General features: G+C 36.1%; 3 protein-coding genes across 13 annotated transcripts; 1 reads left to right on the top strand and 2 right to left on the bottom strand.

Moving 5' to 3' along the window:
• Positions 1-34,131: 34,131 nt before the first annotated feature.
• Positions 34,132-36,911, bottom strand: LOC110267399 (protein NOI4-like). 4 transcript variants are annotated; one of them, XM_021112908.2, is made up of 4 exons: positions 36,865-36,911; positions 36,697-36,752; positions 35,919-36,140; positions 34,132-34,494 (listed from the first exon to the last, which is right to left on the bottom strand). In XM_021112908.2, exons 2-4 carry the CDS (start codon positions 36,703-36,705, stop codon positions 34,468-34,470), a joined length of 258 nt encoding a protein of 85 aa, XP_020968567.1. In that variant the 5' UTR covers positions 36,706-36,752; positions 36,865-36,911; the 3' UTR covers positions 34,132-34,467. The 4 variants fall into 4 exon arrangements, with proteins under 4 accessions (XP_020968567.1, XP_020968566.1, XP_088362685.1 ...); XM_021112907.2 differs by having other exon boundaries at positions 35,919-36,143; positions 36,865-36,898; XM_088506559.1 differs by having other exon boundaries at positions 36,860-36,876.
• Positions 36,912-37,471: 560 nt separating this feature from the next.
• On the top strand, positions 37,472-42,948 carry LOC107623361 (chaperone protein dnaJ 6). 5 transcript variants are annotated; one of them, XM_016325589.3, is made up of 12 exons: positions 37,472-37,878; positions 38,195-38,630; positions 39,362-39,423; positions 39,581-39,700; positions 40,183-40,281; positions 40,532-40,633; positions 40,886-40,945; positions 41,034-41,192; positions 41,270-41,395; positions 41,679-41,741; positions 41,866-41,970; positions 42,363-42,948. In XM_016325589.3, exons 4-8 carry the CDS (start codon positions 39,626-39,628, stop codon positions 41,085-41,087), a joined length of 390 nt encoding a protein of 129 aa, XP_016181075.2. In that variant the 5' UTR covers positions 37,472-37,878; positions 38,195-38,630; positions 39,362-39,423; positions 39,581-39,625; the 3' UTR covers positions 41,088-41,192; positions 41,270-41,395; positions 41,679-41,741; positions 41,866-41,970; positions 42,363-42,948. The 5 variants fall into 5 exon arrangements, with proteins under 5 accessions (XP_016181075.2, XP_088362590.1, XP_088362591.1 ...); XM_088506464.1 differs by having other exon boundaries at positions 39,314-39,423; XM_088506465.1 differs by having other exon boundaries at positions 37,482-37,878; positions 39,382-39,423.
• Positions 42,949-46,488: 3,540 nt separating this feature from the next.
• TNO1 (TGN-related, localized SYP41 interacting protein) lies at positions 46,489-53,893 on the bottom strand. 4 transcript variants are annotated; one of them, XM_016324546.3, is made up of 9 exons: positions 53,712-53,893; positions 53,471-53,614; positions 53,126-53,347; positions 49,998-53,024; positions 48,507-49,668; positions 47,744-48,402; positions 47,352-47,502; positions 47,192-47,273; positions 46,489-46,995 (listed from the first exon to the last, which is right to left on the bottom strand). In XM_016324546.3, the coding sequence occupies exons 2-9, from the start codon at positions 53,564-53,566 to the stop codon at positions 46,893-46,895; spliced, it is 5,502 nt and encodes a 1,833-aa protein (XP_016180032.1). In that variant the 5' UTR covers positions 53,567-53,614; positions 53,712-53,893; the 3' UTR covers positions 46,489-46,892. The 4 variants fall into 4 exon arrangements, with proteins under 4 accessions (XP_016180032.1, XP_016180031.1, XP_020969331.1 ...); XM_016324545.3 differs by having other exon boundaries at positions 53,126-53,350; positions 53,471-53,590; XM_021113672.2 differs by having other exon boundaries at positions 53,471-53,590.
• Between the last annotated feature and the right edge of the window lie 18,196 nt (positions 53,894-72,089).

Below are 72,089 nucleotides of genomic sequence, written 5' to 3'. Positions count from 1 at the left end.
AACCACTTCCGTTCTACATTAGATTGAATGAGTATCTCTTAGATCTCTTAATCAGAATCTTCGTGGTGTAAGCTAGAATGATGGCGGCATTCAAGAGAATCCGGAAAGTCTAAACCTTGTCTGTGGTATTCCGAGTAGGATTCAATGATTGAATGACTATGACGAGCTTCAAACTCGCGAGTGCTGGGCGTAGTGACAGACGCAAAAGGAGGGTGAATCCTATTCCAGCATGATCGGGAACCTCTGATGATTAGCCGTGCCGTGACAGGGCATCTTGGACCATTTTCACAAGAGGAGGGGATGTAGCCACTGACAACGGTGATGCCCTTGCATAAAGCCAGCCATGGAAATGAGTAAGACTGATTGGATGAAGGCAGCAGGAAAGCAGAGGTTCAGAGGAACGAAAGCATCTCTATACGCTTATCTGAAATTCTCACCAATGAATTACATAAGTGTTTCTATCCCTATTCTATGTTTACTTATTAATTAATTTCGAAAACTCCATAACTATTTTATATCCGCCTGACTGAGATTTACAAGGTGACCATAGCTTGCTTCATACCAACAATCTCCGTGGGATCGACCCTTACTCACGTAAGGTATTACTTGGACGACCCAGTGCACTTGCTGGTTAGTTATGCGAAGTTGTGAAGATATGTTTAGACCATGGTTCTGTGCATCCGTTTTTGGTGCCATTGCCAGGGAATCAATTTCGAACAACAATTCACAACCTGAGTAACAATTTCGCATACCATAAATCACTCAACTATTGTTGCTTAATCCATCAATCCTCATGGGATCGACCCTCACACACCTGAGGTATTACTTGGTATGACCCGATGCACTTGCCGATTAGTTTGTGGGTTATAAATTCCGCACCAAGTTTTTGGTGCCGTTGCCAATGATTGACTGTGATTAACAACTATTAGTTGTTTGATTGCTTAGATTAGGCATTTTAGTTTTAATTTTATTTAATTTTACCCTTTAGTTTTTGAAAATTATAGCTATTATTTTTTCTTAATTTCTGAAATTAAGTTTGGTGTCACCTAGTTATTTTTTATTTTAATTTTCCTATCCGTTTTTTTATAAAATTCAAATTTTTCACTCTAATTTTACTTATAATTTTTGAAATTTTACTGCTTCAATTATTTAGTTGTTTTATTTTATCTCTTTTACATAGGTTACCTCATTGGGAATTCTCTGCACTTTGACGTAGATATTCCCATCTTTTCTTGTTTTCTGTTTGTTTATGAGCAGGAACAGGAATAAGGAACCTCTTATAAATTTTGATCATGAACCTGAAAAGACTTTGAGGTGGCGCTTGCAACAAGCTAGACTTTACAAGGCTAGTGAAAATCTCAGTGAGACATTTGAAAAGGAAGCTGCAGAGTCCACTATGGATCCCAATTATGCTGTTAATGCTAATGGAGGCAATCATAATGGTAATGAGTCAGCTAGGAGAATGCTAAGCTCATACACTGTACCCACCCCTGATTTCTATGGGCGCAGTATAGCTGTACCTGCTATTGGTGCAAACAACTTTGAGTTGAAACCTCAGTTAATCACTCTGGTGCAGCAAAATTGTCAGTATCATGGACTCCCACAGAAAGATCCAAATCAATTCATCTCTAACTTCCTGCAGATCTATGACACTATGAAGTCAAATGGAGTAAATCCTAAGGTTTACAAGCTCATGCTCTTCCCATTTGCTGTGAGGGACAAAGCAAAGCAGTGGCATGATTCTCAGCCCAAGGAGAGCCTGGACACTTGGGACAAGGTGGTCAATGGATTTCTATTCAAGTTCTTTCCACTACAGAAGCTGACTAAGCTAAGGGTGGATGTTCAGACCTTCAGGCAGAGAGATGGTGAATCCTTCTATGAAGCCTAGGAGAGATACAAGCTGATAACTAGGAGATACCCTCCTGACATGTTTTCTGAATGGACCAAGCTGGACATCTTTTATGATGGCCTCTTTGAAATGGCCAAAATGTGTTTAGACAACTCTGCAGGTGGTTTATTACACATGAAGAAGATGCCTGAAGAGGCTGCTGAGCTTATTGAGATGGTTGCCAACAACCAATATCTTTACTCTTCTAATAGGAATCCTATGAAATCTGGGGCTCCCCAGAAGAAAGGAGTTTTAGAAGTGGATACCTTGGATACTATTCTTGCTCAGAACAAGGTTATGTCTCAACAGATCAATATGCTTACTCAACACTTGAGTGGGATGTAGGTTTTAGCTGTTAGTGCTCAGAATGCCCCTCAAGAGGCTCCATATGACATGAATGGTTGCTTCTTTCAAGATGAGAATTATGAATATGCTCAATTTTCTCCTGAACAGGTCAACTTTATGGGGAATACTCCTAAAAACCCCAACAATGATCCATATGCCAAGACCTTTAATCCGGGATGGAAAAATCACCCAAACTATGGGTGGAGAGAGCAACCTCAGAGGCCACAGAATTTCAACAATTCTCAGAGTGATTTTCATCAGAATAATTTTAATAACTGCCAGTTTCAGTCATCTCAGCCACAACAATCTCAGCAAGCAACTCCTCAACCTCAGAAGACTACTAATTAGAATCTCTGGTAGTAAGCTTTATACAGAAAACCAGAGCATCACTCAAGAACTTGGAGGTTCAGATGGGTTAAATAGCCACAAAAGTTGCTGAAATTGATCAGAGGACCACTAATAGCCTCCCTGGTAACACAATTCCAAATCCAAGAGAGGAGTGCAAGGCTATCACCTTGATAAGTGAACAAGTGGCAAGTACGGAAGCACCAGTTACTGAGGATCCAGTTGAAAAAGAATCTCCAGAGCAGACTGAAGACACAGTAGTACACACCCCTCCTAGGCGTGCAAACAACCCTTTTCCAGTCACTCTTGATACACATCCGACATTACCTAAGGCTCCTTAATACAAACCTAAGATGCCTCCTTAATACAAGCCTAAGATGCCATATCCTTAATGGCTTCAAAAGGAGATCAAGGACAAGTAGTTTTCAAAGTTCTTGGAAGTCTTCAGAAAGTTGCAAATTAATATTCCTTTTGCTAAGGTTTTGGAGCAAATGCCTCTCTATGTCAAGTTCATGAAGGAGTTATTGTCAAAGAAGAAGCATTTAAAGGGAGATGAGACAGTGGTCCTGACCAATGAATGTAGTGCCATAATTCAGAATAACTTGCCAAGAAAGATGCCAGATCCAGGGAGCTTTCAATATCCATGTACCATTGGGAGCACTACATTTGAGAAAGCCCTATGTGATCTGGGTGCAAGCATAAATTTAATGCCCTTGTCTGTGATGAAGAAGCTACAAATCAAAGAGGAACAACCAACAAGGATAGCATTACAAATGGCAGATAAATCTTTGAAGCATGCACATGGAGTAGTGGAGAATATTTTGGTCATAGTGGGTAAGTTCTTCCTCCCAGCTGATTTTGTGATTCTTGACATAGGAGAGGATGAAAATGCCTCCATAATCCTAGGAAGACCATTCCTAGCCACTGGGAGAGCTCTAATTGATGTAGAAGTGGGTGAATTATTACTTAGAGTGCATGATAAGCAACTAGCCTTTCATGTCTTAAAAAATATGCATTCATTAGGTGAAGAGGAAAAGTGCATGCAAACTGAGCTTATTGTTCCAACCCTTCAAGAACCCCCTGATGATGCACAACAGAATCTGCAACTCAAACCTCCTTTGGTGACAATAAAAAAATTCTCCCTGGCCTCAAACCAAAGTTTGGTATTGGGAATGCATCATCCACCAAGGAGGAGGTTCCTAAGAAGAAGGTACTGATAAACCCCAATTTTGTGGTTTATCTTGTGTCAAATTCAGGAGATTTTATCTTGTGAATTTCTCCTAATTTGTGCTTAAGAGTGAAAACATACTTTTTAGGCCCTTAAATTGATTAATTTAATTCACTTTAATTCCATTCGATGCCTTGATATGTTTGTTAAGTGATTTCAGGTTTAGAAGGCAAAGATTGGGTTGAAGAAATGAAGAAAAAGCATGCAAAAATAGAGAATTCATGAAGAAATGAGATTTTGGTAATCTGCCAGTGACGTGTCTACGTGGCCCATGCATGCACGTGGGAAGGAAATCTGCTAGGCGACGTGTACGCGTGACCCATGCGTACGCGTGACAAGCAACACGTGACCTCATTCAAGGCAACACACTGGGGGCGATTTCTAAGCTCAAGAAGGCCCAAATCCAACTCATTTTCGATGCTTTTGAATCCAAGAATTGTAGGGGAATAATGGGAAGTAGTCATAGTTTAGTTTTTAGCTATGTTTTAGGTTAGAATTCTAGAGAAAGAAGTTATCCCTTCTCTCTAGAATTTAGGATACTTTAGGTCAAATTCTCTTAGATCTATGGTTTAATTCTTGCATTGATTTAGTTTTTCCTTTTAATTTCTTGTTATTACATCTTTGCTCTTCTAGTTTTACTTGTTATTCCCTTTCTTTTGTTGCTTTTATGTTCATGCACTCTTGTTGATTTCAATTTCATTTAATGCAATTTTATGTTTCCATACCTTTTTATGTTTATCTTAGTTGCTATTGTTGATTTCTTGCTTATGTTAGTTATAACTATTATTAGAATTTTGTGATGTTTACTTTTATTGCACTCTAGGTGTTTGATAAAATATTTTCACTAGTTATAGAGTAGTTTTCTTTACTCTTGGCCTAGGCTAAGGGAATTGAGTGACCTTGAGTCATTGGGTCTAATTGGATTGGTGATTTGGGTCCCTTGGTCAATTTGATACCCATTGACACTAGCTTACTACTAAGTCAATTAGTAGCTAGGTTGAGACTTATGGGTTGATGTTGATCAAGCCTATCTGAGATACTTCAAGCATAGAAGTAGACTTGATGGGTTTGGTCCCTCATAATTGTCAATATATGATTTGTAGACAAGGATGGTGATCTCAATTTCTATGCCTTAGCCAAGAGTTCTTTTCCTTTCCTTTATTAGTTAATTGTTATTTACTTTACTTGCTTCTTGCTTAAGGATCTAGTGGTTACACCTTGGGAAGGATCACCAATGATAAAATCATGGGGGTAACCCTTCAAAAACTTCCATTCTCGTGGCCTTTGAGGGAAGGTTCTGCCTTGATGAGTTTCAGTGGATTGCTCTGTTCTGGGATCTCTGGTTGGTTCAGGAGACAAAACAGAAATGTCTCCTTTATTCTAACGAGACATTTCCGGACAGTCAGGTTCAGCAACTGGTACGGACTTGGGATCAACTTGAAAGGCTTCTTGGTTCACCTCAGTATCACAACCTGCATCATCTTCTATCACAGCACTGGGAATTAAGTTAGAATCACAAAAGGACACATGTATGGATTCCTCTATTGTTCTATGTTCCTTGAGATAAATCCTAAACGCTTTGCTAGTGGTGGAGTATCCAACAAATATTTTTTCATAGGATTTTGGATCAAATTTTCCAAAATTTTCTTTATTATTAAGAACAAAACATTTGCATCAACAAATGTGGAAATACTTAAGATTAGGTGGGGTTCCTTTCCATAGCTCATATGGAGTTTTCTTTAAACCTTTTCAAATAATGGTTCTATTCAAAATATAACAAGCTGTATTTACAGCTTCAGCCCACAAAAATTTTGGTACATCATTTTCATAAAGCATTGCCCTAGTCATTTCTTGAAGGCTTCTATTCCTTCTTTCAACTACCCCATTTTGTTGAGGAGTTCTAGGACATGAAAAGTTGTGTGCAATATCAAAAGTATCACAAAATTTTTCAAAATTTTGATTTTCAAATTCCTTTCCATGATCACTTCACAAGTAGGAAATTTTCAAGTCTTTTTCATTTTGAATCTTTTTACAAAGAGTGGAAAAAGCATGAAAAGCATCATTCTTGTGAGCTAGAAAGAGAACCCAACCGAATCTAGAGTAATCATCCACCACCACCAAGCCATAGTGTTTACCTCCCAAACTTTGATTTCTAGTTGGACCAAAAAGATCAATATGCAACATCTCTAATGGCCTCTTAGTGGAAATTCCATCTTTTGGTTTAAAAGAAGATTTTACTTATTTGCTTAGTTAACAAGCATCATAAGTAATATCTTTATCAAATTTAATATTGGGAATTCCTCTAACCAAGTTTTTCTTAACAAGCTTAGAAATTTGGTACATGCTTGCATGACCCAATTTCTTATGCCAAAGCCATTTTTCAGATTCAAGAGAAGTAAAACATGTTACTTTTTGATCTTTTAGATCCTCAAGAGTCAATCCATACACATTATTATACCTTTTTGCTTCAAACAATACTTCACCAGATTTTTCACAAATAACTAATCAATCCAATTTTCTAAAAATAACCTCATAACTAAGATCACACAATTGGCTAATGCTTAGTAGATTGTGCTTTAATCCATCAACAAGCAAAACATCACTAATAAAAGAAGAAAAACTCTTACCCACTTTACCTATGGCCACTATCTTTCCTTTTTCATTATCACCGAAAGTAACAAAGCCTCTATCATACTCATCAAGCTTGATGAAGAACGTTGTCTTTCCGGTCATATGCCTAGAGCACCCACTGTCCATATACCACATGTTGTCCTTTCTTTTGGATGCTAGGCAAACCTACAAAACAAGCTCAAGTGACCTTAGGTATCCAAATATTTTTGGATCCTTTGATGTTAAACCATCTTCTTTGTCCCAAGCCATTCTAATCACAAACAATTTTGTAAACCTTTTCTCCAATCAATCTTTCACTAAAGAAGCACTGAAGAGGAAAATGACCATTCCGATTGCAAAGTCTAAAAAATCTTTGAGTTGCTATTTTTCTAAAGCTTGTTGGGTTTTGGAACCTTATATCATTTGAAGATGATGCCATGTTGGTAAAAGTAGGTTTTTCAACAAATTTTGCAATTTTATGAAAACCCAAACCAGCTTTATCATAAAGAGGTTTTTGACTAGCCAAGAGTTGATTTAAATTTTCAGAACTTAGAGCAAAGTTGGCTAAGTCTTCTTTAAGTCTTTTTACCTCTTTAAGAAACTTCTCATTTTCTTCAAAACAGTTAAGATATGCAACCACAGAATGCTGTTTTTCACAAGCTTTTATTTCAGCTTTCAACCGCTTGTTTTCTTTAACAAGATTAACAACGGTTTCAGCCTCTCTCAACTTTTCTTTTAGAAAACCATTTTCTGCCTTCAGTATTTCTATTTGAGACTCAAGATCTTAGTTTTCACTTAGGAAACATTTAATCTTTTCAGAAAGATGATCAATCATAAGATGAAGGTCTTCAGTTTCAGGTTCAAGAAATACTACCTGCTTTATGTGATCGGCCATGAGATAGGTTTGAGACTTGGTTTCTGATTCTTCATCTTCATCAGAGTCATTTTCAAGGTCTTCCCTTGATGCCATGAGACCTTTCTTCTTTCCCTTTTTCGACTTGTCCTCCTTCTTCAGTTTTGGACAATCAGACTTGAAGTGTCCGGCTTCTTTACAGTTGTAACAGAATACTTTGCTGAGGTCCTTCTTTGTCTTCCTTGAGCTGCCTCCTTTGTTTTGCTCCTTCAGCTTCACCATTTTCCTGAATTTTTTTGCAAACAAAAAAATTCATTTTTAGATGAGTTATCACTGGATTCATCATCCAGAGGGTCAGTAATAGATTTGAGGGCAATTCCTTTCTTTTTTGTATCCTTTTTCAAATAAGTGTTTTCAAAAGCAAGCAAGTTTCCTCTCAAATAATCATATGTCATAGTATCAATATTACTACTTTCAGCTATCACTATTGCTTTGGTTTCTCACTCTTTTGTGAGACATCTCAATATTCTCCTCACAAGCACAGATTCAGGATATGTGATCCCCATAGCATCTAAGCTAGTGATGATGAGGTTGAATCCTTCAAACAGTTCATCAATTGTTTCTCCTTCCTTCATTGAGAACATTTCATATTCTCTGTTCAACATGTCTATTCTGGTCTTTTTCACTAGGGTTGTGCCTTCATGAGTGATTTAAAGTTTGTCCCAGATTTCCTTTTGCTGTTGTGTATCTTGATACCCGTCGGTGTTCCTCGAAGCTGACCGCACAGTTGAGCAAGTTGACAGCTTTGGTGTTGAGCTCTACTTTCTTTCTGTCTTTCTCATTCCAATCGGCTTCTCCTTTGAGTGTAACCACCCCATCAGCCCCTATAACAGTTAGAAACTGTGGTCCTTCTAGGATTATCTTCTAGAGTCTGTAATCTACATATTGAACAAATATCTTCATCATTTCTTTCCAGTAACTATAGTTCTTTCCATTGAAGAATGGAGGTCTGTTGCTTGACTACCCTTCTGTCAGAGTATATGCCACCAGATTTGAGCTACTATTAGCCGCCATCAGGATCTTTTCTCCAAGCTGCAAAGCTTGATCTCTTTGAGACCAAGCTCTGATACCAATTGATGGTAACCAGTGGCTAAGAGAAGGGGGGTTGAATCTTAGCCCCTTTTTGCTGTGTATAACTTTCTGCCTTTTAAGATAGCTTCAGGAGATATTTCTGCTTTTTTGTCTCATAACTAGTCAAGAGACTTTTTCTTTTTGTCTCGTGACCGATTAGGAGATATTTTTCAATTTTGTCTCTTATGCAACAGAATCAAAAATGGAGTAGAAGAGAAAGAGAGAATCACAACCAGAAGTATCCTGGTTTAGCTACTAGGTGCAATGCAGCTACATCCAGTCTCCATCACAATAGTGACGGAATTTCACTATAATCATCTGATTACATACACCAATTCTTTCCTAGGAACTACCCATTCCTATTCGGGACAAGTCCAAAATCTATCCCCAAAATTGAACTTGACTTAGTCACCTACTGTTCATACCCTGGGTCGAGCTGTCCAACCCGGGATGATTAGCGACAAGACGACCGACCTCTTCAGGTCAGACTATCCGACCTCTTCCTAAAGAGCTCGGCCAAATTGCCAGGAAAGCCCAATAAAGGGCCCGAATAGAGGAACACGACCCAAAATTCAAAGGCAGCCCAAGCCTATAAAGATAAAGGCGATTCCCTTGAAGATATGATGATCTCACTCAAAGATAAGATAAGATAAGATAAGATAAGATAACTAACTTATCTTATCTAAGAAGGTCACTCTATACCATTATAAATACACTGGAGCACCCAGGTATAACTCATACTCTGATTCTACTAAAAACCTGCTTAATACCCTTGCTAACTTAAGCATCGAAATCCCTTGCAGGTACCACCACCCTCCGGTGACTAAGGATCAGCAGCACTGTCAGCCCAACAAGTCGGACGCGGCAGCTCCGGCCACCCCCTACACGCCGGATACGTCATCTTTGACCAGTACAGAAGATCTCGTCCGAGATCGACCTACAGTTTCAGGTAACCCTCGGAATATTGGCACCGTTGCCAGGGAACCTGGAAGTCATCCTACCACCATGGCGGACGACCATGACAATGACCACGATTCGGATCTAGAAGATAAAACGCCGCACAAGAACACAGACACTACGCCAAAAGATACTCCTCAACTAACAAAAAAATGATTCACCAAATGTGGGAGCCGTGGAGGCACTTCAAGATCGCTTAAAGCAACTTGAAAAAGAGGTGGAACATCAACGAGAAGCTGAGAGAGACCTACGAAGGAAAGTCAGGCGACGCCGCGAGTTAGAGGACAAGTTCCTAAAACTCGAAGCAGATCTCAAGACCAAGACTACTCGATCAGGTCACGAAGATGACTCCCGTAAAGACCAAGATCCATTCCCCAAAGAGATCATGAGGGCCAAAATCCCAAAAGACTTCAAATTTCCCGACATGACTTTGTACGATGGCACTACAGATCCCGGCCATCATCTCAGTAATTTCAGAAGTAGATTGTACCTCACCGACGCCTCAGATGCAGTTCGCTGCAAAGCCTTCCCGACTACTTTGACAAAGATGGCAATTATATGGTTCGACAATCTACCTCCTAAGTCCATCTCAAGCTTCGACGACTTAGCCAAGAAGTTTCTGGCCAGATTCTCCATCCAAAAAGATAAGGCTAAGCACGCCCCAAGTCTATTAGGAATTAAGCAAGGAGATCGGGAAAGTCTCCGCAGCTACATGGAAAGATTCAACAAAGCATGTCTGGACATACAAAGCCTACTAATAGAGGCCACCATTATGGGCCTCATCAATGGCTTGCGAGAGGGACCTTTTAGCCAATCTATATCGAAAAAACACCCCACATCTCTAAACGAAGTGCAAGAATGAGCAGAGAAGTACATCAACATGGAAGAAAACTCTCGACTAGGGGAGACCTCAAAATCCAGATTCACCTACTCCTCCCGAGATAAGGATAAAGAGTCCAAAAAGAAAGAAGATCAACATGGGGAAAAAAATAAAAAATACCACAATTACACCCCTCTTCGGGCGTCTGTTGTTGATGTCTACAGAGAAGTTTTCCATACTGAAAAAATACCCCTAGCTCGACCACTCAAAGGCAAAAAAGGAGGAGGAAATCAGACTGAGTATTGTGAATACCATCGAATCCGCGGGCATTCCACCAACGAATGCTTTGACTTAAAAACGTCATAGAAAAACTAGTAAGAGAAGGGAAGTTAGATCGGTATTTGGCGAGTCAAGCTGATGATCCCAGAAAGAGAAGAAGGGATGAAGATGTCGGACGGTCTGAACGACCACCTCATACGCTCGAGAGACACGTCCACATGATACACGGAGGATTTGCGGGAGGAGGGATCTCCAAATCATCCCGAAAAAGATATCTTAAAGAAGTATATCATGTCAAGGGAAGAGAGGAAACACCCGACATCCCCACAATTACTTTTACCAAAGAGGACACATTAGACATTATCTCGGGACACGATGATCCTATGGTCATCACTATCATATTGGAAAACGCAAATCTCCACCGCAAACTGATAGACCAAGGAAGCTCCGCCGACATCTTGTTCAAAACTGCCTTCGACAAACTTGGCTTGGAAGAAAAAGAACTCAGCGCATCTCTGAACAGTCTGTTCGGACTGGGAGACACCCCAGTTCAACCACTTGGATACATCTCACTACACACGACCTTTGAAAAAGGAAACCAGTCAAGAACACTCAAGATAGACTATATCGTGGTTGACGTGAGTTCAGCCTACAACGCCTTAATAGGTCGAACAACATTGAATCAGCTCGGCGCAATAGTCTCGACTCCACATCTATGCATGGAATTCCCAACTGCAGAAGGGATAGCTACAATAAAAGCAGACTAGAAGACGGTGCGCTGCTGTTACAACGAAAGTCTAAACCTCAGAGGCAGAGGAGAAGAATTCCACATAATCGAACTCGGTGGAGTTCAAAGGTGGGAAGAACTCCGCCCACAACCCGAAGGTGAAGTAGAGAAAGTCTAGATCGGAGATATCCTAGACAAAACAACCAATATTGGTACAATCCTAAAGGGAAACATAAAAGAATCACTCGTACAATTCTTACGAGATAACGTCGACCTCTTTGCATGGAAGGCTGCAGACATGCCAGGCATAGACCCCAAATTAATGTGCCACAAGTTGGCGGTCTACCCAGGATCTCGGCCAGTACAACAAAGACGTACAAAGCTCGGACCAGAACGATCCCAACCTGTGGAAGAGCAGGTACAAGCTCTACTAGAGGCAGGATTCATAAGAGAAGTCAAGTACCCACTATGGCTAGCTAACGTCATCTTGGTGAAAAAATCAAATGGAAAGTGGCAGATGTGCACCGACTACACCGATCTCAACAAAGCCTGTCCAAAAGATCCCTATCCACTCCCAAGTATCGACCCTATGGTAGATGCCTCCTCCGAATATAAATACCTCTCGTTTATGGACGCATATTCGGGATACAATCAAATCCTAATGTATCCACCCGACCAAGAAAAAACTGCATTCTTAACCCCAAAAGCAAACTACTGCTATATCGTCATGCCTTTTGGCCTTAAAAATGCGGGAGCTACTTATCAGAGATTAATGAATAAGGTCTTTACGGATCACATCGAAAAAATTATGCAAGTCTACGTGGACGATATGTTAATAAATACATAAAGTGAAGAGACGTTATTGTCCGACCTGACCCAAGTATTCGACATTATAAGAAGGCATGGCATGCGACTCAACCCTGCCAAATGCACCTTCGCAGTAGAAGCTGGAAAATTCTTGGGTTTTATGTTCACACAAAGAGGAATCGAGGCAAATCCGGATAAATGACGGGCCATACTCGACATGAAAAGCCCGACTTATGTCAAAGAGGTACAACAACTCAACGGAAGGTTGGCAGCCTTGTCCAGATTTCTAGCCGGATCAGCAATAAGATCTCTCCCCTTCTACGCCACTCTAAAGAAGGGAAAGAGGTTTGAATGGACAACGGAGTGCGAGCAAGCCTTCCAAGATTTCAAAAGATTCCTGGGACAGGCACCTATCCTAACTCGGCCATGGGAGGGAGAACCACTCATATTGTACCTCACGGTAGGAAGTCGGGCAGTAGCCTCAGCACTAGTTCGAGAAGACGATAGTGGGCAACAACCTGTATACTTCATCAGTAAAGCATTACAAGGATCCGAGCTGAATTACCAAAAAATAGAAAAATTTGCCTATGCTCTCATACTAACATCTCGACGACTTCATCCATACTTCCAAGCTCATACCATTAGGGTTCAGACCAACCAGCTCATAAAAGGGATTTTGCAGAAAACAGACCTAGCAGGCAGAATCTTGCAATGGGCAGTCGAGTTGTCCAAATTTGACCTTCAGTACGAAGTTCGGACAGCCATCAAATCACAATATCTGGCCAACTTTATTGCAGAATTTACAAACACCCCAGAAATCCCCACATAATGGAATCTCTACATGGACGGTTCCTCAAATAAAACTGGAAGTGGTGCGGGTGTGATAACTGAAAGCGACCAAGGAACCCAAATCGAACTCTCCCTCAAATTCGGGTTCTCTGCCTCAAAAAATCCAGCTGAATATGAGGCACTACTACCTGGTTTGAAGCTGTCTAGGGAGGTTGGAGATCCAAAGCTTATCATCTTCAGCGACTCATAAGTAGTCACTTCACAAATAGCAGGGAGTTACCAAGCCAAAGATCCCACCATGAAAAAGTACTTGGACAAAACTAGGGAACAGCTCGGACAACTCGGAGAATATGAGGTCCGTCACATACCCTGAGAACAAAATGCCCGAGCTGATGCACTCTCAAAAGTAGCCAGCACCAAACCAGGGGGCAACAATAGAAGCCTCATCCAAGAAATACTGCAGAACCCGTCAATCTCGGAAAAAGAAAAAGTCCTAGCCATAACAGGTCAGGATCAAGGATGGATGACTCCCATAATTAACTACCTCAAAATAGAAACATTCCCCACAGATGAAAAGGAGGCAAAGAGGTTAAAACGGGAGGCACAATACTACACCATCATAAACAACACTCTATACAAAAGAGGGATTTCAATACCATTATTAAAATGCGTACCGACTTCCAACACAAAGGAAGTTTTAGAAGAAGTACACAACGACATCTATGACAATAATCTCGGAGCATAGGCACTTACCAAAAAGGTACTCCGGGCAAGATTTTATTGGCCAACTCTACAAAAGGAAGCCATAGAATTCATAAAGACATGTCCACCATGTCAAAAACATGCCAACTTTCACATCGCCCCACCAGAGGAACTCGTTAGCGTAACCTCACCTTGGCCATTCGCAAAGTGGGGACTCGACCTTCTCGGACCTTTCCCTCAGGGATCGGGACAAGTCAAATTCCTCATAGTAGGGGTAGACTATTTCATAAAGTGGATCGAGGCAAAACCCCTAGCTAACGCCACTGCTCAAAGAAGTCAAAAATTCCTATATAGAAACATTGTCACAAGGTTTGGGGTTCCATACTCCATCACTACGGACAATGGCACTCAATTTACAGATACAGGCTTCAGAAAATTGGTGGCCGACCTAAACATAAAACACCAATTTACATCCGTAGAACACCCCAGGCCAACAGACAAGCAGAAGCTGCTAACAAAGTCATATTGGCCGGGCTAAAATGGAGATTACAGGACGCAAAGAGAGCCTAGGCTGAAGAGCTCCCACAAATCCTATGGGCATACCGAACAACGCCACATTCCACCACAAAGGAATCACCCTTCCGATTAGCTTATGGAATGGAGGCAATGATCCCAGTAGAGATTGAAGAAAGGTCGCCCAGAGTGATCCACTATAATGAAGAAGCCAACTCCCAATTTCAAAGGGAAGAACTCGACCTACTTTCAGAAATCCAAGAAAGAGCTAGGATTAGGAAAGAGGCATTGAAACGTCGAATGGCTTCGAGATACAATCAAAAGGTAGTGCCGCGAAGTTTTGCCGAGAACGATCCCATCCTAATCCGAAATGATATCGGAACAACTCGACCTGGAAAAGGAAAGTTGGCAGCAAACTGGAAAGGACCCTACCGAGTCATAGAAGTACTTGAAAAGGGCTACTACAGACTGTCCGAACTCAAAGGGTGAGAACTTCCTAGGTCATGGCACGCCTGCAACCTAAGAAGGTACTATAGTTAGGGGTGATAAAGGATCTTAGGATAAGGCGTACTCTTGTTCCTAAAAAGGTTTTTTAATGAGGTGCCAAGCCAAGGCCTACAAATTGCCTAACTTAAAGGGATACAACTCCCACATATATATATATATATATCTGCATTTTCTTTTGAATAAAATTTGTTTAGATCTTCTACAAATTCTCAAGACGCATTAATCTGAAACGCTCATCGCCCGATTATAAAGCTACAGATCAGCAGAAAGTGAAAATTAAATTCACTACACAATCACGATAAAGACCAACGAAGGTGAAAATCAAATTCATCAAAAGGTCGACCGAACGGGGATTAAACACATTTTCTACAAAATCGGCAAAGATGAAAACAGAATAATGCAAGAAGTTATCGAAAGTGATCCATAGAAAGGACCTGACGAGGTCTTAAATAAATGGATTGCTAAAAAATAACTTAAAGACCGGCCGACGAAAAGAAGTCGGACCGGTCAAACACAATAAACAAAGTTATAAAAAGTAAATCTTTGGAAAGAGGTCTGGCCAACCCTATAAAAGAGGATTACTAAAAATAACTTAGAAGGGCCCGACATGATGAAGTCGGCCGAGAACATAAAGTTATGAAAGTAATCCCTGAAAGAGACCTGAACAAGGTCCAAGAAAGAGGATTACTAAAAATAACTTAGAAGGGCCCGACATGATGAAGTCGGCCCAGAACATAAAGTTATGAAAGTAATCCCTGAAAGAGACCTGAACAAGGTCCAAGAAAGAGGATTACTAAAAATAACTTAGAAGGGCCCGACATGATGAAGTCAGCCCAGAACATAAAGTTATGAAAGTAATCCCTGAAAGAGACCTGAACAAGGTCCAAGAAAGAGGATTACTAAAAATAACTTAGAAGGGCCCGACATGATGAGTCGGCCCAGAACATAAAGTTATGAAAGTAATCCCAGAACATGACGAAGTCGGCCTCCCACAAGCAAGTTATAAAAAGTAATCCCTGAATGAGACCTGACAAAGGTCCAAAAAAGAGTTTTACTAGAAGTAACTTAGAAAAACTAACATGATGAAGTCGGCCTCCCAAAGACCTTAACGTTATAAAAACTAATTCCTAACAGAGACCTCACAAAGGTCTAAACAGAACGGATTACTAGAAATAAATTCAGGCCAAAGTGAAGAGGACGACATACAAGTTGGACCCAAACATACACAACCTCAAAGGAATCAAGCCACAAGTACGAAATACAAGGGCAATCCAAAGAGGTCGGACAATAAGGCTCCAACACTCCCAAAAAACCTGAAAAGGTATCAAGCAAATGCAGACAAACATGCCATAGAAAAGCACAAGATATAATAATAAACTCAAGAGGCTGCCAAAATCGGCCCCAAGAGCTCGAAAACTACTTTTGTTTTTAAAGCAAAGTTGCTAAACAAGCAACCAAGAAAGTAGCAAAAGTCAGAACCACCATTTACAAAATAGAAAGTTTAAAAGCCCACAAGTCGGGCTATCTACATAAACATCCACATAATCATTGAAGATCCGAAGGCTTCTCAGCAGCATCAACACGGGGTGAAGGAGGGCGAGTCTGAAGAGGCACTGCATCCACTGTCCCATCATCCCGGTTCAAGATTTGACAATCAGGTTCTGACTCGGGATGACCAACCACAGCTGAAGGAGCTAAAGAAGTCGGCACAACAGAGGTTTTGGCGGCAGGCACGGAAGGAGGTTCAACATCATCGTCATCAGAGTCGTCAGGAACAATCTTACCGTCTTTACAACGTTGTCCAGCCTAAAGAGAGTAAGGTCAAGCTCGAGTGCAAGAACCCGAACCTAATCCTTCAGGTTCTCATAAGCAGCATTTACGCTGCCTACAAGGTGACCCTGGAGCTCGGCATAATCAACTCAGAAAGCCTCTAAATCATCCCTGAGATGCATCATTTCCCTGTAAGTTGAGACATAGCTCTCCTTGTGCTTCAATGCCGTGTCTTCAGCCAACCTCACAGAAGCCGCCAAGGCAATAGAACTAGCCTTTTCGCCCTCCAACTCCTTCTCCAGCTTGGTCACTTTCACTTTGAGCTCCTCCTTCAAACCTTTCATCCGGTCGAACTCCAGCTTAGCCTCCTCCATAAAGGCTTTGGTAGCATGAAGGGGGGGATCTTGGACAGTTCGGTACAGGGCAGCCCCCATATGTGCCATCTTAATGCTACTCCAAGTTATGAAATCTAAATGACGAATAAGAGAAACATCATCCATAGAAAGGGCACCATAAGGACCAATTTGCTGGTCAACAAACCCAATAGCGTCAAAATCAGGCGCATCCAGATTGAAGGGTTCAACAGTCCGAGGTCTTTTGGAAGGACGAACGGCCGGAGGAGAAAAAACAGCAGCAACAGAAGACTGCGGAGGATCAACTAAACGGACCCGAGGAGTAGGGATCATCCTCCTCGGTCCAGGAGAGCTCGGTACAGATGGATTCAACGGAACTTGAGAAGACCCTTCCCCTACCACCCTGGCCGAGATGTTCTGAGCCGCAGTAGCCTTTCTCGCCTTCTTGAAGGCCTTCATCGAGTCGTTATTTTTGGCCATCTCTGAGAAATAAAAATCAACAGTTTACAATCCAGAAAAGAGGAAGAAAGCAAAGAAAAAATGAGAACAAAATATATTAAAGCAAATACCCAACGCAGTTCGGACAAAGGGGGTCCCCAAAGATTTTTTAGTATCAAGATAAGGAGGTTCCCCCCAAATATCCTCCAAAACATTTACAAAGGCTTGCTCAACTTCGTCGAGCATCTTCCACGTATATCGAAACACCACTACATTCTGTTGCCAACACAAGGGGAAGACATGCTCATCATTTGCTTCCAGAAAAAACGGCCGAGCTCCCTCAACTGCTCGGACCTTAAAAAAGTAATTCTTGAAGTCCCTAAAAGACTCGTCATACATGGCAAAAACCTTATGCCCTTGTGCAGATCTAAAAGAAACCCACGAGGCTTTCTTTTTTGAAGAAATCCCGAGCTTAGTTAAAATGAATAGATAAAGGAAAAGAATCTGAGAAGGAGTAACGTCCAACTCTTGGCAAAGAAGCTGAAAAATCTTGATAAAACCCCAGGATTTCGGATGGAGCTGGGATGGAGCTACATTACACGACCACAGTAAATCGGTCTCAAAAGAAGTGAAAGGAAAAGTGATGTTCAACTGGCTGAAAAAATAGTCATAAGCATAAAAGAAAGGGCGCTCCCCCCGGGTCAGAGCAGGAAAGCAAACCCTCTCCTCAGAATTAGGTGCTACCAATTCATAATTCCTTTCCTGATCTCTACTATTACAGAGGCAATGATGTTTCCTAAGCTCCACACAAAACTCAACATTCACCACAGAAACACACATTAACACAAGGGAGTCCAACCAATCGGACATCCCTTCAGGAACCTTAGAAGACGTCTCTACAATATTTTTTCAAGAAGACATGGCCAACTAGTCCTACAAACAAGAAAAGAAGATGGATTACTAAAAAACATCTCGGGCGAAATCAAAACAACATGGCCAACATGATTCAGAGCAGCACAAACAACAAAAGGAAACTCTAGGACCCACACTAAAGATCCAGGGACATCCTTTGGAGGCAGTCATGGAGCAAAGACTTAGGAAAACCTACAAGCCTACATCTCGATACGTCCTAACAGGAAGATAACCCTTTTTTTTACAAACTAAAGTGACACTCTGAGAAGAAAGCCACAAGCCACAAAATAAAGCCATCAAAATAACTACCTTCCAGACTCACAGTCTCAGTTCAAGTAACAAACGGAGCTACCAAAGAGCAAAATATATCATCAAAGACGCGACCTTTTTCAGATAAATAAAATTTTCCCCGAAACAAGCAACGACACGGAGAAAATCGAAACAAGCATCGTTATCTTCTACAAAGTTCATCAGCAAAAAGCGGCGAAAGTTATCAAAGGAGCAACCTTTTGAGAAAGCAAACAGGTTCATACAGTTCGTAAAAGAAGAAAGACCAGAAAGCAATAAACGGCACGAACCCCAGAATACAGAAGGACCATTTCAAAATCAAGATATACCCCCACAACAGTAATAAGCAGATGCATGACAAAAAGCTCAGAATTTCCAAAGTCAAGCCAGAAAAAGAATAACGCAAGCAACAAAGGAAGTAAAGAAGGAAGAACCAACCTAAGAAAGCTCTGAAGAAAGTTGAAAGCCAGAGCAAACAGGATCGGAATCACCTCTCGAGCAAAGAAACGTCGCAGGGAGAAAACGCAAAATGCAAAATTCAGGCGAAAACAAAAAGTGAGAAAGAAAAGGGAAGTTATGGTAAAGAAACAGAGAAGAAACCATTTTTCTGAGTGTAAAATTCAAAATAAAGAGGTTAGAGAAACGAGGCATTAAAAATCAATTAATGAGGGTATTAAACCCTCGCACATTCCCAAGACCAGAGCGCTAATACAAAGCGCGCGCTTTTAGAAGAAACGAAAGAAGGAACATTTCACATTCAAAAAAGAAAACTCTACAAAGAAGAAGTTGACAAATGCTCGAGTTCGGCTTCACCAGAAGGGTCGAAGTCCCAAAACTAAGACTCGACCTCCAAAAGAAAGACCGAGCTCGAGCAGAGGCACTGTTCATACCCTGGGTCGAGCTGTCTAACCCGGGATGATTAGCGACAAGACGACCGACTTCTTCAGGTCAGACTATTCGACCTCTTCCTAAAGAGCTCGGCCAAATTGCCAGGAAAGCCCAATAAAGGGCCTGAATAGAGGAACACGACCCAAAATCCAAAGGCAGCCCAAGCCTATAAAGATAAGGGCAATTCCCTTGAAGATAAGATGACCTCACTCAAAGATAAGATAAGATAAGATAACTAACTTATCTTATCTAAGAAGGTCACTCTACACCATTATAAATACACTGGAGCACCCAGGTATAACTCATACTCTGATTCTACTAAAAACCTGCTTAATACCCTTATTAACTTAAGTATCGGAGTCCCTTGCAGGTACCACCACCCTCCGGTGACTAAGGATCAGCAGCACTGTCAGCCCAACAAGTCGGACGCGGCAGCTCCGGCCACCCCCTACACGCTAGATACGTCATCTCTGACCAGCACAGAAGATATCGTCTAAGATCGACCTATAGTTTCAGGTAACCATCGGAACACCTACCAAGCTTTCAACCACAAAGTGCTAACCCAACTTGCAAGGGAATCCCCACAGGATCATGAAACACAACACAGATGTACAAAGGAACTCTTAGACATCTATGGCTTTTTCTTTAATTTTGCACTCTCTGCCTTTTTCCTCTCACTAGCTTTTTTTAACAAATCTCACTCTGTTTGCCTTTTACCATGAGACTCAAACAGACAAAACTAAAGAAAAGAATACAAAATAAAACCCATTGAAGGAGAAGAACTCTGTTAGCTTAGGGTAGCTATGAGAACTCTGTGCTTTCTCTCCTTGCCTCAACCCTTGGCCGTTCACCGTTATTATAGAAGGGGAAGCTTCCAAGGTTGAAACCGGTTCAACCAAGTCACCAAACAACTTCTCCATCACATACAATCGGTTTGGACAGAGAGAAGAGAGAGGGAAACCAAAAGCAAATCAACATGCATTTACCTCTCTCTCATCCCTTCTCATCAAGCTTCATCAATCTGAGCCTTCCATCTTGACTTTGTCCCAAAGAAAGAATTCTGACCCTTGATGAACTCTTGATCCTTGACAGCTCCATCTGTTCCATTTTTGCTTCTTCCTCCACGTAGCTCTAGTAGCTACCTTCTGTGATGGATGAACAAAAGTGGAAATGAGCTTCACCTCAGAGATCTTCTTCTTTAACCGAGGCCGATTGCTTCTACTTTTGGTGTGAAGAACTTGAAGCTTCTTCTTCACATCTTCCCTTTTGTGGCAAAAATCTCAGCCACAGCCATGCTTTAGATCTTCTTTTCTCGAGACTATCATCAACCTAGCCTCTTTCCTTCTACTAGCTTCACTGCTTTTCTGATTGCTTCTTCTTTCTTCCTACCTGCATGACATGACCTAAGAAGAGAGAGGAGAGAGAAGAGAGGAAAGGCTTTCAATGGAAATAATGAATGAAATTAAAATGAATTAATTTTCACTTCCATTTCCCTATGCATAGTAACGTGTGGAGCATTAAAATCAACCAAATCAATTTGAATTTTCTCTTTCCTATTACCAATGCATGCAATTAAACCAATTGAATTAACTTTGAATTCCATAACCCATAGAGAAAAGTAACCGTGGAAAGCATGCACCATTTCCTTTTTCTTTTCTTCAATTTCGGACCAACTAATTTGTTGGATCAAAAGGAAATAGTTTTGGGCTTCACATTAGTACTCTGGCCCAATAAGCATTTGCTTATGCATCAAAGATAATTCAGCCACTTTTCTTGGAATTTATTTTTGCTAAGGCTGAACCTTATTATCATATTGAGCTTAAATTTTCTTTTGGCCCAATAACAAAATCTGCACATTTTAACAAAATTGTTAAATAACCAATTGGTAATTAAGTTAATAATAACCAAAAATTAAGTTAACAATTTTGTAATTTATATTTTTAACAATGTTTGATCATCACAATAATTTGAAGTTTTCCAAACTCATCAAATTCACTTTAATTCTATTCGATGCCTTGATATGTTTGTTAAGTGATTTCAGGTTTAGAAGGCAAAGATTGGGTTGAAGAAATGAAGAAAAAGCATGCAAAAATGGAGAATTCATAAAGAAATGAGATTTTGGTAATCTGCCAGTGACGCGTGTACGTGACCCATGCGTGCGCATGGGAAGGAAATCTGCCCAGTGACTCGTGTACGTGGCCCACGCGTGCGCATGGGAAGGAAAGATACCAAGCAACGTGTACGCATGACCCATGCGTACGCGTGACAAGCAGCACGTGACCTCATTAAAGGCAACACGCTGGGTCGATTTCTGAGCTCAAAGAGGCCCAAATCCAACTCATTTCTGATGCTTTTGAACCCAAAAATTGTAGAGAGAGAAGCTCTCCCTTCTCTCTAGAATTTAAGGTAGTTTAGGTCAAATTCTCTTAGATCTATGGTTTAATTCTTGCTTTGATTTAGTTTTCCCTTTTAATTTCTTATTATTACATCTTTGCTCTTCTAGTTTTACTTGTCATTCCCTTTATTTTGTTGCTTTTATGTTCATGCACTCTTGTTGATTTCAATTTCCTTTTAATACAATTTTATGTTTTCATGTCTTTTTATATTTATCTTAGTTGCTATTGTTGATTTCTTGCTTATGTTAGTTATAGCTTTTATTAATTCTTGCATTTTGTGATGTTTATTTTTATTGCACTCTAGGTGTTTGATAAAATATTTTCACTAGTTATAGAGTAGTTTTCTTTACTCTTGGCCTAGGATAAGAAAATTGAGTGACCTTGAGTCATTGGGTCTAATTGGATTAGTGATTTGGGTCTTTTGTTGGTCAATTTGATACCCATTGACACTAGCTACTACTAAGTTAATTAGTAGCTAGGTTGGGACTTATGGGTTGATGTTGATCAAGCCTATTTGACATACTTCAAGAATAGAAGTAGACTTGATGGGTTTGGTCCCTCATAATTGTCAATATATGGTTTGTAGACATGGATGGTGATCTCAATTTTCATGCCTTAGCCAAAAGTTCTTTTCCTTTCCTTTGTTAGTTAATTGTTATTTACTTTCTTGTTATTTACTTTTCTTATCAATCACCAAATTCTGAGCATATAGAGTTGATCCATGAGATCACAGGGAAGAAGTTCACCATGAGGGGTGAAGATCTGAGCCCCTATGATCCTCCTCCTTAGAGGAGCTGAGCTAGTGATGGTAAAGAAGCGCTTGTTAGAAGGCAACCCAACAATAGTATCTTTTTGAATTTTTGTTCAGTTTACTTTTCTTTTTATCTATATTTATCTTCTAGTAATATTTCTATATTTTTTCTTTGTTTTATATGTCTTTTATTCATGTAGAGTGATTAGAACAGGAACAGATACAATAAAAAAGAATTTCAGACACCTTGGAAGTACATGATGCTAACTGGGTGGCGCCTAACTTGGATTTCTGAAGTTAGGCGCCAGAGAGGGCTTCGCATTCGGGGGATGTAGTGCCCAACTTCAAGTCCACCAAGTTAAGCACCAGCTCCTTGGATTTGTCTCGCACCAAATCATATTGATTCGGTCCCCCCCTGCTCAGATTACCTTACCCTTTTTTCTTATTCCCCCCACTCCCTTCCAAAACTATCCTCCCTTCCCCACATATATGTTCCCAATCCATCATAAACCCTTAGACTAAATCCAAATAAATCCCCATATATATATATATATATATACCCCCCTCAAACTAACGTCCCCCACACCCTCAAACCAGTTACACTTTAATGCTCTTGATATATATACCAGACACATACACCTGTATTTTGTTTTTTGAATTACATAATATTATATGAGTTCAAAATGATATTTAAGTTCAAAATTTCACTAGAGGCACTAGTCACATTCGAATTTGATGATATACACCCAAAAATTTGCCATATATACTCAAATATGAGTTTACTTGAAATACAGTACAAAGTTTATATGTATACAAAATGACTTCCAAACATGCAAACATGCACAAAAACAGATGAAAAATACGTTAAATCATTCACTAAAAGTACGTAAAACAGCGTAAATGACTTGAACAGTTTCACCAGAACAATAATATCAACTTTAAACCAAGAACATATATATGAATCTACTTAATAAAAGAGAAATACCACAATATAATGCTTCGTTTTCAAAATCAGAAAGAGAAATATGAAAACCTAGAAGATCAGTGAAACAGTACCTTGAATAACGTTTCTTTTTTCTTTTTGGTGTTTTTTGATGGAGATTTGGATGTTTGCTTGTTGATTTCGTCGACTGTTGGCGAGGAGTTTGAAAGTTTGTTCAGAGTTTTCGAATATGCCTTGAATCTCAACGGTTGCATTTTTTATTGAGGAAGAAGAAGAAGTCGTTCATAATGGTGAGTAGCGCGCCTTACAAAGGTTGAGTGACGCGCGTGTTTAACACACTTGAGTTGGGTGAGAGTAGTTTTTTTTGGGCTTGGCCCAACTTGTAGGACTTGTAAGGTAAAAAGACTTGTATGTGTAGCATGACTAAATTAATAATTTCCATTCACTCAAAAATAAAATAATTACCACTGTCATTTTTTAAGAGTTTAATTTTAGTATATATTTTATATTTTTGTCCAATTACATATATATTATTAAGTAAATATCCAATCTAATCTCTTTCCTTTTCTTGAAGGACATCGCAATCTTTGTTCCAAAAATAAGGACAAATCTGTCCTTGTCCCTCCCTTGCGTGAGACGTTGCAGTCTTTTGGTCATCTTCTCTGACCGAAACAAATAGAAGTGTCTTACGTCTCACTTAACATTGATGATGTAGACATTGAGTTGACGAAATATCCGTTAAGTTCTAACGTGGAGTCAGAGTAATAGTCAGAGTTCTCTTTATCCCACTTTTGACAACAAAAAGGGCACTATTTTAAACACCATTTTAATGTCATGCCTTTATTTTATAATTATGTGTATTCCAATCCAATTTTCATGTTTAACTACTTCAGATCAATAAATTTGGTCAATATTTTTAGTTTGAACATTTTATTAGATTTGTTTCTTTCTTATGTGAGGCCCAAGTCTAATTTTTTGGAAGTGTTTTCTTGCACCTTTTTGCCATTGATCTTATCAGAATTTTAGACAGATTGAAAAAGTGAGATTGTAGTCACAAAGTGAGAGAGAAGAGAGAAAATAGAATTTTTAGTTTTATGCAAAGCTTCAATCTTTGAATAGCAGTTTCATATTTGTTCATCGTTAGATCAGTCTGAAATTTGAATTGTAGGTTCGCCTCATCTTGTTCTTCACTTTAGATGATGGATAGTTTATTCGAGGTTTGTAGTTAGAAAAATCGACTTCGCACAGTAACTTTGATTTTAGATATTTTTATCTTCTTGCTTTTTATTTAGAAGCCTTGGTGCTTTGGTGTTTTGGTTAGTTGTATACACTATTTGTGCTTTGTTTGAGACTGTTACATACCCAAATAGAGCTAAGGATGTGGGAATAGATGGTTTTGATCCTAGGAAGGGGAAGATCCCCCCCACTGCCATTTTATTACAGTTGGAGAAAAGAGAGTGGAGGGTAAAAAGGAAAATGAGAATATCCTAATAACTAACATGCCAGTAGTGAAAAAGCACAAGAAGAAAGGTGTGATTCTAACTGAATCGGGAGTGGGCAAGAGAATATTAATGATGACAAAATTGAGGCTAGAGACAGTAGTTTTTGGAATAAGACTAAGGATAGAAATAGGAGAGAGGATGGCTCTCTGAATCCAAGCCTTATCATTTTTCCTTCTATTTTCTTGTATTTCTTTTTACTATTTCATATGTCTATAATATAGTATAGGAGGTAATCACTTTGAATCCCTCTGTATTTCTGTTTCTATGCTACCGAAAGACTGTGTGTGTGAGTCAATTTTGCAGATACTAGTGTTACAACTGGTATCAAAGTACTATTCTTGAGAAATTCTGTGTATGTTAACCACACGAGCTGCTACTATAGAGGCAAGGGTGGAGCGGATGGAGAGGCAAATGGAAAAGTTTTGCACTGAGCACACACGAATCATGGAGAGGATTTTGAAGCAATTGGAAGAGATGAATTAAAGAGTAAGGGGGAATGCGAGGGTGGAAAGCGATCGGGGAGAACGCGACGCAGTGGAGTCTGATGGAGAAAGAGAAGGCGATAATCCCCTGGCCTCACCACAGGTGGAGGTGACTCGAAGAGTATAATTACCGACCTTTGAGCGGGATGATGTGTGTGGGTGATTGGTGAAGATCGAGCGTTAACCGTATAACATAGATCGTACAGGGGGAGAAGCTCGATTACATAACTCTGGTGTTTCAGGGAGAGGCTATGACATGGTTGGAGTGGTGGGAAGAGCAGACACTGTTCTTTTTGTGGAGGAGATTCAAAATAGATTTGCTGAAGCGGTTTCAACCACGGACCGCAACAAATCCGATGAGTTCTTTGTTGGAGGTAAGGCAGACTGATACGGTGGTTAAGTACCAAAAGGAGTTTGAATTGGCAGCGAGAATGTAGGGGAGTTTAGGACGCAAAACTCTTATGTGTATTTTCTTGCATGGGTTGAAGAAGGGGGTGCGAGCAGAGATGTCCATTTCGAATTTTGAGAGCCTCCAAGAGTTGATGGATCGAACGGTGGCGTTGGAAATCAGAAACAATGCTTAGCATGAGACGGGGCTGATGCTAGGAGGAAGACAGGCTAAAGTGTTGCATTAGGGAGTTGGATTTAGAGCGGGTCAGAGCTCAACATGGAACCGAACTGGCCCAATAGCAGCTTCAGCAAATGTGGCCCGAACTGAAGGGGGTTGAAGCAACTATGGGGTTAGAACTTCTACTGGCCCAAATTCAAACCTCAGGAAAATAATAGGGGTTGCAGCAAGCAATAATGCATCTAATGGGCCTAGAACACAAGGGGTAAGGAGATTGACCCAAGAACAATGGACAGAGAGGTAAACAAAGGGCCTATGTTTCAAGTGTGGTGAGAGGTGGGGGCAAAATCGTGTGTGCCAGATAAAAAATTTTCATATTCTTTTGTTGGACCAGGATGAAGAGGAACCCCAAATAGAAGAGGAATTGGGTTTGGGAGAAAAAGAAGTTGGTGTAGAGCCCTTAGAACTTCAACTATCTTCTTACACATTTTGGGGATTCACTACCCACAAAACCTTCAAGGTAGATGGACCAAATGGTAGTTGTGTTGATAGATCCAGGAGCATCAACAAATTTTATTGCCACCAAAGTTGTTGACAGATTAGGACTTCTAGTGCAAGAGCTTCGTAAGTTTAAAGTAGAAGTGGGGAATGGAGCTTTTGAACACGAAATTCAAGGAGTGATTGGCGTGAAGTTGGAGATAAAAGGGGTTACAATTAAACAATCATATTTATTATGGAAATAGGTAGCACTGAGGTGGTACTCGAAGGAGGATAGGTTGCTAGTCTTGGGAGATTTTGGGGTGATTACAATGAGATGGTCCTTTGTTGGGTAGAAGGAGGAAGAGAACTGCAGATCAGGGGCAACCCTTCTCTGTCCCACAGTAGCAAGCATCTAGGAAAGCAACGTTACAAGCTTTATAGTGTGAGGAAGATGGATTCTTAGTCACCCATGTAATGTCGCAAGACCGAGCAGCCATAAAAGAGGAATTAAGCCTAGAGCTTCAGTGCCTCTTGCAGCAATTTAAAGACTTATTCTAGGTACCAGAGGGCCTTTCTCCACAACAGGAGCAGGACCATGCCATTATTCTTAATGAAGGAGCTGAAATTTCTTGTCAAACCCTATAGGTATCCCCACTATCAAAAGACTATAATAGAAAAAAAATAAGGGGTGATACGGTCCAGTACTAGTCCTTTCTCAAATTTGGGGATTTTGGTCAAAAAGAAGGATGGGGGTGGTACTTTTGTGTTGACTATAGAGCTCTAAACAAGATTACCGCCGCAGATAAATTTTTCATCCCAATGATAGATGAATTCCTGGATGAGTTGGGTAGAGCCACAGTATTTTCCAAGCTAGATTTGAAATCGGGATATCATAAAAAAGGGTGGATGAAGAAGATGTCTATAAGATAGCGTTTATAACTCATGAGGGACATTATGAGTTTCTTGTAATGCCATTTGGTTTAACCAATGCCCCTTTTACTTTTCAAGCCCTTATGAATCAGGTATTCCAACCATACCTGGGAAAATTTATACTAGTATTTTTTAATGATATATTTCTTGTGAGATTTGTTATTATTTATTTATGTCGAGTTGTTCTTGATTTTTTAATTCTTCTTTCATAAAGGTTGCTATATTTTTTTTATCTACACCCTTCTCCAATTAAAAAATGCTCTTATTAGTACCTATATAAGCAACACATACAAACAAGGTAACATAACTTATATATATATATATATATATATATATATATATATATATATATATATATACACACACACAATGGATCATATGAGTAGCACGCACAAAGCGCGGAAAATACTCTAGTAAGATAAGAATAAAAAAATAGGGATAAAATGATAATTTTAATTAATAAAGGGTAGAATGGTCATTAGAAAAAAGAATATGGTTAAATTAGTAGCTCGAGAGATGTAAGGAGTAAAATAGTCATTTGGCTAAAAGATAAGAGTAAAACCCTAACCTGACCCTTAATCATTTCACAAACTTCCATTCCGTCCCTCATCGATTGGAAAATGACATTGTAATCCCTCACAATTAATTCTGTCAGACATTCTGTCTCTCTGTTAATATCTCTGTCCAAAACTAACGGATCTTGTCTACGTGTACTGTTAACTCAACACGTATCAAGTAACTATTTAAAGGGACAAATCGTCTCCTGGTGAGTTAGCAGAATACCGTTGTTTTGCACATCTCAAAATGCTTTACTTCTTCTTCTTACCTTCTTCTTCTTTCTTTTGTTGTTCATCCCCTACAATCACACCTCCTCACTCCACCCTAACTGCCACTACCTCTACTTCCTCACCTCTATCATCATCTAATGTTTGTCATTGCACCTCACTCTCACCTTTAATGTCACCGCGAACTTATCCCCTCCCCCTCTATCATCTACATCATCTTCTTTCACCACACCTTTCTCACTCCACTTTCATCATGTCTAACTCTGTCTTCACCCCTCATTCTCATTCACAATATCACCAATTTTCAACTCTAACAACAACAAAATTATTAGCTGTAACATCAATTTTTTCTTTTAAATAAACTAAAACATAGATCCAAAATTAATGAATTTTGAAAAATTATCATAAACAAGAGGGATGAATAGGAGAGATAGAAAAAGAGAGAGGAGGAAGCAAAAGCTAAGTGGGGTGAGATATGAATTTAATGGTTAGATTATATTGTTGTAAGAATGAGTGAGACCATGAAAATAGGGGCAAAGGTGAGGAATAGAGACAGAGGTGAGCATGATGAAGGTGGGGTAAGTGGTGCCAGTAAAGTGAGGCAGGTGTTGTTCAAGAAAGATGAGAAAATGATGGAGTGGCGTATTAGAGGTAGCAATAAAGTGCAGTGGAAGAGAAGAAGAAGAAGAAGACTGTTTAACAACAACGTTCTGCTAACTCATTAGGGGGCAATTTGTCCTTTTAAATGGTTGCTTGACACGTATTCAGTTAATGGTACACGTAAGCAAGATACGTTATTAGCTCTAGACGGAGACACTAACAGAGGGGTAGAATGTTTAATAGAGTTAATCGTGAGGGGCTGCAATATCATTTTTCAATTGATGAGGAGCAGAATGGGAGTTTGTGAAATGATTAGGGGCCGGGTTAGGATTTTACTCAAAAGATAAAGTTAAGATAAGTGAATATAAAAACATAAGGGTAAAATAGTTATTTAGGTAAAGATTAATGGTAAACTAGTAACTTGGGAGATATAAGGGATAAGATGGTCATTTGCTAAAAATATAAGGTTAAAATGATTAATTATGTAACACGAGAGCAAAATGGTCATTATGATAAAATGTAAGATAAAGATAGTAAAAATAAAAATACTAAGAATTGAAAGACGGTTATTTAGAAAAAACATAAGGCTAAAATAGTAAAAGCGAAGTTTTAAGGACAAAAGATCATTTTAGAGAAAGTATAAGGTTAAGATAGTAAAAGTTGAATAGTAAGGATAAGATAGTCATAATCTAAATACAATAACTGCAAAATTATGAAGAGAAAAAGGACATAAAAGACTTTTAAAAAAAAGATTAAATGACATAACAATAATTTATTAAGAGAATAAGGATACAACTGTAATTTTAAGAAAGATTTAGAATGATAATATGTCATAAGAGAGCAAAACTAGAATTTAATGAAAGATTGAGGAAAAAAGGGTCGCCATTAAGAATCAAACAATGAATTAAAAGTTTAACATTAGAAAAAAGGGGTTAGAGACTTTAAGATCTCAGAGTGTAAGCCTTTTCAGAGCGTATGCATAGCAAGGGTAGCGATTGTGTCTCTCTTGCCCATTGTTTGGTTGAGATTGATGGTAGGGATACCCATCAAAGTGCACACTGTTTCTCCAACAGTTAGCATACTATAGCGTCAAGCTCGACGATTGTTGGTTGTCAGAATGTACGTGGCTTTGTCTATTAGACACGTATGCAAAACATACATAGTTAGAAAAACCATATTCGGGCATAGTCCCGGATAACGTTGGGTTGTGGTAGTCAATCAACGTGTGAGCTCATGGCCTATTCAGGACAGACATGCATCATATTAGTTGTCACATTTTTTTTGTGTTTGTGCTCTATGCATCTTTGTGATTGTGTTCTATGTTTGTTCTCTATTTTCTGTACTCTGTGTACATTTTCCCCTTGTTCTCTATTTTTTCTATGTCCTGTATGAATATATGTTTGTTCCCTATTACTACTATTGGTTACTAGGATAGATTAAGATAAAGTTAACGAGAAATTGAAACTATGATAAATGAGCGAAGTCTAAAACTTAAACCTGGGATTAACACGACAAAACGCGTGATGATTAAAATGCTAGAGTTGTGTCCTAGGACCGATATACAATTTGTCCCCTTCGTTAGTATCCTGTTGAAAACTGTAGGTTCTTAGTCCTTTTCCTTCATTGTTCTTACAGATAGAGCCGGTGGTGATGTTTTCTGAACACTGAAGCTACTTTTTGCTATCACCCAGACTACGAGATACATGAAGCATTTTAGAAGACACTCGTTACTTTGTGTAGTTATGGAGGTTAGAGTATTTTCTCTCTATTTATTAGTATTTTTGAGGGATAAGATTTTACTATTTTCTGTTAGCACCAGGTTCCAAATTAGGAATTTCTTAAATGAGCTAGGACCTGAGATGTCTTGTATTCATAATTGTCTGTACATATATATATATATATATATATATATATATATATATATATATATATATATATATATATATATATATATATATATATACTTCAACTAACTCAGTTTATAAATACAGTGCACTGAGTGTAATTCATTCACTCAATCAATAATACACTATTTAGTTTTCTTCACAGTCCTTTCTCTTTTTCTCTTTCTATCTTCTCTCTATTCTTTTCTTTCATTACTTGGACAGCAATATTTTTTTCTTTCTTTTTTGAAACATGCATATGAACATTGGTTGAATGAGTTAGGTACTTATTGTCACAATTTAGATTGACAAAATTCTTTTGGGATGAAATTTTGAGTAATGTTGTTCATGTCTTAAACCAGATGTCATGTGTTCCCTTACAATTTGAAGCACCAGAGAATATATGATCATATAAAGATGTTTCTTATAATCGCTTAAGAGTCTTTGAATGCAAAGTCTTTGTTCATATTCCCAAAGATGAAAGATTCAAGCTTGGTATTTTTATTGGCTGTGACATTATTGAGTTTGGTTATAGATTTTATGGTCCTATTAACAAGGTGATTCAAAGTAGAAATATTATTTTTATTGAAGACCAAAGATTGAAGAATATTCATAATGCAGAGAAACCTATAGTTCAGCCTAGTGAACATTTTTTTGACTTGGAAATTACTCCCTATATTACAGGTATAGGTGAAGATGAAACAGTTAATTCGATGCATGATGAAATTGGTGATGATGATTATGATGAACAACTAGCTTTAAAAATTCCTACAAATGTACTTAAAAGGTCTACAAGAGAAAGGAAGTCTTCGTCAAGATATTCTCTATTTGAATTTGTCTTATTGACTGATAGGAGAGAATCTGAATGCTATAGAGACGCTGTTGAAGATAAAAGAAAAGCTCAATGGCATAAAGCTATGCAAGAAGAAATGAAGTCCTTGTTTGAGAATGATATATATGAGTTAGTGAAGCTACCTAAAGGTATGAGAATTTTGAAGAACAAATAAGTATTTAGAATCAAGAATGAAGAACACAATTCTAAACCTCAGTATAAAGATAGATTGATTGTTAGAGGTTTTAACTAAAGAAAAGGTGTTGATTTTAAAGAGATTTTTTTCTCCTGTTATGAGGATTTCATCTATTTGTGTTTTGTGCTTGGATTAGCAGATTCTCTTGATCTGGATATTGAGAAAATGGAAGTGAAGACAACTTTTCTTCATAGTGATTTGGACAACGAAATCTATATAGAGTAACTGGAGGGCTTTATTGTTAAAGGAAAGGAAGACTTCGTATGCAAACTTAAGAAGTATCTTTATGGGTTAAATCAAACTCCAAGACAATGGTACAATAAGTTTGAATCTATTATGGGGGAGCATAGTTACCTTAAGACAACTTTAAATTATTGTGTATTTGTGTAAAAACTTTCTGATAGTTTATTTTATCATTCTTTTACTTTATGTGGTTGATATTTTGATTGTGGACAAGAATGCTTTGATGATTATTGAGTTGAAGAAATAATTGAGCAAGTTCTTTGCTACAAAGAACTTGGGTATTGCCAAAGAGATTTTGGGCAGACAATTACTCGTTATAGAGATTCTAAAAAGATTTATTTGTCATAAGAGAAGTACATAAGGACTTCAAAAGATTTTACATGAATGATGTCAAATGTGTTGCTAATTTTTTTGCTCCTCATTTTAAGTTGAGTATTAAGTAATGTCCAACCACTTACAAAGAGAAACAAGCAATCAATGAAATTTCTCATGCCTCAGCTGTTGAAAATTTGATGTATGCTATAATGTGCAATAAATCAGACATTACTCATGCAGTTGGTACTGTGAGTTGTTTCCTCTCTATTCCAAGAAAGAATATTAGAATGTTATTACATGTATTATAAGATATCTCAAAGGTACAACTAACTTGAGTTTGGATTTTGGTGGTGAAAAAGTTTTGCTAATTGTAGGGATGGCAACACTACTCAAATCTGCAGGTACCTACTCCGCTGCTACCCGCTTGGGGTGGGTTTTTAGCGGGGAGGGATGGGGTCAGGTTTAGGTAATACCTGCCACCCCTGGTATATATAAATATATATAATTTTAGTATATAATATATTTAACATATGTAAAATAATTAGTAAAATTATTAATAATATTGTATCATATTTAAATTTTTATTTTAATTTATGTTATATATATGATGGTAGTTATATAAATTTTGAAATTTAATTTTATTTATTGAATTTTGATAATTATAGGGGTGGGTAGAGGCGGGACGGATACCCGTTTAGGACAGGTTAGAGTCCAACCTTTTACTACCCGCGAGTAAGAGCGGGGTAGATTCTATGCAGTTATTTTAGGGCGAGACGAGGTCGGGTAGGGCAAAAACCTACCCCTACCCACCCCATTGCCACCCCTAACTAGCTGGCTTTACTAATATAGATATGGTAGAAGATGTTGATTTTTGAAAGTTTACTTCAAGTTATTTGGTCAAGTTTGCAGGAGGAATTATTTCAATTAAGGCTAAAAAATATGTTGCACTTTTTACCATAGAGGTCAAGTTTATTACAGCAACTGAAACATATAAAGAGTTATTGTAGATGAAGAAGTTTTTTGGAGAGTTTGGTTTCAAGAAATACCATTATGTGCTGTTTTATGACAGTTAAAGTGTTATTCATCTTGTTAAAAATTTTATCTTTCATGCAAGATATAGATATATTGATGTTAGGTATCACTGGATACTGAATGTGTTGAATTCTAAGTTGTTAGAATTTGAAAAAATTCACACCGATGATAATGTATATGATGACAAACACATTGTCAAGAGATAAACTTGAAATATGTTGTTTGATCATTGGGATGGCGAGGGCCTCTACTTAGGCGAAAAAGAAGAAATTTGTTGGGCTTATTTCTCTTCTATGTGAGGTCCAAGCCTAAGTTCGTGGGGGTGTCTTCTTGCACCTTTTTGCCACTAACCTAATCAAAATTTTGGAGAGATTGAGAGAGTAAAAATGCAGCCACAAAGTAATCAAGAAGAGGCAAAACAAAATTTTTGATTTTATACAAAGCAACAATCTTTGAATATTAATTTTTCATTTGTTCATCGTTGGATTGGTCTAAAATTTGGATTGTAGGTATGTCTCATCTTGTTCTTCTTTTAGATAGTAGAGATATTGATTCGAGGTCTATAGTAGAAGAAATTGACTTCGTACAGCAGTTCTAATTTTAGGTATTTTTTTTAATCTTTTTGCTTCTCATTTGTAAATTTTAGTATTTTAGTGTTTTGGCTAGTTGTATATACGACTGGTACTTTGTATCTCATATTTAATTATAGTGGAGCTAGTTATTTTATTGGTTTAGACAACTCGTAAATTTTATCTCTTACATTAAGAAAATTTTTTATGTTAAAATTTTAGTGTATTTTTATTATTACTTTACTTGATATATTTACTTATTCATAATTACTATTATATTATATTATTATATTATTTTTATATTAGTTAGATATTTATGTTGTTTCTACTTCAGGGCTCTATCACATTTTCTTTTTTAATTTAGTATCTATTCAACTAGAACGATTTACAAGTTATATATTATTTCTGAATTCAAAACACATCAAATGCGTTCATTATTTAAGAATAATGTGTACCATCCAAAAATAATCAAATTAAACATAAACAATATAGGCATTATCACAGCATTTTTTATAAGGTATTTAAGTATTAACCAATGGATGTCATCACACATTACATTAAGTAACCAGATAAGCATCATGAAATTAAAGTAACAGCTAGAAAAAGCTGCTCAACAATGATTTTGAGCATGAGGCACTGTTGACTTTTTTTCTTTTTATTTTTCTATCTGTTTCTTTTGTACTTCAACTTCCATAGCCTCACAAATAAAGAGATGATGCCCAGAATCATATGAAGTTAATAAGGTGCTAGCATGCATAGCATCATAAACCATATCCCTATATATAGATACAATAACCTTCAAAGGTTGTCTTAAGGTCCAAAGCAGAACCACTTTTTCTGCACCAAAAACCAACACGGACTTCAGTTTCATAATAGAGAAAATAAAAAGTACAGAAAATCAATTTTTAATTAGTCACTATTAATCATTTTTAAGATTTAAATTTATAATTTAATATTTAGAATTAAGAATTTATGATTTAGGCTATAAAATTTAAGATAAGTAAAATAATTTTAAAAATAGTTAGCTGAAAAAAATTAATTACTTAGACATTAGTTATAGAAAAAATCATTGTCAAGAGTAATAACAACAATATTGATAAATTGCAGCATTAATGATTTATCTTTTTAATCAATTATATGAATATTCTCCTAATTATTATTAAATAAGAGAAAATTGATGTATTTTAAGATTTTAAAATATTGAGAGTAATCATTACTTATATACTTGTTTACTATATATTTAAAACATAACTTAATTATTGTGTTGTTCCTTAAAGTTAAAAATTTGTAATTGAATTTTAATATTAAATAAAAATATTCAATTGTTATTTTTAGCTATATTTTGTTAAAAATTACACTTTTTTAAATGTTTCTTTTTATGTTTGATGTAGGAATAACTATAAAATATTCTAGAATTATTACTTAGTATAGAACTCAATCATAACTTTTTAAATAGGAAGAATCTAATTAAAAAGTTAATAAAATTATAAGAACCGACATATTAATTAAATCTTAAAGCATTATTAAGCTGAGAAATGTTATCATTAAATAAGTTAAGTTATTCAACTTGTATTTTACTCTATCTTAGCAACGATTTACAATAATTGAGAATATACACAAATAATTAAGATACGTAGAAATTATGAAGAGTTTGTTTGGTTTAAGAAAACGTTTTTCAATTTTCAAAATTTGACGCAGAAGAAAATAAAAATAATAAAATTTTGTCTTAATAAATAGAAAATATTAGGAGAATAAAAATAGAAAATAAAAAGAGGGAGAGCAAATTAAAGAAGCCCAATGCATTATTTGGATATAAAATGGAAAACGAGAGAAAAGAAAATAAAAAGAAAGAAAATGAGAAAAAAAATTTAAAAAAATTTATATTGTTTGAACGAAAAGAAAATAAATGAAAAAAAAATAAAAAAATATTTTTTTATTTGAATAAAAAAATAAAAAAAATTATAACAAGATAAAATTATATTAATATTCTTATTTATATTATACATAAATTATAATTGATTAATATAATTGTAAAGAATAAATTTATAATTTTATCTTTATTTACACATTTTCCATTAATTTTCTTCTCGTCTTTAAAGAGAAAAGTTTTACGTGGATCCCCGGCATATTTTTCTCTTTCACTCAATTTTTTTCCTCATTCAATCAAAAGAAATTATTTTTTCATCTATTTTATTTTCCAACATTTTCTTTTCCTTCAAACTTTTTTGATCTAAACAATGTGTAAAGAAATGAAAACTTACCAGGCCACTCTTTTGTTGATCCTGTTTGCGCTTTGATTTGGAATCGAATCTTCTGGAATTGTGTCTTCCAGAAGCTCCACCAGTTTTTTTCTCATCTCTGGCCTTATTGAATATAACAGTGAATCCTTCTGCAGAAGCTGGATCATTCACATCCCATTCACCAAACTTTGGAAGAGGCTTTCCTTCTTGCTCATCATAATGCTGATGATTATTATTACCATTCTTCTTTCATTTCAAAACATACATACATGTCATTATGTGTATTTCAAAAAATCCCATATTTTTGCATCTCTATCCCATTTATATTATTGTTTTGTTGTAAGTAATAAACAAATATATATTCAAATATAATTATACTACATATCTACAAAAATCAGCTATCAATCAACAATTATATATAAATTCGTATTTGGCATCTTATAAAATTTTTTTATTATAAACAAATTTGATAATTAATCTATTGCAGATTTGATTGTTCTATTATATTAAATTTAATTATTCTGATATGTGAATTAATATGATAAATATACAGAAATATACATAATAATTGATTTTGTGTGCTCGTAGCATTCTTTATTCACATATTATGAAAGTGATGTGAAAACAAAAATATAAGATGCAGGACGAGATTGATTTCTTGCTAAGCCAGATTTCAAAGGGGAGGTTAGAGAAACAAATAAAGAAATTGATGGCATACATTTTATGAAAACAAAAAAGAAAAAAATATATATAAAAGAAAACCTAATACGTTCATTGTATTGTTATGACAAAATCTTACCGTAGCCATAGGAATGATTATTGAAGCTTGGTGATATGTGATGGCACTAGAGAATTCTGGGGAGAAAAATATAAATATATTAGGCAAAAAGAATGAAAATGGTGAATTGATAATGCAGCATTTTATAAAATGGTTTTCTTGAAGAAGAAACAAAAAGTACAACCCAACCTAGCTGTTATAAATGCCAGGCTAATTGTCTAGAATCTTGTTTCCATGCTTATAGGGTAATGTCCTTTTGCATTCTAATAACAAACTTCCATTGCAAAAGATTCAATATGGTAATGCTATTTATGGTAAATAAGATGAAATAGTTATTTGTAAAATTAGGGTAACAAACATTGCTTTTTAATGGCAATGCCAAAAGAGACTTTGGTGGGTTTTTATTTTATTTTATTTTATTTTTTATTTCTCATGGCATTGTTTATCATTTTTCTTTTTCTTTGATTGTCATTATGTAACTGAACTTTTACCCCATCTTCTCACTATTAGAAAACTAGTTATTACAGACGAATATTTTCGACAAATTTTATCCTACGAAAATACAGACAGAATTTCAGAGGAATTTTTTTGTCAAAAAAAAAAAGAATTAACATAAATTACAGACGAAAAACAGAATCCGTCGATAATTCTGTCGGTAAAATTAATTTTTTTTGTGAAAAATAGTTATAGACATAATGCTACATTTTATTAAATTATTACAGACGAAAAATCCGTCTGTAATTTAAATTTTTCGTCGAAAATATTAAGGTAACCCTAATTTTATCACCACCCAATCGAGCTCCTTCTACACACACAAAATATCAGAGATCAGAGTTGTTCCTCTCTCCCTCAAGGAACTTCTCCGTCGCACGCATGAGCTTCTTCTTCTCCTTTCCTCACTCACAGCGCCACCGCCGCCACCCTAACCACCGCATCTACCTTCTCCTTCTTCTCCTCTCTTTTAAACACTGAACCAGTAGAACACAGCCCCTGTCTCTCTCGTTCTTTCTCGTTCGCAGAACAAATCAAGCTCAAGCTCCTATTCTCTTCATCTCAGGTGAGCTCCAGCACGCCGGCGCCACCTGCAGCAGCGTCTATCCCCACCACCGCCGCGCCTCTCTCTCTCCTTCTATCCCCATTCAGTTCTGGCTCGCATATCTTCTCAGCGCCGCAACCATCATCTCCTCCAGTCAATGCTTCCAGGTTTTGGTTTCAAAATTCTTTTAATTTCTGTTAAGTTCAATTAATTTTGTTTAATTAGTTTGATTTTAGTAATTAGTTTAGTTAGATTTGTTTTCTGATTAGTGGATTTTTAGGTTTTGATTAGATTAAGTTTAGTTAGATTTGTTTTTTCTGATTTTAGTAATTAGTTTGATTTAAAATTTGTTGTTGAAACTTTTTTCCTCATGATTTTTCAATTTTTGGTGTTTCCTTTCACTGCACTATCTTTTTTCTTTTGCTGCTGCTTCTTGCTGCAGTGTGATAGTGATCCTTCTAAGAGGTTCATCGTGTTTTCCAGATGAGATTCTTGAGCGTGTTATTGGGATGCTAAAATCAAGAAAGGACAGAAGCTCTGTGTCACTGGTTTGCAAGGAGTGGTACAACGCTGAGAGATGGTCAAGGAGGAACGTGTTCATAGGTAACTGCTACTCTGTGTTTCCTGAGATCTTAACCCGAAGGTTCCCAAACATAAGAAGTGTTACACTGAAAGGGAAGCCACGTTTCTCTGATTTCAACTTGGTTCCTGCAAATTGGGGTGCTTATATTCACTTTTAGCTTGTGGTGTTTGCTGAAAAGTACCCTTTTCTTGAAGAGCTTAGGCTTAAGAGGATGACTGTTACTGATGAGAGTTTGAAGTTCTTGGTGCGCTCTTTTCCAAACTCCAAAGCTATTTCCCTTCAAAATTGTGATGGTTTCAGCACTGATGGTTTGGCTGCAATTGCTGCTGATTGCAAGTAAGAACCTAGTACATAAACTTACTTTGCTTTCTTCTTTTCAGTTTTTGTTTTTTTAGGCTTTTTAATTTCTTGAATTTTCATTTCTAATGTATAAAGTTTAATTTTGCTCAGAGGTAAAAAGATTATTGATCTTCTTAGTATGTTCCCTGCTGATTGAGTTTTCTTCATGTTCTTCTTTGCATGAATTTCAGTTTTTAATAATCCGGTGATGTTTGCTATTTTGATGTGAAATCCTTTGCCCTTTTTCTGCTCTGGATGATGTAATCAGGTTAATTGATGTATTTAAGAACCATCAAAATTCCATGTTACAGAGGAGAATAATCTGAATGAGATATGTTTCAAGCATTAGGCAATAAATTAAGTACAAACTCATGACAAATTGCAAGTTTACATTTAGAGAAACTTTTAGGAAAATGGAACTTATAATAAAAATATTGAATGTAAGCAAGTTCAATTGGAATAATTTTTAAAACTTGGCACTTGTTAGTTCAATGTGAGTAGGATGCAGCAGAGAGCTTCAAAATTCAATATTATTATTATTATATGCTAAGCTAGCTTGCTGTGAGGTTTTTTCCAATTTTCATACAGTATGGATAACATTGTAGTAAAGAGTACTACTACTTTAGGTTATATATATATAATAATGCTTTTTCTGTCATTGAAACATGAAATAATAGCAGCAGGAGATAACAATTACAATGATCCATACTTTTGTTTGAATTTTGAAGAAATTTGATGGTGCATGCAGTAGCTGGGATTGATAAACCCTAGGATTGTGATTTAATTGGAGGTAAGTTTTTTCTTTTTCAAGCTCTTAATGATTTACAATCATAGTTATTATTTGTTTATTTATTTATTGTTTGATTATTTCTGGATTTTTTTTTTTAGAATTTTAAGATTTATTAATTAATTCTTTTACTTCTTGTTCATTGTGGGTATGGGTGCAGTGGAGACGAGATGTTGCTTTCGCGGGCTATGAGGTCGCAATACAAATGGATATTTCTGCTGAAAAGATGATATTTGGTGTGGCTGGGATTGATCCTGAAAGAAGAGCAGAGCTAATCAAGGTTGGATGAATCTTTTTTATGTCACTTAAGCCTAACCTAACACTTTCACATGCTCTTAATTTATGTCTGAACATGCTTTTCATGAATATTTTTGTTGATGGTAGATGAGTTTATTGATAATAAGGTACTTGTGTCTTTAACATACAGAATGAGTTATTTTCCTATGAAGACTTTGAAAATATAGATCAATTTGATGCATTGAGTTAAGATTTTTTATGTCCACCTTGGTGTTAAGGACATTTTCTTTTCTAGCATGCTAGTTATAAACTTATAATTAATAATAAATAAAATATTCCTTGAATGCTTTTCTGTTTTAAATAGCTTTTTTTCTTGCAGATACGAGTTTTTAATCAAGACTTAGGTGATCATCTACTCTTTGAGATATGAGTATATGACATTACCCTTTTCCATTTCTTGATTTGTATCAATGCGCAGAGAGCACTGATATTTTGGACACTGACCTGTTGCTTCTTTGCTCTTAGGTACTTGGTGTAGAGAGAACAGCATCACAACAGGAAATAAAGAAGGCTTATTACAAGTTAGCATTGAGGCTGCATCCTGACAAGAACCCTGGTGATGAGGTATTTATCTAATGTTTTCTGTTTTACAGTAAGCAGGGTGGAGCCACGTTGATATCCAAAGATTCCATTGTACTCTTTAATATTCTGAAAATTTTTGAAATATCCATGAAAATTTAGTATCTTCTCAGCAAAATACTATTGAAGCTCTTTGAACACTCTATTTAACAATAGCATCAAACAGGTTTTTGTCTAATTAGGCCTCTGACCATCTATTAAATTTGATGTTTATGGTTCAATTAATCATTTACAGGAGGCTAAAGCAAACTTTCAGCAACTGCAAAATGTTATCTCGATTCTTGGGGATGAAGAAAAGCGAGTCATTTATGATCAGATTGGTTGTGTTGATGATGCTGTGAGTGTTCTTGGTTTCTCGTATCTGTAGATGCATTTACAACATTGAAGCCACAAGATAACATATCTGTAATTTGCATTTTTCTAGATTCATTCAAATTAAACTTTTATGGTCTGTCAACTGTTGGTGGAGGAATCTGCTCTTGTTATGATGATTTTATGTACAGTAGAATGCAATATAAGCATTTCAGCATTTTTTTTTCCGTGTCATGTACATCAACATTATTCATTTATATTTGTTTCTGAAAATCAGGACCTTGCCGGGGATGTTGTCCAGAATCTTCACAACTACTTTAGAACAATGTACAAGAAGGTTGTTTGCGTTGATCCTGATTTTGTTCTGATTTCTTGTCGCACGGTTCTTATTTGCATTTACAAGGTTTTATGATACTTGCTAACAGGTCACTGAAGCTGATATTGAGGAGTTTGAAGCAAACTATAGGGGATCTGACTGAGAGAAAATGATTTGATTGATTTGTACAAGAAGTGTAGAAGTGTTTGTTTGGATTGGCCAGTCTGTGGACCCAAAAGAAAAACAAAATGCTTTTGAAATTGGCCAGGTAAACATGCTCAACAGATTCGAGCATTTATTTCTCATATTGTCCTTTACTTGATTTCTTCTGGAAAATTTTCTCAGAGCTATATAGATAAGGCTGTGTCACTGGAGGGACTATCTCCTCGGGTACCGCTATATAAAGTAACAGAAGGGAATGAACCATGCTTTTTCACAACATACTTTCCATGGGACCATGCTAAAGCTTCGGTATGTGCTACAACATAACAGAATTTCAATTTTTTATTTGTCTTATTTTCTTAGAAATGACTTTGTTCTGGCAATTATTATCATTTGCAGTTGTTGATTACAGTTTTCTGCATGTAAAAGTTACTATTATATTTATTATAGTGCTACATAATGCTATCAATACATATACTTAGCCGAAGTATATCAGATATATGTGTGATTTCTGAAATTGATTAGGTAATCCATGTGCATGTCCATGTTTCAAAATGAGCCACCTTATGGATTATTTCCTGATGCAATGCAGGTTCAGGGGAACTCTTTCCAGAAAAAGGTGACATTATTCTTCGGGATTCACCATGCTGTAGAGGTATAGACCTGAGTTATTAATTCTGATGACAAAAGTTTTGCTGTTTTTCTTACTCTAATGCTGTACAGTAAATATGTTGTGCAATGAATATCTGTTTAACTATGCTTGCTGAATATGTTGATAGGAAAAGTCTAATGGGCCAAGTCAAGGGGGACCAAGACAAAGAGCTGAAGCTTTCTCTGCCTTGTCTAATGCCTTTAATTCATCTTCTGATATGACATCCAGTATGGTATGGCAACATGTTTAAGATTGTATAAACTATGTTTTTCTTTGTTGTTTTATAGTCAATGAAATTTAACCAAAAGTAGGTTCTCCTAACAAGAGGGTGTAGGATAATGATGAAGCATTTAAGCATATTGTATATGGTATTTTTTCTTTTGTTATTAGTGGTAAATTTAATAATTATATTTAGGTAGGTACAGGTTTTTTCATCTTTGCCGAAAAGAAAATTGAAGGAAAGAATATCATAGTATTTAAATTAAATTTGCCAAAAAGAAAAATGAAGGAAAGATATCATAGTTTTTAAATTAAATTGAACATCTCCAAATCAAGTCACAGATCATGATGATTTCATACTCCGTTGGAACTTGCCTTTCTTTCTAATACTTTCTACTCTCATAGTCACAGGATAGATTGAATGGGCTGAATCAAGGAGGACCAAGACAAAGAGCAGAAGCTTTGGCTGCTTTAAACTCTGCATTTAAATCATCATCCGGAACCAAAAGTTCTAGCCCTAAGACAACTGGAAGAAGTCAAGGATCACAAAGAGCAACATCAGTAGCTGCTCTCTCTCAAGTTCTTACTGCTGAGAAGAAGAAACAATCACCTGATTCTTCTCCTGTGCCAACCAGAAGTCCTGTTGTGGAAACTAGCACTTCCAGTGAGAAACATAGCTCTTATTGTCTAAGTTAAATGTGTCACAAAAGAAAGATTAGCTATTATGAGAAGGTTAGAGCGTCAAGTAGTTCTAGTGCAGTTCCACTACCACCGCCGCCACCCTCAATGTCTTCGGATGAGGACTATGATGATGATGAGGATGAAGATGACACTGAAGACTATAGCTGATAGTTTTAGTATAGTTGAACAATATACTAGGAATTATAGTTGATGATCAATACATTTTGTTTATGTTTTGAATTATATTGACTTGCTTGTTTATAGTACTTCATAATACGATGAATTTGTTTATTTTTTGAAATATTATAAATATTCTAATACAAATTTAAAATTTGTATTAAATTTATATTTATTTTGTATGAAAACAAGTTTATTTTGCAATTAGAAAAATAAAAAAAATTATATTTTACCTTACTGACGGATTTACAGACGGATTTTCTATCTGTAATCAGAACGTGGGATGATTTTCCAAAGTTCAAATTACAGACGGAAAATCTGTCAGAAAATCTGTCTGTAATTACAGATGGAAAATCCGTCTGAAAATCCGGAAAATCCGTCGGGAAGTTCGTCGCCTTTGGGAAATGGATAGAAAATTTACAGAGGGAAAATCCGTCGGTAACTGGTAAAAATCCGTCTGTAATTTTCTGACGGAAAAAAAATCCGTCGGTAAATAATTTCCGACGGGGCTTTTACAGAGGGACAAAATCCGTCAGTAATTCCGTCGGTAACCAAAAATCTATCTGTAATAAAGACCAAATCCGTCTGTAAATCTGTCTGTATTAATCCATTTTCTAGTTGTGTCTTAGATAGAGTATGAGAAAACTATAGAGAAAATAAATAAATAAATAAGCAAAATAGTTATTTGTAGATTTATACTTTTAACAGCATACAAATAAGGATTTGTTGCAACATATGATAACTTTTTTTAGGTGCTTGGTTCAATAACTTTTTACAAAAATAAAAATATTAACTCAAATGTTAGAATTCTAACCATATTTAAGGCATCATAAAGGATAATTTTTTTGAATTAGTATTCAAATTGGTTCCGAAAAGATCGCGTATGAGTTAATTTGATTATGAAATTTCAATTTGGTTCTTAAATGATACTAAGTTGGTCATTCATTTACTTTTAGTTGACATATCACCATTAAGTGTTAAGCAGAATATTAAGAACGTAACACATGATAAACTTTACGTCACATGAAACACTTAACAACGAATTTTTGTCGAAAAGTTAATGAAAGGACCAACTTATGTAATATAGATCAAATTGAAGCATTGAATCTTTTAGAGATCAGATTGACTTATGATCTTTTAGGAAACCAAATTGAACATTAACCCTAAGTATTCGGTGTTTTGTTATGTTAAATTATATATAAAAATAATAAATAACATTTAATATTTATTTTATAAATTTAATTTTGATAAATTATCAGTGTAAAACAATTTTATGTGTATTCAATTACATAATATTATGTCAATAAAAATAACTATTTTTTACATTGATCATGTGAATAATTATCCAAAAAAACGAATATAATTAAACTGCTGCTAAAAATTTTTTACACTATCAATATATCAAAATTAAACTCTTATTTTATATAACTTTTTTTTAAGAAGTTATTCAATAATGTAAGATATAAACTTGACTTACATATGTCATTATATGTGAGTTAAAATCAAATGACATACAGTACTTATTTAACCAAAGATTCATCAGCTATAACTAGTTACATAATATATATTTTATTCATTAAACCAGCATTAAATCACAATAATAAGCATGTATGATGTAATTAAATAATTCTTATTTACACACACACACACATATATATATATATATATACTACTCATTTTTTGTCCAACAATCTAGTATCTTGTTTCTGTTTTTGTGATGTCCCATAAGAGAAATAATAATATATATCCAATTAAGATCCCACATAAATGAAAGTCGAAGGTGATGATATGTGGAGTGAAAAAGACTTCCGCTCTACTGAAAGGGAAAGAATCTCTCCATCTTTATGTAACCTACGTCAGATTTGTGAATTGATGATTGATCTAAGTAGATGAATTCTTATTCAATTATTGAATAATTATTCTCCACATACAAGTCATTTTTTCATACAAGTTTATACAAGTCATTTTAACCTCACGGGCCTCTTAATCTAACTAACTTTTCAATCAACGCGCGAATATATAATTGGCATTTTCGAAAGGATTTCGTTTTCATTTTCGAATTTTTTCAACGTTTTTTATCTACGTTCTCTTCCATCTCTGCGTTCTCTGCGTTTCTCTTCATTCGTTCTCTACGTTTTTGAAATCAAGCTCTAAAATCAGTTTTGAACAGTTATCTCATTGTTGAAGATAATGAATAATTCAAGTTCAGATTGTCAATTGAATCAGAATGAAATTGATTATTGTTTTGAATCCAATCAAGTGGCTGAAGTATGGTTCGATTCTAGTTAATGTTTTCGTTAGTAGTTTATGATTCTGTAGGTGAATAATGTTATTTTTGTTTGTGAAAATTGTTGTTTATCGTTGATGGTTTGAATTGAATGTAATGTAAAAATTCTGCATTAAAAAAATATTTTTCTGTATTTGCAGCAAATTTCGATGTAATACGAAGATATTTGAGTGTATTGTTTAAGAATTTTTGATGTATGTGTGCTGATAAGTTCTGCATAATTCAAAACTCTTCTTCCTCCTCCCCATCTTCTGCTGCTGCTTCTTCTTCTTTTTCATCATCATCATCATCATCATCATCATCATCATCATCTTTTTTTTTATTCATATTTTTTTTCTTGTTTTATCTTCTCAAGTTTCTTCTTGTTTTACTCTCTTAACAAGAATAAAAACAAAAAAAATCAAACAAAGAAAAAGAAAAAACATATAATAGTACAAAATTATTTGGAAAATGATGAACTTACATTCATTCAACTAAAAGAAAGAAAGAAATAAGGAAAAAAAAAGAAGAAAAAAATGCAGCATTAGAGGAAACATTTTTCTATATTTGCAACAAATTTGGGTGTAACAAGAAGATATTTTGGTGTAACACGAAAATATTTGAGTGTATTATTTAAGAATTTTCGGTGTATGTATGCTGATAGGTTCTGCATAATTCAAAATTCTTCCTCTTCCTCCTCCTCATCTTCTGCTGCTGCTTCTTTTTTTTTCATCATCACCATCTTTTTTTCTTATTCATCTTTTCCTTTTTGTTTTACATTCTCAAGTTTCTTCTTGTTTTACTCTCTTAACAAGAATAAAAACAAAAAAATCAAATAAAGAAGAAGAAACATATAATACTGCAAAATTACTTGGAAGAGGATGAACTCACATTCATTCAACTAAAAGAAAGAAATAAAGAAAAAAAGAAGAAAAAAATGCGGCATTAGAGGAAACATTTTTCTGTATTTGCAGCAAATTTGGGTGTAACACAAAGATATTTGGGTGTAACACGAAGATATTTGAGTGTATTGTTTAAAAATTTTCGGTGTATGTGTGCTAATAAATTCTGCATAATTCAAAACTCTTCCTCTTCTTCCTCCTCATCTTCTACTGCCTCTTCTTCTTCATCTTCTTATTTCATTTTCTCATCATTCTTTTTTATTTTAGCTTCGCAACTTCCTTCACTTTTCGCGACGATTTTTAGAGATTTCTGAAAGATTTTGATTCTTGTTTGAATGTTGAGCGTTGCGATTTTGATTGAGGAAAAAGAACCGTTTGCGTTATTCAAGAGTTAAGAAGCGCATGTTTACACACAATCTAAACTGAAAGTCATTTTTGTTGGGTTTGAGCTAACTTGTATAAACTTGTATACCAAAAAGACTTGTATGTATGGCAGATCTCATTATTGAAATAGAAATGAGTCACACTTCAGTAAAAAACTAAAAATCATTTTACAATTTTATTATACTAACAAGCGAAACAAATTTCAATTCGCTATTTGCCACCCTACCACATCCCTTACTATTGAAACAATTCTAGGCCAATACAATGTTGAACTTGAAAGGGGGAAAAAAATGTAAGCTACCAAAAATATCAACCTAAACATTGGGGGCTAGAATCTCTGAATCCCTAAAATGTGATTGCAGAGAAACTAATAGGGGATTTGGTGTAACTATAGAAGAAAAACATGTTAGGCTCCATGTAGAAGCAAGAGGGACAACTTTATATATAATGATAATAATATTAATATTAATATTACAATTTGCAGATGCAGCACCCTTCAAGGATGGGTTTGATAACAGCTTTGTTCTACAAGATGGTCCCCAGTAGCCATATATGCAAGAGTAGCAGATATCCGATGAGTCCTAATCTTGCTCTTGGTCGATTCATCAGAATCCGACCACCGGATACCCTGCACAAAAAAAGAAAGCGATAAACTCCTGTCTAAGAGTGTGTGATAAAACTGAAAATCGTTCAGGTAAAAGTAAAAGTTATATGGGTGTACAAATTTGGCATTAAATTTGTCATTCAACATCTAGACCACATATTTTACCATGACTCACTTTACCATAAGTGTAAAAATAGAGGGAAAAGAAAATGTTACATACCAGAATCCATCGATACGATCAGCAATGAGCTTTCCTTGTTTTGGTACAAGTCCAGAAGTGTTCAGCGACCTAAATGCATGACCTGCAAAGTAATAGAGAAATTAGGCCTTCCAGCTTTTAACTTAAGCAATTCATATATTACTAAGAAGCTCATGATTACCTTTGTCATCATCAGTATCAGTGCTCTTAATTAAAGCATCAGATTCCCCACCGATTTCAAGTGCAAGATGGTCACTAGATGATCCTTTTCGCATATTTCGCACGTTAGCAGCGGAAGAGACTGGAAATAATGCATTGTTGCCTAGCAATCCCTGTGTAGATAAGCAAACTTTTTTACTTTTACCGGCCAGAGGATATATATTTCAAAATAAATAAATAAGCAAATAAAATAACATCAGAACCATCTAATCTTATGCCAGCAAAAGCCATAACCCAAACATTACAATTAAACATTGAACTAAGAATAGTTATCAAAGCAGACCACAGAGGAAAGAAGGCACAGATATTGCATCATGTACAAACTTAGGCATGCAAAAATATGCTAAAATTTACCGCTTCTTCAACTTCGGTTATCTCAGACCCAGCAACTAGTGAGGATGAGGATGCGTCGAATAAGCTCCTTTGCTGGACAGCCTCTGGATGAGAAGTCTTATCTTTGCGCGAACCTTCAAGTAATTTAACCTTAGTTGTTAATTCATCAATAAACTTCTGACTTCCTACCAACTTAATACCAAGTTCCTGCACTTTCGACCTCGAATTTTCAGATTCTAAAAGAATGGCCCTGATATGCTTTTCTAATGCCGATATTAATTCCTTCAAACCTGTTGATTTTCTATCCACAACCCAATCACCAGCACCCAAAATATCCAAAACTTTTTCTAAAGCGAAGGTGATGTCGGACAAATCATTCTTGGCCATTTTCGAGTCTTCCCAATTTCTATTGAGCTGTTTGACTTCCTCCTTCAGATTCTTAATTTCAAGATCCTTAGTTTCGAGAGATGATTGAAGCTCTTCTTTATCATGATACAAGGAGTCTATTTGATTGCGCAACTTAGTAACGCTATCAACAATGTGGAAGAGCTTCTTTGCAGGGGCTGAAGTATGAAGCTCACCATAATTTTCTTCAGACTCTAAAATAGGGATTTCAACACCATCTACCTTGTCAAATAGATCTCTCACCTGGGATGCTGAAAGAAGGGATCTTTCTGCAACTGGAAAAAGAAATTAAGATATAAACAAAGTAAATCAACATTTACAAGTTAAATTAAATCCAAAATAATTCGATCAAGAAAAGTTATTTCAATATGTTTCTTACCTTTTTCTTTTGCTGACAAAGTACTGTTCAGTGATAAAATCTCTGCCTCTTTTTCCTTTAACTTTTCTTCTAGGGCATGATGACCCTCTAAATTATTCCTAAGCTCATTGCAAGAACTTCGCAGTTCTTGAACATCAGACTCTAGTTGCAAAACTCTGTTTCTGTTTATGTCTCTTTCATCTATGGCCATTTCAAAAGCAGCTGTTGTTTCTTTCAATTTATTCTGCAAATCTCCAATTTTCGCAGCATTTACGGTTCTTTCTTCTGCAGTGTTTTCAAATGCGGCTGTTGTTTCATTCAATTTATTCTGCAAATCTTCAATAATTGAAGTTTTTAAGCCTCTTTCATCTTTGAGCATCTCGAAAGTAGCTGTTGTTTCTTTCAACTTATTCTCTAAAGCTTCAATTTTTGCAGCGTTTGCATCTCTTTCATTTGTGGCCCTTTCAAGAGAATCTTTTATTTCTTTCAATTCAATCTGCAAACCTTCAATTCTTGCAGTGTTTGCGTCTCTTTCATCTAGGGTCCTTTCAAAAGCAGCTGTTGTTTCTTTCAGCTTAATCTGCAAATTTTCAATGGCTACAGCTACATGCTCACTTTGATTTTCAAAATGTCTAATCAAAGTTCGGGCTTTTCTAGAAGCATTTTTCAACTTTTGTGAGGCTTCGGCATATATTCTGTCCTTATGATGCTCTGCTTGCTCATCGGTTTCATGATTTAAATTTTCAACCTCAGATATAGAGCCCAGTTGCTGAAGACTCTTGTCAACTTCAAACTGGAGTTCACCAGTAGCATCAGTGCATGCAGAAAGCAACACACCAATATCATTCTCCAAAGAGGAAATAATATTGTCCTTTTCTTCCAGTAACTTCTCGATAGTATTTTCTTTTTCTTTCATAGTTTGCATGTTCTCAACAACAGTCATTATTTTGGTTTCTGTATCCAGCAGCTTTTCATGGAGAGGGGAAGTAAACTCATCAATGGAATTAGAAAGTTCATCAAACTTTTCTGCAATGTGTTTGTTTCTCAACTGAAATCCTTTCACAATTGTTGAAAATGATGAAACTACGGTGTCAATATCAGCGCCATTCATCTCTCTGTTATCCAGTTCAACATCAAAATTTTCAAGGCTATCCAGTAATTCTTCTCTCATATGCAGATTTTCCTGGAGCAAACATCTTGTATTATGATAATGCTATACAATAAATGAAATATAAAGAACAGAATAACAGAGAGAGAGAGAGAGAGAGAGAGAGAGAGAGAGAGAGAGAGAGAGAGAGAGAGACTTGATCTCAAAATCCCCATCTAATTTTCTAGTGAGTACACATTTCAAAGAATTATTAATTAACACCATTAAATTTTCCAGTAATATTATATATGGATAAATATTTCTTAATTTTCAGAAGACTCGGGTGGCATAGATATGTATTGATTATTAAATGTTCCCAGCATGAAGAATTAATATAGAGTAAAAGAGGACATAAACAATATTACCTCCTTCATAGGGTGTCCTTCAAGATCCTTAGCAGCCATGGAAACAATATGACCTCTTATTTTATTCAGCACATGATCCATATTCTTCAGGGTCTCAAATTTGCTCTCAAAACATCGTTTGACTCTGGGAAATAGAATATTGTTTTTCATAAGCACCTGAAGATCACTAATGATTCCAATGAGCTCTACAGACTTGTTCTCCAAGCTGCCACTCCTTCCAGCTAACTCATCCATGCATGACTTTAACTTAAAACCAAGAGACGATATCTCCTCTTTAGCCATTTTATTTGCATCCTCTAAAGAAGAAACATTATCTTGTGCCTTTACTAATTCATCTTCCAGTGATCTTATAGTATCAGAGGCATCTACCAATTTTCTAGCATGATTCGCAGCTTCATCTTGCAACTTCTTCAGTTCATTTTCCATATCAGTCTTGACAGCTTGATCAGCATTATATTTTTCAGTCAATAAATTGACATTAGTCTGAACCTGAGATAGTTTATCTTCCAGATCTTTTATGGTCCTGCTGGCCTCTGCTAGTTCGGCTGTCTTCTGCATTGTTTCATCTTTAACTCTCTCTAACTCCGTCTCTGCAGCAACTCTACCAGCTTGAGCCTGCTCCTTTTCACTGGAAAGAACAGATATATCTTTTTCTGCCTGCGATAAGGCATCTTCAAGTGACCGAGTAGTGCTACAAGCATCAGCAACATTTTCTTTAAACTTCTCTAACTCCACCCCAACTCTTGATTTTTCATGTTCTAACTCTTTCTTTTGCTCAGCAAGTTGAGAAACACTCTCCTCTAATGAAGATAATCCCCGTTCAAGGGATTTTATATTTTCTTGGGCTTCTGCTAATTTGGTTTCCAGTATAGTGGCTTCCTCCTTTGCAATTTGCAACTCTTGTTCTGCATGTACTTTAGCATCTTGGCATTCACTGACATAACCAGCAAACCATTTTACCTTTTCCACAGGTTCATCAAAGACTGGATCAACTGAAAGAGCAATACCATCAATATATTCCATCACTCTTTGTAACATGTTTTGGCTCTTTGTCAAGAGCTGCTCAAACTGATTCCTTTCCCTTTCCATTTCCAGAAGATCAGCCTGTAACTTCGGGATGTTTTGCACTTCACTGGACAATCTATTGATCTGATCCATGTATTCTGAAACTGCAGATTCTTGCTTCTGCAAATCAATCCTCAATTGCTCTATTTCCGAGTCCTTTTCATTTATAAGACCTTTTAGATTGTCCCTATCTTGAACCAACCCCTTTCCTTTCTTAACTGCCATGGACAACTTATCTCTAAGCATGGACGACTTCTCTTCTGATCGTTCGAGATCTTTCATTAGAGAGCTCCTTTCTTCTTTAAGTGCTGTAATTTCCTCGGACGCCACTTTCAACTCATTCGATAGCTTACTCAAATCAGATCGAATTACCATCTCTTCTTCCAGTATGTCCTCATAAAGAATTAAACCTTGGTCCCTAACATATAAGAAACTCTGAATCCTTTCAAACAGCTCAGAATCAATATTAGATGTGCCAGAGGCAGGACCATTCAGTTCTTTTAATTTGCGAAAGCATAAATCAATTATCATAGTAGTGCTAGAAGGGGATTTATCAATCCCTTCATCTTCCAGGTTTACCCCAGAAAGCTCAACCAACATCTTCACCATTTGATCCTTCTCCAAGGAAAGATGATGATTCATGCCAACAAGCTCCTTGTATTTGAACCTCAAATCAGTTAATTCTGACTGAAGGTAATCTTTTTCCTGTAATTCCAGCAAAAGCGAAATGCTCAAGCGATCAATATGGTTAGAGGATGCTTGATTTATTTTAGAAATTTCTTCCTGCAAAACACGATTATCATCCCTAGCCATATGAAAAGAATCCCTCAGCCAATTCATTTGAGATCCCAAATCAGATGATGAGACATGTTCTGGTAGGTCCACTAGAGACAGAGTATCTTTCAATTTGTGTAACTCCTGAACAGCATCCTTAAGCACATTTCTGTCATCCACGAGCCATCTAACTTTCTCTGTCACATCAGATATTTCATGCCGATCAAGTTCTACATGCGACAAGATTTCTTCTACTTGTTCAAAAATGGTACTATTTTGTAGTAATGAGTTCTGTAGGGATTCAACCACACTATCTCTTCGAGCCAACTCCTCCTTAATAAATTCAGCAGCTTCTAGTGCAAGGGACTTCTCCTGTAACTCAGTTAAACATTTCTCCAGCTCACTGGATTTTTCAGCCAGCTCACTGGATTTTTCAGCCAGCTCACTGGATTTTTCAGCCAGCGATGTCTTTAGAGTGTCTCGCTGCTGTACCAATGCCTTTCCTTTCGTCACAGCCATACTTAGCTTCTCTTTGGTATTAGCACATTTAATCTTTTCCTGCTCAAGTTCTGCTTTCGTATTTCCAAGTTCAGAGTTTAGTTCCCCTATCATCACCCTTTCCTTCTCAAGCTCTTCAACAAGTTTTCGGTTTTCATCTTCTAAATGAGCCAGTTTTTCAACAAATTCTGATTCCTTTCGTTTGAAATGCAGTAACCCACCACGTGCATCAAGAAGTATGTTCCCATGTTCTTGCTCTAAGCCAACCTCAGAGAAAGATTGCCCGAGTTGATAAATTTCAGAAAGAATCTGATTGTACTTCTCAATCAAAAGTGTAGTTCCTTCCTCGATATAAACTATTTTCCCACTTACAGAATGATCTGATAATTGCCACGGATCAATAACTGCTCCAAGAGAGGATATCATCTTATCCAATGCAATCTCAATATTATGATCCTTCTCAAGCTGAGCTTCTGTTGAAACTTGCAAACTATCGTTGGAAACTTTGGGCCAATCCTCCGAAGCAGTTTTCACTAACTCCAAAGATTCTTTTATCATCTCCTTCAATGGAACATCCACCACCTCGCGAACTCCATCCTCACCTTCATACTGCACTGACTTGGGAGAACTCAAAGCCTTCAGCTGCAAATGAAGATCAATCACCCCCTGTGCAATGGCTTCTCTTTCTTCCTGCACCACACGAAAAGAAAGAAACACGCACAGAGACAATTATCAACCAATTCGAAGTCTCATCACAGCTACCCAAAACAAGTCCAAATATCATAACACACCTGCTGCAGCTCCAGCGAACGACGCAGCTGCTCCACCTCACCTGCCGAGCCCAACTCACCAAAATGACCCTCTTGATGCACAACTTGATTCACCTCTTCTCCGTTATCATTGTCCCCAGCAGCGCCTTCTTCGTTGCTATTATCACTTGGCTTACTATCCATTGTGATAAGCTCATCAGAGCAATCAACAAACATTCCATCTTCCCCATCATTGGCACCACCCTGCTTCACTCACAATAATTAAAAGATCAAAACATGGCATTGACCCATTTTATTCAGAATTGAAGAATAAAAAACTTGTCATTGACCCATTTTTCGGTTTAGCTCAGCTAATTTCCAATTTACCTGATTAATTGCAACCGAAGTGGTAGATTCAGAATCCCCATTTGGTGCATGGTCGTGCCCGTTATTGGAACCTGAATCCGAATCAGCTTCCGACATTTCAATCACTCAGCATCTAACAGCCTACCAGCAAAACAAGATTGGGATCTGCAATTTTAATTTCTTTATTTTCCCCAACAAAAATGCACTAGAATCAAAATCTCAATAATGAACCAATACAAATCTAAAGTCAAAGCAAACGAACCTGAGAGTAAAACAAATGAAAAACTATATTTGAAAACCCTAATGCGAAATTGGATATGATTTATTGATTTTGGGCTCCGGAAGAGTGATTAATGAATCCGAGTCCGAGGCTCAGAGCCAAGCAAACTGGAAAAAATAATATTCACTTCTGCTGTTTTGTTATGAGGGCGAAATTTGGATTGTAAATAAAATAAAATAAAAGGAGAAATATATAATAATTCTTCTTTCTTTTTCTTTTTCTTTTCTTTTCTTCTTTTTTTTTCCCTTTTTTTTTTTCTCAAGGAAGGCGAGAAGGCGTTATTATAGTTTGGGTAATTGGATTAAGTAATCACTGCAGATCCTGAATATGTTGCAAAAGGTAAATCATAAATGGCAACGCTTTGAGACTCGTCGTTGACCTTTCTTTCCCTCTTTTCATACGCAAACGACGTTATTTTGCTGTGTTTGCGGTTTTTAATACTTAAAACGACAGTGTTTCGATGAGCTCAGACGCCACTTCGTGTTGAGTTAATTGGTCAAACTTAGGAGACTCCATTCCTATCCTCTCCTTTTATTATTATTATTATTATTATTATTATTATTATTATTATTATTATTTTGGTCAGAATAATTCTTTCGAAATAAATATTTTCCATGTTTGTTATTTTTGGGAACTTTGACTGCATATTTTATTCACTTATTTATTCTCTCCAATCAGAAACTAGACAAAAATGACGATTGGATGACTGGGGTTCTTGACATAATATATTTTATATTAATGTATTTGGATAATTTTGATTAAGAAATATACTATGGTAATTTGTGTTAGATAGTTATTTTATTTTAAATCAACATAGTATTCATATCTGGAATAGACTCCCAATTTAATTTGTATATATTTTTAATGGAAATCTTTTATATAAATATTTAATTAAACAATAACAATGTATTTGAATTCTTTTTAAGGTATATTACTTTTTATTTCTAAAATATCAAAATATTTTAAAATTATCTCAGAATATTTAATTTGTATCAATTTTATTCCTAATTTTTTTTATAGATTTTAATCATATTTTTTAGTTACTTTTTTTAACAAACAAATGTTAGTGAGCAATTTTTTTTTAATATAATGCATTATGCATTCTCCTCTCATCCATCTCATGTACCTCTAATATCACTATCATCTCCTCATCCTTTCTTATTATTAGGATTAAGTATGATTTTGGTTTTTAAAATATAGGACGAAAATTTTTTTCGGCCTTAACCTTTTTTTGCATACAAAATCGTCCTTAAGGTTCAACGTAACTTTTACGTTGAACCTTAAGGACGATTTTGTATGTAAAAAAATGTTGAAGACAAAAAAAATTTTCAACATATACCTTAAAAACCAAAATCGTACTTAACCCTTATTATTATTATCATTGTCACAAATTTCACTCCACTACCACCACTCCCTATTCATGGAATATACTTGATTAATTTTATCTTTTTGGTTTTTTACTCATAATTTTATTTCTCTTATTTCTTATTTTTCTCTTTAGAATAAAAGTGTTGAACTCAAAATGATTAGTTATAAAATTTTAAAATTTATTATTTTAACTAATTTCACATTAATTATTTTAAAAATATAACAAATTAAAAAATTGAATAAACATATTCATGTATTGTTATTAATTCACTAGTTATTATAAAAAGATTCGTTTGATAAATAAAGTTTAGAGTAAATTACTAATTATGTTCCCGAATTTGTAAAACGCTGACAATAATAATCCTAATATTTTTTAATGACAATTATATCCACAAAATTTTTAAAAACGTTACAAATTTGTCCAACCATAAAGAAAATCCTTCTCTGTTAAACGGAACTTGGTGATGTAGCAGACAGAAATCCAACGTGGCATCTCTTAAGAGTTTTAATCCCGTTTCTGCTTTATCCCTAATTCATGAAACTCTAATTGCCCAATTCAAATTAAATGACCAAATTAATCTTAAATGAAAGACCGTATTTAACTATGACTATTTACGACGCGCAAATATGAAGAGTTTCATAGTGGTGGTTGTAACACCCTAACTTTTAGCACCTCATGATCGCGCTAAAAGTTCGAGCGTCACCTACTTTTACTCCTTTAATTTCATATTATATTTATTTAATATCGAGTTTTTACGAATACGAACTAGAATTTTAATCAAGAAAACGAAAAGTCTTTGCTTTTAACCACTTAGCCAAAATGATACATATACATACACAATCACATATCGTTATATACATAGACATATGCCAAGATTCTCAAATACAAGTCCTACCCCTCTAAAAATCAAAGACAAAAAATGGTGAGGGAAAAATCCAAGGCTAAACCAAGTACAGAAGATACGGATACATATGTACATAAAGCTCTGATGTTTAGTTGCGGCTCCACACCAAGGATTTCTGAACCTGTTGCTGAAAGAAAAATTTGTAGAGGGGAGAGAACGTCGTCCTCACATGTTCTCAGTAGGGAAGGTGAATGTCGTAAAAGTAACGAACAAAATGCGAATAATTGACTTTCTCAGTAAAACTTTTTTTTATCAAGCTTTTGAAAATACTTTTTAATTTTACTTTTGACAATTAATTGTTTTCTTTAAAATTTCTGAACTTAAAACAAAATTCATTCACAACATTAATTTTTATTCACTTTAATACATAACCTAATAGTATCAGAGACCCAATTAAACACACAAGCAAAACACAATCAAATGTAAATACGCAAACAATATGATGCATGTCTGTCATAAGCAGGCCATGAGCTCATGCGTTGGTTGTCTACCCGCAACCCGACATTACTCGAAGCGAACCCCGAATATAGTTTCTTTACTGTGTCAGTTAGGATATCTTGGCATCATGGCAAGAAACAGGCTATCAGTTAGGAGAACATTCCTGCATTAGCAACCTTAGGCTATCAGTTAGGCGGGCACTTTCGCATTAGCAGTTTGGCATAAAGGCCCGTTTAACATACAATATGCTATCGGTTAGGCAGATATTCCCGCATTAGCAATCTTAGACTATCAGTTAGGCGGCACATCCGCTTTAGCACTTTGGCACAAGGCCCATTCGACATACACTTTTCATGATTCATTATCCGTTTCAGTTATCTCTTTCATACATGACTTCTCATTTTCTTTCTCTTTATTATGCCTCCACATCACCAATTACATACACACACCTCTGCATCACCGAATAATCAATCACTCTTACCTCCACATCACCACATAGATATACTTTCAGTCTTAGCAGTAAAACATTTAATTTCCATATACCCAAACTTCTTTAATGTTTAATTAAAAAAAAATCATTTTCTTAATAAATGACCTCAAAACAAAATGCTTTTCTTCACAATTCAAAATCATAGCATAATTTATTATTTTCTTAACAAATCAAAAACAAATAATATAGTTTTTAAATTCAACTTTCCTTTAGATAATGCTTTAAACAAGTCTCAGAGTTTTATAAAAATTTCTGCAGCATTTTCTCTAAAATACGGGTTTTGCCACCTTTCAAGGGTCCTTACCAAACCATTTTCAATTTTCAAAAGCTCTTCTTGATAATTCAAACAAATCAAATTCAATACTATAAATGCATTTTTAATTCTCAAAGGTCATTTCCAATAAATCAAACAACCCAAGTTCAGTATTCAAAATATTTACAAATCTGAAATCTAACCAATTCCAATATCAAAATATTTTCCAACTCTCAATTTATTACTAATAAATCAAATTTTTAATACAAAGACCATTTTCTCAATATGAGTAAATATGTAAACTATATCTTTTTCGAACATAGAGTCATTTCTCAAAATAAGCTTGTAAATCAGGTTTCAAAATAAAATCACTTTTTCGTATATTTTTACAAGAACTCAGACAGAACCTCCCCTTAAAAATAGACTTCACTACCCTCACGGGCTCCCACACTTTCATCATTCCTTAGCTTATCTCAATCTAAACCAGTATTCAATTCAAAATCAATCAAATTAATTAATAAATCAGTCAAGCCAGCAATTTCATTCATCCCACACAATACCAATCCATACACTATTCTCAATTCATACATTATTTTACTAAAGCATACACATAATTTATTTATAGCCACAATTTTGATAATTCTCATCACAACCAGCTAGAAATCAAAATCTTTAGCATTTTCAAACATTCAGAAAACCAAACACATATTCATCAAATTTAATTATTTTCACAATCACAAATCCAACACAAATTCGTCATTCAACCAATTCAGACAGTCATAAATTATTTGCAATTACTCATTAAACTTTTGAGCATACATGAATTAAAATTTTTAATTTAAAAACGAAACCCCCTACCTCCGTATGAAATCAAAACAACGAAAATTCCGAAGAAGCTTTCTAACCGAGCTGATGAAGAGAAAAACGTCAGAAATCGTCTATGCCTCCTAGAACTCCAATTAGCCGAACTCAAGGAGAAGGAGAGCAACGTCACCGTCAGCTTCTACCAAACAAAAGTGACGCCAATGTGTATAGGAGGAAGATACAAACACTTTTATCGTATTAGATTTTTTATCAGAATTACGGAACTCAAGAAATTAGACTTAGAAGGGTAAGGTTCCATGGCTTCTCGTCACCTTCAGTTCACTCTCTTCCTTTCTTTTTCTTAATGGTTCGGTGGTAAATGAAAGAAAACGAGAGTGATGCAAAGTGAACATGATTAGTAATACAACAATGCTAGGGAACCAAGATGTTTCCAGCCAAATACTCCTAGGCCGGGATCCGAAAGTCCAATTCACATCAGCATCACCCCAAAATTGACCCAGGGTAAACCAAAATCACCCTCCCCAAAATCCTACCCTTTTCTTTCATCGTTTAACCGCACCATATTTTGAAAACCATCTACGAACGCGCCACGATTCCGGGAGCATCGGGCAACCCTCTTCCCTGTCTTCTTCGGACGCTGCGACGCTGCCCCCCGCGACTCCGCGCATCACGCCTCCATGCACCGTACCGGAACGGCGCGACTCCCCCATCTTATTGTAGCTTCACAAACCTCGGTCGCGGTCACGAGCTCCCACCCAGGTGTGTCGAGCGAGTAGGGTCTCCTCGTCACGGAGGGCGTGCCGCTGTTGCTGCATGCCGGTGTTGGCGGCGCCATTGAAGCCTCCTGGTGCAGCTCGGCCGAACGCCATTGGACCTCCACTGCTCCATCCTGGAACCCTCCCTTTATCACACTAATTGGTAAGTATTTAGATGTTTCTTCTGATTTTCTCTGCAGGTTTTGAAAAAGAATTTGTACATGGTGTTGTTATAGTGTTTCCGGTGATTTTTTAGGGATTGGAGGTTTCTTTTTATGTTGTATAGTTCAGGTACTATAGTCTTGATGAATCAATGGTCCTTTTGATAAAAATCAGCTGCATATTGTTATGGTTAGGAGTTTCACATAAGCGTAATCACTGGTAAGTATGTTTTTTTCTAATTGAACTTGGGTCTGTACTAGATTATATAAAATTCAAGCAAGAAAATTTGATTTTATGAGAAAGATTTGTTGAGGATTTTACAACATCTTTTTGAGTTTATTAATTAAAAGAACATAAAATTATAAATTGTTTAATTCTGTTTTGTAATCCATGCTTAGATTCAGGAATTATGGTTATAGTCGTTGTGGTTTCGTTTGATAAATTGTTGGATGTTGTTGAATTGATGTAACTAGAGAATGGATGATTAAGAGGTCTCTGTTTGATGGTCTAAGTTTTGAGATAGTGTCATGTGTTATTGTATAGCTTTAAGAGCCATTTTTGGACTTATTTGTTCTCCATCGTGCTTCCCTTGTCTTTGGAAACACTATATTCTCAAAAAATCATAAGCTGTCAAATCATATTCACAAAACCTTATTTTATTAATTATATTTGGTACTGCTAATATATAAACTACTTATAGTTAAAGCTTCCTTTACAGTAGTTTATACACTATGTAAAACGTTAGCAAGTTTTTCTGGGATTTTATAAAATAATAATTGGAGCCCAACTTCCTGTTTTTGCTTAATGATTTCTTCAGATTTTGTATAATTTGAAGGTACTTAATTGCCCACTGCACTTCAATCTCATTAGAAACACATACTGTATGTCGTCTTGCTACACTTTCAACTTGGAGCATGATGATGAAAATGCTATTGATCTGGTATTTTTGTTTCCTCTCAAGGTGCTGGTATTGTCCTGTGTTTTTTACTCCTCCTAATCCTATCCGTTTACGAGTTCTGCAAAAGCATAATCACTGGTAATTATATATTTTTTTAATTGAACTTGGGTCTGTACCAGATTATATAAAATTCCAGCAAGAAAGTTTGATTTTATGGGAATGATTTGTTGAGGGTTTTATAACATCTGTTGGAGTTTATTAATTAACAAGAACATAAAATTAGAAATGGTTTAATTCTGTTTTGTAATCCATGCTTAGGTTCAGGAACTATGGTTGTAGTCGATGTGGTTTACATTTGCTAAATTGTTGGATGTTGCTGAATTGCATGTGATTGGAGATTGATTGTTGTTGTTCTCTTAATAGTTGTTTGGAATTTGGATGATGAAATTATATTAAATTTAGTCTAATTTTAGTCGAACTTGATGTTGGTCCTTACTCACAGACCAAGAGTCAATTTATTTGGAACCCTGAAATCGTTTCTACTACCCTTCTTGTAGCTTACTACATGTTAAATCATGTTTTTTATATGCAAATTTACCTATTTGCTTTCCAATCCTTTATACCCCGGAACCCATATCTAATGCAATCTGTATAACTTAAGAATCTCTTCAGGCGGTTTTCTCTTCATGTTGAACATGTACTCTAATTTTGCATGTTTTTAAAAATGAATCTCGTGCAATTTGATAGATACTGCTTCTAATTTTGGTTTAATATGGTATTAATTGATATGGGTTTCGTACAACATCATCAACAATGTTTAATTGAGAACTATTTTGATGTTGCCGCTGATCTTTGTATGCAGTTTCCATTAAAGGATTCAGGGCTGTTTCTTGTGAAACCGCAGTAGGATTGTTTTGTAGAAAAGCCAACAAAAATGGGGAAAAAGGACACCTGCCTTACTGTATCTATAGTTTTCCCGTGATAGAGTTATGGACGTTAATATGTCATTTTCTGACTTATACATGTTTCGTGTGAGCCTGATAAATCCTGTTTTACTGCAGGTTTATGATTTCATGTTGCTGATATTGTCAAGTTGCTGGTGACTTGATCCAAAATCTTTAAGTGGATGGTACTTCTGATAGACATTAGGATGTTTATTTTTCTTTGTAAATTGGATGGTTCTGGATATGTTTTCCGAGTTATCACGTGTTAGGAATTTGAACATGTGGGTACTTCATTGAGAAGTGAATTGCTCGTGTTTTGTTAGATATTCCTCAGCAGGTTTCATGTGTTAAGTAATTCAGGATTTTCAAGCAATCAGTTCTCAAACTGTGGATGTCTCTAGTTCATTAAGCAATGCATTACTTTTTTATACTATTTTGTCAACTTTGATCGGTGTATATACCCCATTTGTTTATGACTATATATAAGTGGCACTTCTTTCCATTCACTAGCGTGGTGTTAACTAAATGAAGGCGTTATTTATTTTTTTATCATTGTTTTCTATTGCTGAAATTGTGAAATTGCTGAAATTTTAAGCATTGCATAGCCTTTTGTCGTAATCAGTCTACACGGCCGATTCGTTTACGATGGCACAGGTGACTTTAACCAAGATTTTAAGTGGATGGTGCTTTTGATATGCATTGGGATGTTTCTTTTCATTGTGAATTGGATGGTTTGAGATGTGGTTTCGCTGTTTCATGTGTTAATCATTCGCGAATGCGTGCACTTTATTGAGATGTGAATGCCTTTTGTTTTTTTTTTTTTTGATACTCTTCAGCAGTTTTCAGGGCGGATGTAATCCATTTGTTTTTTGTGAACAAATAAGTGACACTTCATTTTCTTAAAACCTTAAAAGTCTTAAAACCTATAGTAATCAATAATTGGGTAAAAGATACCCACAGTTGTGCTTTTGTTTCTTTCAATGAATACTTCATAACAGTATCAATGCAAGTAACAAAACAGAAAAGGATAGAGTTTATTTAGTTGTGTCTCAATAACCAAGAAATCTAGCAAAGTATGACAAACCACTCACACCAAAAAATGTACAACCACAATGAAAGGATAACTAGCTATGCCTAAAAGAGTTCAAAAGGTGCATGAATCCGCCACCATCCGATGAATTTCAATTAGTAGAATACTCAAATCTTTTATTTACAGAACTATCATGATCATTATCTGTCTGAATGTCAACAACATCCTACAAGATGCACAACACAAGGAAGAGAACAGTATATATGAATCAAGAACACCATTCCATAAAAAAAAATTAAAATATACCTCACTTCTAGCACATACCGGATGCGATTTCCTCTTCCTTTTTTGCATTGACTTCTTAATTGACTTGTCCAACTCTGCTCCAAGTCTCTTACTCTTCGGCCGTCCTTTGATTTTAACTCTTGAGGGTCCCTGTATGTCATGTCCAACAAAATAGTGCAATGGCATATGGGAATTAGGCATAATTTAATAATAGCAATTTTTTGGATTAGAACATACTGGGTAAGTATTTGATTGCACTTCCTAGATTACTTTAATAATTTCTCACCTAAATATAACACCGTACCAGATTTTTTCCAATAAATAAAGTTAAAAAAATCTAATTAACATGAAGAAAAAATATTCACATAACACGTTGTGATCAAATTGCCTACAATGCAAGAACAGTGATAAACCCCATTTGTGGATTTATCTTGTGCTTAATTTAGGGAATTTTATGACCTTTTACCCACATTTATTCAATGAAATAGCATGGTTTCATGATTGTCTCCTAATTTGTGCTTAAGTGTGAAAACTTGCTTTTTAGGCCTTTAATTGTTTAATCTTGATTTACCATTGATTCCATTAGATGCCTTGATATGTTTGTTAAGTGATGTCAGATTTAGGAGGCAAATATTGGATCAAGAAAATGAAGGAAAAGCATGTAAAAATGGAGAACTCATGAAGAAATGAAGGAATCGTAAAAGCTGTCAAGCCGACCTCTTCGCACTTAATCGACCATAACTTGAGCTACAGAAGTCCAAATGATGCGGTTTTAGTTGCGTTGGAAAGCTAACATCCGGGGCTTCGAAATGATATAAGATTTGCTATAGTTCCATCATGTTTAGGGGGTGCACACGCGGCATGTACGCGCACACACCGATTTGCACGTGATTCATTAAAAGTAAATTAGTGGCCAGCGAATTCTAAAGCCTTGTGGACCCAATCCAACTCATTTCTAATGCTCTTTAACCCGAGAATTGAAGAGGGATGAGACATCTAGTCATTAGTTTAGTTTTATTTTAGTTTTCACATGCTTTTAGTTAGTTTCTAGAGAGAGAAGCTTTCTCTTCTCTCTAGAATTAGGAGTAGGTTAGATCTAGATTAGGAATTCTTAGATCTAGGTTAATTTTATGCTTTGATTTACTTTTTCTTTTGCAATTCTTCTTCTTCTACCTTTCCTCTCTCTAGTTTAGTATTTAATTCATGTAATTCTCTACTTTTATGTTGATGCACTTTTGTTCTTCTATCTCTTTTTCAATGCAATTTATGATTCATGTTCCTTTATTGTTGATTTGATTTGTTGTTGTTTAATTCCTTGCAATTGAGTAGTGTAGATTTACTTTTCTTGTAATTTTACTATGTTTTCCTTTTATGCCTTCCAAGTATTTGATAAAATGCTTGGTTGGATTTTAGTGTAGATTTACATTCCTTACAATTCTACTATGCTTTCCTTTTGTGCCTTCCAAGTGTTTGATGAAATGTTTGGTTGGATTTTAGAGTAGAATTTTATGCTCTTGGCTTGGGAAGGTAACTTAGGAACTCTTGAGTTGCTAATGTCCAAGTGATTGACGATTGGGAGCCATTAACTCTAGATCTCACTAATTGATTTGGTGGAGAACTAGGACTTATGGTCTTGGATTGACATAGCTCACTTGACTTTCCTTTACTATTAGTTAGAGGATGACTTAGTGGGGTTGATCCTTGCCAATTCTCATGTTGTGGTTAGTGATTAGGATAGAGATCCTTGACCACCAACCTTTGCCAAGACCTTTTTAGTTGTTAGTTTATTTTCATTACCATTTACTTTTTATGTCTCTTATCCCAAAAACCCCAAAACATACCTCATAACCAATAACAAGAACACTTTATTGCAATTCCTAGGGAGAACGACCCGAGGTTCAATACTTCGGTTTAAAAATTTAGGGGTTTGTACTAGTGACAAACAATCTTTTGTATGAAAGGACTATTGTTGGTTTAGGAACTATACTTTACAACAAGATTTCATTTGAGAAATTCTAAACCACACAAAAGTCCTCTCATCAAACAGCCCATGCAACATACCTTAGACCCCTCTTGCTCTTGAATAACAACTTCACCCGCACTCAATTCTTCATCGCCTTGGGTTGAATTGGTCACTGTGTTGTTTGATCCGCCCACCGGGTTTGAAAACTCCATAGATGATGTTGTGTAGTTCTGGAATTCTTGCACCGCAATGGCCTCTTCTTTGTGAAGGAAACACTTGGCGTGATCGTCTTTGCGGGAGTTCCCGTTACCGATTGGAGAACACAACTTGAACCACAATGAAAAATGTCACCATCAATGGCGGCACACACTGGGGAGAAGTGACTTCTAGACTTTCGAAGTGAATGATTTGAATGAGAGAGTGGTGGCACGAACTAGTGGCAACAATTGGGAACAACAAGAACGATGCTCAACCGCAACCCAACATGTGGCGGCACGAATCGACGAGTACCAAGAAAGGAGCGCTGCTTGGATGGTTGGATGGAAGAGCTAGGCGCCGCTTGGGATAGAGGTTGAAGAATCGGGATGGCGCCGTTTGGAAGAGATGGTGAAGAATCAGAATTCTTTGAAGTAACCTTCTGTGATCTTCGTAGCTAACTTTTGAACGTATCATTTAAAATCATTAATTGGGGTAAAAAGTAATTAATTTCAAATATTCTAAATAAAAATAATAAAATTAATTAAGATTATTATAATTAAATGAGTTGTTCAAATATTAACTTATTAAGAGTTAGTTTCATATACTTTTTTTTGCTTTAACTGGTTAAGAGTTAGTTTCATATTTAAATATATTTATATCTGCATGCATAACCCACGTTTGGCTTTTTTTGCTTTTTGTTTCCTTAATAAAACCGCTGATGATGATGACTAAGGGTGATAATAATATATATATATATATATATATATATATATATATATATATATATCCACGTTTAACTTTCTTTTTTCTTTGTTCTATTTAATGGCTTCGGCCAAATAAATGTAACTAAGTAGTAGTAATTCTTTTATTTTATTTTTTTTTAAATATTTTATTATAATAAAAATTATTTAAAAATTCTAATAAATTTTAAACTCAAAGTATCATAAAATTTAATTTAATTACTTTAAAAAAAATAATTTTCTTTAAGTAAAATTATTAACAAATATAATGAATTGTAAATCACTCATTATTTAATTTTCAAAAATTCGGCTTGTTATAGTGGTCTCTGTTTATCTTCGTCTCTTGGAATTGATAACGTCACATGCAGGCTCATGTTTGGCCTTGATATTCAGTGTATAAATCTCTATTGAACAACCAAAGTTCGGGTAAGCATTCTATGTTTCCGTTGTTATTATTATCAGTTCGTTGGGGTTTGCATAGTATTGGTGATTAAGTGGATTTTTTTTAAATGAGGTTTGATGATGGTGTTTTGATGTGTTGATTAGCTGCTTGTGACTTATTTGATAATTTTTGTTAGATGGCAACTCATATCACATTTGTCTATTACCATCGGGGTTGGTTAGAGATGGATGCGGATGGTGTGCTGAAGTATACTTGTGGGTTAGTGAGTATCATCGAGAATGTGCATGTTGATACATGTAATATATTTCTTGTTGAAGGTTTGTTAGATTTAGGTTATACTAGGTATAATGAAGTGTATTGATTGGAGTCAGGGATGGATTTAGCTAATGGGTTATAGGTGCTGAGAAGGAATGTTGATGTGGTTAAGTTGTGTGATGCTGCACTGAAGAATGAAAATAGGGTCCACTTATATTTTGAGTATCATGTTGATGCCGATCTAAAGTATGTTGATGAAGTCTTGGTTTCTGATGATACAAATTAGGATAGTGAAATGGTTGGAGGACCTGATGACGAAGAAGTAGAGGGACCTCTTTCAGAAAATCAGGAAAATCATCACAAGGATCCCCCACAGTATGATGAGCATGGAGGACCTAATGATGAAGAAGTAGAGGAACCTCCTTCAGAAAATCAGGAAAATCATCAAGAGGATCCCCCCATGAGGAGCAACGGCAAGAAGAGGGTGAACCAATGTTGAGTAAAGAGGGGAATGATGAGGAATTACCTATTGTATATTTTTTGTTGATTAAAACATGCAATTTTTTACTTTAGCTACGTAAGGCCAACCCGGGATCCACTTGCTATATGGGAACAACCCACAACCTGAAGGGTTGCCTAAGTTTAGAAGCCTATACATCTGCCTAGATGCTTGCAAAAGGGGATTCAAGCAAGGATGTAGATCTTTTCTATGCCTTGATGGAGCATTTCTGAAGGGTTATTTTGGGGGACAGCTGCTGACAGTCGTTGCTCAAGATGCCAACAATCATCTATTCCCAGTTGTATATGGAGTAGTTGATGCAGAAACAAAGAAAAACTAGAAAGAATTCCTAGAATATTTGTTGGCAGATATCGGAGACCATAAGCAATTTGATTGGCACTTCATGTCAGATAAGCAGAAGGTTGGTTTTTAACTTGTATGTTCAATTACTTTATTCACTTACTCATACCTGAAGCTATAGTATATGTTATCTAACTATGTCAATGACAGGGGCTAATTCCTGCTCTACAAGAAGTTATGCCAGGGGTTAATCACAGGTTTTGTACTATGCATATGTGGAGGAATTTCAACAAGCACTGGAAAGACCTGGAATTTAAATAATTCCTATTTCAATGTGCAAGGGTGTTGACTGATAATGAAGTTTTATTGTGTCGGTTTAGAATTCCTCTTATAGAAATAAGAACTTCGTTGTAAGCATAGCTCTAAACCAACAAACAATTCTCACATAAAAAATATTGGTTGTCACAGTACAAACCCCAATGAAAATTAACCGAAGTATTTAAACCTCGGGTCGTCTCACAAGAAATTGCAATGAAGTGGTCAATTATTGGTGAAGAAACAAGGGGTTTGATTTATAAAAGAAGCAATAAAATAAATGACAAGAAAAGTAAATCAAGCAAGCATTTAAAGATGACAAGTAATAAAGAGAAGCAATTAATAAAGAGAGACATTCATAGCAAGGATTGAGATCATAGGCTTTCCATCCTAGTCACTAATAACAATAATTAACAAGAATTTATCTTATTTCATTATTTCCAATGTTGGAAGAGGGTGTAAGTTATCTTTCATGAGAGAAAGTCAAACAAGACTAGTTAACCTCAATCCAAAAATCCCAATCAACTTACCAATGGAATTAGCAAGAGATTAGAGTCAATAGAAATAATATTAACTAACAACTCTAGATCACTAACATGAGTTGGGTTTTCATGACTCAAGATTGCCTAATTACTCTTTCCAACCCAAGAATGCTCAAAGTCTACTCTAAAGCCCAACCAAGCATTTTGTCAAATACTTGGAAGGCATAAAAGGAAAGCATAGTAAAAGTGCAAGAATAATAAATCTATCAACTACCAATTGCAAAGAAAGTAAGATCACAACTCCAATCAACAATAAAAGAACATCAATCATCAAATTTCATTCAAAGAGATCCAAATCCAACATGAGCATTCATGAACATAAAAGAAGCATAAAAGTAAAATTAACAAAAGAACTAAGAAGAATGAAGTAGAAGAAACAAGAAATTGTAGAGTAAACAAGATGAAATCATGTAATCAAATCTAGATTTAAGAGAAATTAACCTAATCCTAACCTAATTCTAGAGAGAAGAGGGAGCTTCTCTCTCTAGAAAACTAACTAAAGGCTCATCATTACTAACTAAGTGCTCCCCCTTACTCAAGCTTGAATTCTGCATGAAATACCCTCAGAAACGAGTTGGAATTGAGCCTGGGTAGCTCAGAAATCGCCCCCAGCGATTTCACTTTAAGTGGGTCACGTGCACGCGTACGCGTCGCTTGGCAATTTCCTATCCACGCGTACGCGCCATGTACGCGTACGCGTTGCCATGCAACTTCACTGCCACGCGCGCGCGTCTGTGGTGCGTGCGCATCCATTGATGTACTCCCAATCCTTGTTTCCTCATGCATTCTCCACTTTGCATGCTTTTCTCTTCACTTCTTCCATCCAATACTTGCCTTATGAACCTGAAATCACTCAACAAACACATCAAGGCATCGAATGGAATTAAAGTGAATTAAAATCACCAATTTAGGGCCTAAAAAGCATATTTTTACACTTAAGCACAAATTACGGGAGAATTACAAAACCATACTATTTCATTGATTAAATGTGGGAAAAAGGTGATAAAATCTCCCAAAATAAACACAAGATAAATCACAAAATTGGGGTTTATCAAACCTCCCCACACTTAAACTAAACATGTCCTCATGCTAAAATCAAGAAAGAGACAAAAGGTTATCAATATTTATTCAATGTAAACTACCTAATTGTAACCTGTCTAAATGCAACTATCTATATGAATGCAATCACTTGGTCAAAACAACTCAACTTCCAAGAAAACATGTGTAGGCATAAGGGCTAGAGCAATAGGAATCTATTCAAACCAAACCAAACCCATAATTGCATTGAATTATCAAAAAGATTTACAAACTTGCATGAAGAAGAATGATTATAGTGAATACATGTAATTGAGCAATCGAACCCTTACCGAATGTATACCCGCTCTAATCACTCAAGTGTTTAGTGGTTGATTCACTCAATTTTCGTGTAATCATGCTTTCCAAGATTTGTTCTTTATCTAACAATCAACAATCATCCAATGCATGCATACAATCATCATGAGGACTTTCCATAAGGTTGTAATGGAGTTAGGGTCAAGGTAGGGATGCATATGGTCAAGTGGACTAGAATTTGAATCTTTGATCAACTTAAACTTTCCACCTAACCTATGACAACCTATACAATTTCAAAGCTAACCTAACTACCCATCCTTCAATTTTTCACACACTTATGCATTCTCTTTTTGACCACCACACATATGCATTGATTATAATTGAACTTCACTTTGGGGCATTTTTGTTCCCTTTTATTGCTTTTCTTTTTCTATTTTATTTTTTTCTTTATATATATATATATATATATATATATATATTTTCTTCTTTTTTTTCATTTCTTTTCTTTTTTCAAACTAAAATATATACAAGAACATCAATGCATATGGTTCACACATGATTAATACATGAGTATGTACCCAATTCCCAAGATTTTTAACAAAAACACAAAAACACCCTTTTATTCCAACCAATATTCCCAATTCTCCCCAAACTTGAATAATAAACATTCACACTAGCCTAAGCTAATCAAAGATCCAAACAAGGGACTTTTATTGTTTTTCGCTTTAGGCTTGTATTGTGCTAAAATAAAGAACAATGGATTAAGCATAGGCTCAAAATTGGCTAACAATGGAGAGTAAAAGGTAGGCTATTTGGGTAAGTGAGCTAATAAAACAATGGCCTCAATCATATAAGTGCATGTATACAAGGAATGATGGACATATAGAATTAAACAAATCAAGGATCATAATCATAGAAAGAGACAATTACACAAGAAGGAAAATAAATGGTTATAAGATGTAACCACACCATTAGGCTCAAATCTCACAAGCTTGTGTTCTTAACTCAATACATAATCCACAAAGTGTATAATTCAAGCAAGTTCTAAAAAAAATTTCAATCAATTGGGGTGGTGCCCTATAGATGAATTTCTTGAAAAATTTCATCATTTTGACTAAGCTTATTGATGCAATGTTGTGATTGAGAAATTAAAAAAAATTCTTTAGTTTACCACTTTTTCAATCAAAACACATTTCATATACAAAAAGGGTCAACTAGGTTTCAACAATCCAAAATATTTTTCTAATCACAACCAAAAAGTTAAAACAAGCAAAAATAACTATGTAAAAAAAATCTACTAAAAATATGAAATGTATCCAATCTAAGGTGCAAAATGCAACAACTAGAGTATAAGTATCCACAAGACTAGTATATACAAAAATCCTAAAAAAAATATGTAAAATAAAGTAAAATAACATAAACTAGGAGATAAATGTCCGGAATGTTCACCCCGAAATCGCTATCCACCGACGGTGACGACGGTGACCTCCCCACACTTGAAATGAAGCATCGTCCTCGATGCTACTGCTCGGGCTCCTGGTGAGGGTCAACGGTCGTAACGAACTGCTGGGGCTGAGGCTATGGCTCCTCAGGGGGCTGCTGTGCCTCCGGGGTAGCCTGTGTCTGTAAAGGTGCCTCTATCTGAGCCGGCTCCTCCTTGTGCGCCTCCTCCTCATATGCGAAAGAGTCGAGAAGAGGGGGTAACTCAACGCTCAGTGCCACAAACATCTGATCCACTCTGTCCAGGCGTCGCATGATACGGTGCTCACTACGCTCCATGAAGCGGATCAGATGCTGTACTAAGAGATATGCCGGCTGGGGAGCTAGTGGGAGTGGTGCTGTAGATGCTGTTGGTGCTTATGGTTCTACTGCAGCTGATGAAGAAGAAGGTCCGGCTACTGTTACTCTGGCTCTAGACCAGCGCCGGGATAGGGGTTTCTCGTTCACCCATGTCCCCCATGGAATGAAATCTTCCTTCCCGGGGATGGGAGGGGGTGGTGATACATCATCTACTAGTCAGGGGACTCCGGCCAGTTGAACCATCTGAGTGACCAATGTTGGAAATGGGAGTGTGCCACAAATGTGTGCTCACCACATAGACCTCCTGATCAGCTGGGGGAAATACACCTCCTTCCCTTCCATGATACAGCTGATCAGGATGAGCATAGCTACCGGAATCTCGGTGAAGTGGGTGGTCAGCATGACGTAATGGGCAAAGATCTGCTGTCATGTCCTAGCCTCCCTACTCAGATGAACAAAATGAATCTCCTTGGGTTTCTTGTTACTAGAGTCCATCACCCAAGGGGCATCCGGAGTGGCAACTATCTCCCTCAAAGCATCATAGTCGAATGTCATACAGTACAACTCCACCTCAGCCAGCTCAAATGCATCCTTCTCACTGGTCTTAGGCCTACAGCGGAGTATATCCTCAATGGCAGCCTCTGTGATTGGTATCTACTGGCCTCGCAGGTAAACAGAATCAAGGTTATGTCTGAAAAGATTACAGTAGAAGTCCTGAACCCATGAGGCGTTCATTCTGCCTAGCTCCCTGTCAATAAAGGCTAGGCCCAACCCCTCAATCCGGGTGCAAATGGACTATCTCAGATCAGTGGGGATGGCTAGTCTCTTTTCAATGTTCAGGTTCTTCCCCACATAGTTCGGGGAGCGGAGCTCACAGTATAGGTTAGGGAACCTATCTGTGTTAGTGGCCGGCAGTTGCCGATCAGCTTTCTCCTTATCATTGAGAGGGTTTTTGGCATAGTCGTAGAAAGAAGGAAGGGTGGAGGCTTGAGATTTCTTCCTCTTTCTTGAAGTAACCTTGGCTTTCCCTCTGTCGGCCATCCTGAAAAAGAGATATACAGGATATAAACAATTAAGACACGTAGAAGAAAACAAAGTAAGGAATGACATATTCGGAAAACAAGAGGATTGATATGCAATCATGAAGTGAGTTAAGAGAAAAGAATTCTTGGAAGGCAAAAAAACAGAAAATCAGAAAACAATCAAGCCATAAACCAAGAATTCAAGCGATATTTGCACAATGCTTGTTTATTAAGCGCAATAAACGTCAATACCCAAAAGAATGGTGAAAGGATTGGTTTTAACTCAAAAGAAACGTCAGTTGGTTACTCAAGTTAGAAGTTAGAAAACTGGTTCAAAAATTAGTGGTACGACGGTTGTTGGCTTAGTCAAGATAAATGCAGAAAATAGGGGTAACAAGCATACTCACATTCATGAGGCAGATGCAGTCATTGATGATGAAATATGAAATTTTTCACAAAAGCATAAAAATGAAAACAAGTCATCAACAATGTACAAGGTCACTAAGTTTGTAATAATTGGCGTTAAAAGATAGAAATACACACCAGTGCAACCAAAAACAAGTTGAGAACATTATCAAAAAGGGTTACATCAGTGGAAGGTACCAATTATTGCAAATGAATGAACCATATTCAAAATA

Source organism: Arachis ipaensis, chromosome B10, assembly GCF_059453495.1.
Source record: "Arachis ipaensis isolate K30076 ecotype BB chromosome B10, ASM5945349v1, whole genome shotgun sequence".
In the NCBI taxonomy this organism is placed as follows: domain Eukaryota; kingdom Viridiplantae; phylum Streptophyta; class Magnoliopsida; order Fabales; family Fabaceae; genus Arachis; species Arachis ipaensis.
This window is presented reverse-complemented; position numbering and strand designations above follow the sequence as displayed.

Excerpts from the sequence above, each read along its gene's own strand:
- TNO1 (XM_016324545.3), bottom strand. The coding sequence starts at position 53,566 with ATGTCGGAAGCTGATTCGGATTCAGGTTCCAATAACGGGCACGACCAT. Across the intron at positions 47,274-47,351 it reads TGATACTGATGATGACAAAG|GTCATGCATTTAGGTCGCTG; the intron begins GTAATCATGAGC and ends ATTACTTTGCAG. Across the intron at positions 46,996-47,191 it reads GATCGTATCGATGGATTCTG|GGTATCCGGTGGTCGGATTC; the intron begins GTATGTAACATT and ends TTTTTTGTGCAG.
- LOC107623361 (XM_016325589.3), top strand. The coding sequence starts at position 39,626 with ATGGATATTTCTGCTGAAAAGATGATATTTGGTGTGGCTGGGATTGAT. Across the intron at positions 40,634-40,885 it reads TTGGTTGTGTTGATGATGCT|GACCTTGCCGGGGATGTTGT; the intron begins GTGAGTGTTCTT and ends TCTGAAAATCAG. Across the intron at positions 40,946-41,033 it reads TTAGAACAATGTACAAGAAG|GTCACTGAAGCTGATATTGA; the intron begins GTTGTTTGCGTT and ends ACTTGCTAACAG.
- LOC110267399 (XM_021112907.2), bottom strand. Across the intron at positions 34,495-35,918 it reads ATCAACAAAAGAGTGGCCTG|AAAAAGTGGTTCTGCTTTGG; the intron begins GTAAGTTTTCAT and ends TTTTTGGTGCAG.